A 72,089-nucleotide genomic window follows, 5' to 3' on the forward strand; every position below is an offset into this window, starting at 1 on the left:
ACCGCCATAAGCTTGCTCCTCGAGCAATAAGATGTGTGTTTCTTGGATATGCAACAAATAAAAAGGGGTACAGGTGTTATCATCCTCCAACTCGACGTATGTTCATATCCATAGATGTAGTCTTTCATGAAGATGTGATGTATTTTGAGTCTGAATTTCCGGAGGAGAGACATGAAGAAATTCAGACATTAGATTATCAATTTCAGGAGGAGTATGAAGTGGTTGATAATGGTGTTGGTGATCACTCAGAAAATCATGGGATACGTATTAAGCAAGAAGATCTAACTCCATCGATTGAAGAAGAGTCCTCAAGTGAAGAAGACCCTGAATCCCAAGCTGAAATACCACGCCAATCACCTGCTGAAGATATTCCTATTCTTGAACCCGATCCACCGAGAAAACGATTACCATAACGATCCACCAGAGGTATTCCTAAACTTAGTTATGAGCCTGAAATTTCTAGTAAAGTTAAATACCCGATGTGTCATTATGTGTCGAATCATAACCTGTCAGAATCAAATAAGTCACTGTCAAATCAATTATCTACTGTATCTATTCCTAACAGTGTATAGGAAGCTTTATCTGATCCAAAATGGAAAGTTGCAATGAACGATGAAATGAAAGCCTTGCAAAAGAATAAAACATGGGAGCTTGTTGATTTGTCCAGCAGGAAAGAAACCAGTAGGGTGTCGTTGGGTCTACACCATAAAGTATAAAGCAGATGGCACAATCGAGCGATTCAAAGCAAGATTGGTAGCAAAAGGATACACTCAAATCTATGGGATTGATTACACTGAAACCTTCTCTCCTGTAGCTAAAATCAGTACTGTGAGAGTGTTATTATCCTTGGCTACAAATTTGGGTTGGTCATTACAGTAGTTTGATGTTAAGAATGCTTTTTTACATGGTGAATTATTCGAAGAAATCTATATGGAGCTTCCACCTGGATGTATGTCAACAATGCAGAATAGGAAAGTTTGCAAGTTGAAGAAATCGTTGTATGGACTGAAACAATCTCCACGGGCATGGTTTGGGAGATTTTCAAAGTCTCTGAAAGCTTTTGGATATCATCAGAGTAATGGAGACCATACCTTATTCATAAAGAAGGCAAATGGGAAGATCACAGCTCTCATTATCTATGTGGATGACATGGTAGTTACAGGAAATGATCTAGAAGAGAGGAAGGCATTACAAGAATACTTGTCCAAAGAGTTTGAAATGAAAGACCTGGGTTGCTTGAAATATTTTCTTGGGATTGAAGTTTCAAGATCAAAGAAAGGAATTTTTCTGTCCTAAAGAAAGTATGCATTGGATTTATTGCATGAAACTGGAATGTCAGCATGTCAACCAGTTGACACACCAGTTGAGGAAGGCCTGAAGTTATGCATTGAGGTAGACCAAGTACCCGTTGATAAAGGAAAATATCAGAGACTTGTAGGAAGATTAATGTATTTAGCTCACACAAGACCTGATCTTGCGTATGCTTTGAGTATTGTTAGCCAATTCATGCATAATCCTGGAGAAAGACATATGAATGCTGTTATAAGAATCTTACGGTATTTGAAGTCTGCACCTGGAAAAGGAATTTTGTTCACTCAACATATGGATTGGCAAAACATAGAGGTTTACACTAATGCTGATTGGGCTGGATCAATCGATGCTAGACGATCAACTGCAGGATATTTTTCGTTTGTGGGTGGAAATCTTGTGACATGGAGAAGTAAGAAGCAAAATGTTGTTGCCCGGTCTAGTGCAGAGGCTGAGTTCAGAGGAATGGCTGTTGGTGTGTGTGAAGCCTTATGGTTAAAACAAATTTTGGAAGATTTAGGTTACGTGACCGAGGCGTACCAGTTAGATTGTATTGTGACAATAAAGCAGCACGTGATATAGCTTATAATCCAGTACAGCATGATCGGACAAAGCATGTAGAGGTTGACAGATTTTTTATCAAAGAGAAGTTGGATGAGAATATCATAGAATTGCCTAAAGTATGTTCTGAAGATCAGTTGACTGATATCCTTACCAAAGCAGTCTCGAGTCACATGTTCTTTAAGTGTCTAGGCAAGTTGAGCATGTATGATATTTATGCACCAACTTGAGGAGGAGTGTTGAGATTTTGAGTTGTTAGGGTTGTTAGGATATGATAAGTGTTTATCTTTTAAATTTAGGATATGATAAGTATTTATCTTTTAAATTTAGAGTCTAGCTATTAAGAGTTTGTTATTTAGTTTCTATCAAAGTCTTACATATAAGTATAAATATAAGGCTGATGTATCTCTTTTTTATATTAGAATACAATAATGAAAACCTAATTCTTAGGTTATTTCTTTCAAGTCTCTTTTTTGGTGGAAATGATTGCATATTGGAACTCCTGATATACAAGATGGTATCCTCAGATCGCATTTTTTTTGCCGTCAAAATGTTTCCAACGCGGAGCCGATGACCTCGAGACGTGTGCGACCGAGCATTAGTTCCTATTCGGTTTTCGACTTTCGGGTGATAGCAATGTATCTAATTCAGCTTGGTACGCCATCCCCAAACCAAACTCGATTTCAGTTATTTAATTGTTTTTATTTTATTAGCAATTAGATATTAACTAATAGAATTATGATTTAATTTTTAATCATGAATAATTAGATATTAATTGATATCCAGATTGGATATTAGTTAGAAAATTAAAATTTTATTGGTTATTTTATTTTGTTAAAGATTTATATACCACGGACCAGTGTCATTCTCTAGTGGTTGTGAATCTTGCATAATGACGTCTTACTGTTCTATGGTCTATCTTGCATAATGTCCACAAGATGATCTATATTGCATAATGACGTCTTGCCTTCTTTTCAGCTATTAAGAAATAAAAATTTCCTTATGGCTTTGTAAACTCTCCATCTCTTCTTCTCGATCATTTGGCTATGAGTCTTTAGCTTGCACGATCTGTTCTTCTATAATTCAAAAGGACTAACTCGACTACAAGAATCCAAAAGAGCACAAAGACCTTTCATGGCAAAGCTGCCTTCACTTGGTCTTAGCTTAAGGATTTATTTTGCCTTGAGTTTACAGTATGAGAATTATTAGAATGAACAACTCTCGGCTTTACATGGTATCAGAGCCATAGGTGACAGAGAAGAGAACTTAGCTATCAGGACTTCAGAAATCACTACTCAAGACTTCTCTTTATATAGAGGAGCCTTATTATAATAAGACAGACAAGATAAGATGGAAATCTTATCTTTTTTACACGTGTATACATAGGAAGAAAAGATAAGATTACTCACTTTACATAAAGATAGATAAGATAGGGAATCTTATTACATGCACAAAAGGACAGAAAAAATAATACACATAATAAGACGGAAAAGATAAGATAGGAATATTATCATTTTTCTCAATTATTTCATGAATTATGAAGGAGAGAGATTGGCTGTTGTGTTGTCTTCATTGCCAACAAAAAAGGTTGGATACCATGGACCACTATCATCGTCTAGGGGCTGAGAATCCTGTATAATGGCATCTTGTTGTTCTGTGGTCAGACTTGGATCATCTAGTAGTGATGGCAGCAAAGGTAAAGTGGATCGTTCAGTGATGAAGTGTTCAATCCATTGATTATCAGGTCCATTGTAAGTACAGACAAGTGGTGTAGAGACATTGGTCCTTCTTAAATCATTTCTCAATTGTAGAGTGAGCTTTAATTCCCTTGCTATTGGTGGAGGAGCAAGATGTAAGGGCATTTCAATTGTTCTTCAATATTGGCAGATGTTTTGGGTGGCATAGGTATCTTCTGAGAGCTTAAAGTAAGGCCTGTGAAGAATATAGATGGCATGATATCCTGAAGCCTTGAAGTCATTGTCTGTGAACAATTTATTTTCATGAATGATTTTGAGGAGATCATTTTTCCATTGATATGGGGTTTTGAACCAAGTGAGATATTTCCATGGATATGTCCCTGCATTTGTATCAATATTGAAGAAGTATAGGAGGTCCATGACTAGCACTTCTATAGCATGATAATAAACTGTGGAAAGACACTATAGAAACCATAGTTCACTTTCAATTTGTGGATGGGTAGGAGAAAGGTAATAGATTAAGTACCAAGGGTAATATGGATAAAAGAAATTGGGTTGGATAGGTAGTGAGAAAGTCTGTTGGATGATTGCCAAATAATGGAACATTATATTTTTGGCAAAATTGTTGACCTGTTTCGTTGTGAGACTTGTAGGAAGATCTGGTGGTGATGGAGGTTGCAGAGGCTTTTTTGAAGACGTAGAGGCCATGAAGATTATTGGAAGTTTAATTGTTGAGGTGATGAGAAAAATAGGCTGGGGTTTTGGTTGTGTCTTTGATAATCTGGATAAAAAATCTGGGATGAGGTTTTTTTGTTCCTTTTATATGCTGGACTTCAAAATCATACCTGCTAAACTATGACTTTAACCTCAATAATTGTGGTTCTGGTAAGGTTTTTTGATTGGATTCAAGGATCTTTGGAAATGAAAAGTTATCCATTCGTACCAAGAAGTGTTGACCGATCAGAAAGAATTCAAACTTTTTTATCCCATATTTGACTACCAGAATCTCTTTATATGTTGAATGGTAATGCTTCTACTGGAGAAAATTCTCTTGATGCATCCCCACACAGTTTTTCCTTGTCATTGAGATTTTCAAGAAGAATTGCCCCCCATGCGTGATCTGATGCATCTGTCTGTAGGATAAGATATCATGTAGACGGGATGGTAAGCGGTGGAGGATTGTGAGCCAATTCTTTCGCTCTTGTTGTTATGCATTCCCCAAGGGGGTTCTTCCGAGCATTTTGGAAAGATGACATGTGTAACTAGATAGATGTGGTATGGCTTCTTTGACATAGTTGAGTATCCTAAGAAATTGCTGGATTTGCTTTACAGAGAGATTCTCTTCTGGAAAACTATCAAGCTCCTTTGTCAAGTGTGGACCATACGTATATTGGCCGTCCTTAAAATGCACTCCAAGGAACTCTATCTCTTGCTGGCCAATAATACTCTTCTTTTCTGAAAGCATTATTCCGTACTTCTGAATGATAACAATGAATTGTTTCAGGAGCTGATGATGTTCTTCAGTCGTTTCTGAGAATAGGAGAATATCATCAATGTAGATTAGGGAGGAATAAAGGATAGGCTCAAAGATTTCTATTATTGTTTTTTAGAACTGAGAAGGGGCTGTTTTGAGCCTAAAAGGCATGACTGTCCATTAGTATTGGGCGTTTGGGATACAAAATGTTGTTTTGTATCTTTCTGAGGGATGGATACCCAATTGCCAAAATCTAGCTTTAAGATCAAATTTTGAATAGTATGGGCATTTTGAATGTGGACTTTTAGGTTCGAGATGCGAGGAAGAGGAAACTTGTTGTCTTGCAAAAAATGATTCAGAGGTTTGTAATCAATAACAAGTATCTTTTTTCCTCTTAGTTTTTTAGATCTTTTTTCTACGTAAAAGGCTTGACAGGCCCATTGTGAGGTTGTGGGCTCGATGAGGCCTTGTTGTAGAAGAGTCTGGCACTCGGATCTGGCAAGAGCTAGGTCTGTAGGAGACATTCCTAGATGGGTGACTTTAGTTGGATTGACATCTTCGTTAAGCTTGAAAGGGAGGTTGATATAGAACTGAGAATTTTTCCACAAAGGTAGTGGATGTTGAAAATGCAAATGGGATTCTGGACATTAAGGGAGGAATTTTTCCTTGTATTGCAGGAATGGTAGTTCTGTGTCTGCTATGGCGAACAGATTAGAAGTATCTGTATATGGACGGAATTGCCTCTTGAACTTTATTCCATTGGGAAGAATTTGAAGCCTTTGAGCTTGATGATAAACATTAAAACGTATTAAGAGGTCTTTATTTGGGAGGTCTAATCCAATGATGTGTGTCCATATCACACAATCAAGAAAGAACTGTATCCCGATTTTTTGTTTTGTGATCAGGGTAGTCTTGAAAGTATGGCCATTTGCTGCTCTGAAGAACTGAATATGAGATTTCCAATGCTTAGACGGGAGAACTTCAGGATTCATCATGCTTCTTTGAGCTCCAGTGTCAAAGAAAGCTATAACTGAGATAGGCTTTGAATACCTTGAAGGTAAGACTTGTATGGGAACATAAGGTACTAGAGGAACCTTAATAGCAAGTTGAGACAACTGGGGAACTGAAGATGGAGAGAAATAATACTGCATCACATTTGCTAGTATGTCCTTTTCTTCTTTTGAGAAAAGACTGATCATCAAGATTGGAATTTCATCAACATCATTCATAATCTGAGGAGGATTCTTCTGAGGAATCAGTAGAATCTGAATGTTCTTCCTCTATTCCAAAGAGACTTTCTGGGGTGAGATCGTCTTGTTCTGATAAGAGAAACTCTATATCTTCTTTAAATTAATCTAGTAGAGACATGGACATGCTAACTTGCTGGATCATTCTTACTGCCTTTTCCAAATTTTGAGGGCAATCTTTAGCATAATGTCCCTTCTTTCGGCAGATGTAGCATCTGTCTGATTTGTTGCCTTGATTTTTCTTTTTCCAGAAGTATCTGAACCTCTTTGTATATGGTCTTTTCCTTATGAACTCTTTGCTTCTATTATGAGGGTATTTTTAGAAATGGTGTTTGATTTTCTTCTTGTGACTGGAGGAGTAACCTTTGAGGGGGTGATCTCAGATCTTTTATTTTCTGTCTTCCCTAAAGGAGGGAAATCTTCAGGCTGGAACATGAAACAGTTTTGAATTATTTGGGGTGCCTGGACTGCTGGCAAATCAGAGTAAATCTCCTGTCTGCAAATAGTAGAAGGCTTCTGTCCAAAGACAATTCCTTTTTGAGCCAAAAGTATCTTCATCTCATCAAAGGTAATGTCTAGTCTTTTCTTCTTTTGCAAGAAGTTCCAAAGCTTCCATATACGTAGGAAGAGGAGATTTATCCTGCTTTTCCTTTTGCTGTTTTTTGTGGATGCCAATCCAAGGACCATCTAGATCTCGGTCATCTTGTCTGGGTTTCTTGACTGAACACGAAGTCTCTGGAGTCATGGCTCTTGAGGTTTTCTTGGGGTGTTGAAAGCATGGTTCAGCAAAATTAAGGTCATCTTTGCAGGTACAGCTTGGTTCACACATTTCTAGATCAATATCCTAAATGAAATGTTCTCTAATCCTTGCTGTGTGGATATGATGTCCAGAGGATAGGAAAGAATGAATGAGAATCATCGAAATCCATAGCTAGAATGGGACCTTGGTTCACTTTTGATGATCTGCTTCCATCAAAATGGAGAGATAAACTTTTCTGAATTTTTGGCATGGATTGATTTTCAAATGACCTTTGATGGTGCCACACTCAAAAAGGTTCTTGCTGAATTTGTAACAAGATTCACAAGCAGTTTAAGGGATTGATTCCAGTCACAGCCTGAATACACCAGGCTCCAATTCGTGACTTTGCCAACTTCATCAACTGCAGTCACAGTCCTCCATAATCAGTTCCTTGGAAGCTACGATCTCATTATACGACAATAGAAACAAGAATATTTTGATCGAAAATGTTGTTCGTTAAAAATCAAGGATCTGGAAAGACATTATTCTGCAATGTCCAAATTGTATTATGTCATTGGTGGGCACGACGGCGATGATACGTTAAAATATATTTTCATCACCTCATTACCAGATGAGATACAACTAGAAGTCAATAACATGATCGCCGCAACAAAGAAGCCAGTTACCTCAATTACTCTTGGAGAAATCTGGCAGTTTACTCTCCCCTCTATTAAGAGATTGTGTGACCAGCAAGAATTATTCAAAAGACTGTCTCAACGAGATTTGATTGTTCAAAAGGCCTGCAATAAAAGCCACCTCAAGATTAAATGTAAGTCCTCCAATTGTGTCTGCTCCAGTCACAAAAAGAAAATCAAACACCATTTCCAAAAATACCCCCATAATAGAAGCAAAGAGTTCAGAAGGAAAAGGCCATATACAAAGAGGTTCAGATACTTCCGAAAAAAGAAAAATCAAGGCAACAAATCAGACGAATGCTACATCTGCCGAAAGAAAGGATATTATGCTAAAGATTGCCCTCAAAATCCGAAAAAGGCAGAAGAATGATCCAGCAAGTTAGCATGTCCATGTCTCTACCAGATTCATTTGAAGAAGATATAGAGTCTCTCTTATCAGAACAAGACGATCTCACTCCAAAAAGTCTCTTTGGAATAGAGGAAGAACATTTGGATTCTACTGATTCCTCAGAAGAATCCTCCTCAGATTATGATGCTGATGAAATTCCAATCTTGATGATCAGTCTTTTCTCAAAAGAAGAAAAGGACATACTAGCAAATGTGATGCAGTATCCTTTCTCTCCATCTTCGGTTCCCCAGTTGTCTCAACTTGCTATTAAGGTTCCTCCAGTACCTTATGTTCCTATACAAGTCTTACCTTCAAGGTATTTAAAGCCTATCTCAGTCATAGCTTTCTTTGAGACTGGAGCTCAAAGAAGCATGAGCACTGGAAATCTCATATTCAGTTCTTCAGGGCAGCAAATGGCCATACTTTCAAGACTACCCTGATCATAAAATAAAAAATCGGGATACAGTTCTTTCCTGATTGTATGGTATGGACGCACATCATTGGCTCAGACCTCCCAGATAAAGACCTCTTAATAGGTTTTTATGTTTATCATCAAACTCAAATGCTTCAAATTCTTCCCAATGGAATAAAGTTAAAGAGGCAATTCCATCCATATACAGATACTTCTAATCTGTTCGCCATAGCAGACACAAAACCACCATTCCTGCAATACAAGGAAAAATCCCATTCGCATTTTCAACATCCACTACCCTTAAGGAAAAATCTCCAGTTCTATATTAACCTCCCTTTCAAGCTTAACGAAGATGTCAATCCAACTAAAGCCACCCATCTAGGAATGTCTCCTACAGACTTAGCTCTTGCCAGATCCGAGTGCCTGACTCTTCTACAACAAGGTCTCATTGAGCTCACAACCTCACAATGGGCCTATCAAGCCTTTTACGTAGAAAAAAGATCTGGAAAACTAAGAGGAAAAAAGAGACTTGTTATTGATTACAAACCTTTAAATCATTTTTTGCAAGACAACAAGTTTCCTCTTCCTCGAACCTAAAATCCACATTCAGAAGGCCCAATACTATTCAAAATTTAATCTTAAAGCTGGATTTTGGTAATTAGGTATCCATCCCTTAGAAAGATACAAAACAACCTTTTGTATCCCAAACGCCCAATACTAATGGACAGTCATGCCTTTTGGGCTTAAAACAGCCCATTCTCAGTTCCAAAAAACAATGATAGAAATCTTTGAGCCTATCCTTTATTCCTCCCTAATCTACGTTGATGATATTCTCCTATTCTCAGAAACGGCTGAAGAACATCATCAACTCCTGAAACAATTCATTGCTATCATTCAGAAGTACGGAATAATGCTTTCAGAAAAGAAGAGTATTATTGGCCAGCAAGAGATAGAGTTCCCTGGAATGCATTTTAAGGACGGCCTATATACGTATGGTCCACACTTGACAAAGAAGCTTGATAGTTTTCCAGATGAGAATCTCTCTGTAAAGCAAATCCAATAATTTCTTAGGATACTCAACTATGTCAGAGAAGCCATACCACATCTATCCAGTTACACATGTCATCTTTCCAAAATGCTCAGAAAGAACCCCCCTCTTGGGGAACAGAACAGACAACAGCAGTTAAGAGACTGAAAGAATTGGCTCACAATCCTCCACTGCTTACCATCCCGTCTACAGGACATCTTATCCTACAAAAAAATGCATCAGATCATGCATGGGGGGCAATTCTTCTTGAAAATCTCAATGATAAGGAAAAACTGTGTGGGCATGCATTAGGACAATTTTCTCTAGCAGAAAAGCATTACCATTCAATATATAAAGAGATTATGGCAGTCAAATATGGGATAAAAAAGTTTGAATTCTTTCTGATCGGTCAACATTTCTTAGTACGAATGGATAACTCTTCATTTCCAAAGATCCTTGAATCCAATCAGAAAACCTTACCAGAATCACAATTATTGAGGTTAAAGTCATGGTTTAGCAGGTATGATTTTGAAGTCCAGCATATAAAAGGAACAAAAAACCTCATCCCAGATTTCTTATCCAGATTATCAAAGCCACAACCAAAACCCTAACCTATTGTCTTCCTCACCTCAACAATTAAACTTCCGATAATCTTCATGGCCTCTACGTCTTCAAAAAAGTCTCTGCAACCTCCCTCACCACCAGACCTTCCTACAAGTCTCACAACGAAACAGGTCAACAATTTTGCCAAAAATATAATGTTCCATTATTTGGCAATCATCCAACACACTTTCTCACTACCTATCCAACCCAATTTTTTTTATCCAGATTACCGTTGGTGCTTAATCTATCACCTTTCTCCTACCCATCCACAAATTGAAGATGAACTATGGTTTCTATGGTGTCTTTTCACAGTTTATTGTCATGCTATAGAAGTGCCATTCATGGACCTCCTATACTTCTTCAATATTGATACAAATGCAGGGACATATCCATAGAAATATCTCACTTAGTTCAAAACCCCATATCAATGAAAAAATGATCTTCTCAAAATAATTTATAAAAATAAATTATTCACAGACAATGACTTCAAGGCTTCAGGATATCATGCCATCTATATTCTTCACAGGCCTTACTTTAAGCTCTCAGAAGATACCTATGCCACCCAAAACATCTGCCAATACTGGAGCACAATTGAAATGCCCTTACATCTTGCTCCTCCACTAATAACAAGGGAATTAAAACTCACTCTACAATTGAGAGATGATTTAGGATGGACCAATGTCTCTACACCACTTGTGTACACTTACAATGGACCTGATAATCAATGGATTGAACACTCCATTACTGAACAATCCACTTTACCTTTGCTGCCATCACCACTAGATGATCCAAGTCTGACCACAGAACAAGAAGATGCCATTATGCAGGATTCTCAGCCCCTGGGCGATGATAGTGGTCCATGGTATCCAACCTTTTTTGCTGGCAATGAAGACAACACAACACCTAATCTCTCTCCTCCATAATTCATGAAATAATTGAGAAAAAGGATAAGATTCCTATCTTATCTTTTCCGTCCTAATATGTGTATTATTTTTTCTGTCCTTTTGTGCATGTGATAAGATTCACTATCTTATCTATCTTTATGTAAAGTGAGTAATCTTATCTTTTCTTCCTATGTGTACACGTGTAAAAAAGATAAGATTCCCATCTTATCTTGTCTGTCTTATTGTAATAAGGCTCCTCTATATAAAGAGAAGTCTTGAGTAGTGTAGGCAAGTTGCCTTCTTTTCAGCTATCAAGAAATAAAAATTTTCTTTTGGCTTTCTAAACTCTTCATCTCTTCCTCTCGATCCTTTGGCTATGAGTCTTTAGCTTGCACAATCTGTTCTTCTATAATTCAAAAGGACTAACTCGGCTACAAGAATCCAAAAGAGCACAAAGACCTTTCATGGAAAAGCTGCCTTCACTTGGTCTTAGCTTGAGGATTTATCTTACCTTGAGTTTACAGTATGAGAATTATTAGAATTAACAGCTCTCGACTTCACATGCAAGAATCCAAAAGAGCACAAAGACCTTTCATGGCAAAGCTGCCTTCACTTGGTCTTAGCTTGAGGATTTATCTTGCCTTGAGTTTACAGTATGAGAATTATTAGAATGAACAGCTCTCGGCTTCACATTTGGATCATCAAGAGGTGATGGTAGCAAAGGTAAAATGGACTATTCAGTAGTGGAGTGTTGAGTCCATTGGTTATCAGGTCCATTATAAGTGCAGACAAGGGGTGTAAAGACGTTGATCTTTCTTAATTGCAGAGTAAGCTTTAATTCCCTTATTATTGGCAGAGGAGCAAGATGTAAAGGCATTTCAATTGTCTTCCAGTATTGACAGATGTTTTGGGTGGCATATGTATCCACTGAGAGCTTAAAATAAGGTCTGTGAAGAATATAGATGGCATGGTATCCTGAAGCTTTGGAGTTATTGTTTGTGAACAGTTTATTTTCATGAATGATTTTGAGGAGATCCTTTTACCATTGATATGGGGTTTTGAACCAAGTGAGGTATTTCCATGGATAAGTCCCCGTATTTGTATCAATATTGAATAAGTATAGAAGGTCTATGACTGGAACTTCTATAGCATGATAACATACTGTGGAAAGACACCATAGAAATCATAGTTCACTTTCGATTTGTGGATAGGTAGAAGAAAGATGGTAGATTAAGCACCAAGGGTAATCTAGATAAAAGAAATTGGGTTGGATAGAGAGTGAAAAAGTCTGTTGGATGATTGTCAGATAATGGAACATCATATTTTTGGCAAAATTGTTAACTTGTTTTATTGTGAGGTTCGTAGGAAGGTCTGGAGGAGAGGGAGGTTGTGGAGGCTTTTTTGGAGAGAACGTAGAGGCCATAAAGATTATCGGAAGTTTGGTTGTTGAGGTAAGGAGGACAATAGGTTGGGATTTTGGTTGTGGCTTTGAGAGTCTGGAATGAGGTTTTTTGTTCCTTTTATATGCTGGACTTCAAAATCATATTTGCTGAACCATGACTTTAACCTTAATAATTGTGGTTCTGGTAAAGTTTTCTAGTTGGATTCAAGAATTTTTGTTCCTACTAGAACCCCACACCTAAGGTCAAAATCTACTACTGGAACAGAACCTTGAATCATTTTTTATGATCTTCCTCCATTAAGATGGAAAGATAAACTTTCTAAATTCCTAGCATGGATTGATCTCCAGATGACCTTTGAAGACGCTACACTCAAAAGGGTTCTTGCTGAATTTGTGACAAGATTCACAGGCAGTTTAAGGAATTGGTTCCAGTCGCAGCATGAATACACTAGGCTCCAATTCGTAACTTTACCAACTCCATCAGCAGCGGTCACAGTCCTCCATAATCAGTTCCTTGGAAGCTTTGATCTCATTGTACGACAACAGAAACAAGAATATTTTGATCGAAATGTTGTTCGTTAAAAATCAAGGATCTTGAAAGACATTACTCTGCAATGTCCAAATTGTATTATGTCATTGGTGGACACGATGGTGATGATACCCTGAAATATACTTTCATCACCTCATTATCAGACGAAATTCAACCAAAAGTTAATAATATGATCACCGCAACAAAAAAGCCAGTCACCTTAATTACTCTCAGAGAAATCTGGCAATTTACACTCCCCTCTATTAAGAGACTGTGTGACCAGCAAGAATTATTTAGAAGACTGTTTCAACGGGACTTGATTGTTCAAAAAGCCTGCAACAAAAGTCACCTAAAGAATGCAAGTCCTCCAACTATGTTTGCTCGAGCCACAAGAAGAAATCGAGACATCATTTCTAAAAATATTCTCATGATAAAAGCAAGAAATTCAAAAGGAAAAGGTCATATACTAAGAAGTTTAGATATTTTTGCAAAAAGAAAAATCGGGAAAAGAAATCAGATGGATGCTACATCTGCTGGAAAAAGTGGCATTATGCAAAATATTGTCCTCAAAACCATAGAAAAGGTAGCAAGAATGATCCAGCAAGTTAGTATGTTCATGTCTCTACCAGATTCATTTGAGGAAGACATAGAATCCCTATTATCAGAACAATATGATCTCATTCCAGAAAGTCTCTTTGGAATAGAAGAGGAGCATTCAGACTCTACCGATTCCTTAGAAGAATCCTCTTCAGACTATGATGCTGATACGATTCCGATCTTAATGATCAACCTCCCTACAAAAGGTGAAAAGGACATACTAGCAAATATGGTGCAATATCCTTTCTCTCCATCACCAATTCCCCAATTGTCCCAACTTGCTGCTAAGGTACCTCCAGTACCTTATGTTCCTATATAAGTGTTGCCTCCAAAGTATTCGAAACCTATCTCAGTCATAGCCTTCTTTGACACTAGAGCTCACAGAAGCATTGATGAATCCTGATGTCCTTCCATCTGAGCACTGGAAATCTCACATCCAATTTTTTAGAGCAGCAAATGGCCAAACTTTCAAGACTACCATAGTTATGAAATAAAAGATCGGGATACAGTTATTCCCTAACTGTGTGGTATGGACACACATTATTGGTTCAGACCTCCCAAATAAAGAGCTCTTGGTAGGTTTTGATATTTATCACTAAGCTCAAAGGCTTCAAATTCTTCATATAGGAATAAAGTTCAAGAGACAATTTCGTCCATAGACAGATACTTCTAATATGTTCGCCATTTCAAACACAGAACCATCATTTATGTAATACAAGGAGAAATTCCTCTCCTTCTGTACCGAGTCTCATTTACATTTCCAACATCCACTACCTTTGTGGAGAAATCCTCAGTTTTACATCAAGCTTCCTTTCAAGCTTAACGAGAATGTCAATCCTACTAAGGCCACTCATCTAGGAATGTCTCCTACAAACCTGGCTCTTGCCAGATCCGAGTGCTTGACCCTTCTACAACAAGGTCTAATTGAGCCCACGACCTCACAATGGGCCTGCCAAGCCTTTTATATAAAGAAAAGATCTGAAAAACTAGGAGGAAAAAAAAGACTTGTTATTGATTACAAGCCTTTGAATCACTTCCTGCAAGATAACAAGTTCCTTCTTTCTCGCATCTCGAACCTAAAAGTCCACATCCAGAAGGCCCAATATTATTCAAAATTTGATCTTAAAGCTGGATTTTGGCAATTGAGTATCCATCCTTCAAAAAGGTACAAAACAACCTTTTGTATTCCAAACGCCCAATACCAATGGACGATCATGCCTTTTGGACTTAAAAAGGCCCCTTCCTTATTCCAAAAAATGATGATAGAAATCTTTGAACCCATCCTCTATTCTTTCCTAATCTACATTGATGATATTCTCTTATTCTCATAAACGGCTGAAGATCATCATCAACTTCTGAAATAATTCCTTGTTATCATCCAGAAGTACAGAATAATGCTTTTAGAAAAGAAGAGTATTATTAACCAGCAAGAAATAGAATTTCTTGGAATGCATTTTAAGAACGGCCAATATACATATGGTCCACACTTGACAAAAGAGCTTGATAATTTTTCAGATGAGAATCTCTCTATAAAATAAATCCAGGAATTTCTTAGAATACTCAACTATGTTAGGGATGCCATACCACATCTATCCAATCACACATGTCATCTTTTAATTGAAAGAATGTAAGAGGATAAGATTCCTTATCTTATCCTTACTGTCTTTATGTAAAAGTGTGTAACCCTTATCTTGTTTTATTTATGCGTGTATAAGAGGATAAGATTCATTATCTTATCCTTACTGTCTTTAAGTAAAATTGTGTAACCCTTATCTTATTTTCTTTATGCGTGTATAAAAGGATAAGATTCATTATCTTATCCTCACTGTCTTTATGTAAGGCTCCTCTATAAAAAGGGGAGTCCCATGTAGTGTAAGGGCAAGTTGCCTTCTCTCCTTAATCATAAATAAAAGATTTTTTTTATGGCTTTCTAAGTCTCGATCTCTCTTCTCTTGATCCTTTGATTATGAGTCCTTAGTTTGCACGATCTGTTCTTCTATAATTCAGAAGGACTAGCTCGGCCACTTAACTTGATTGAATTATTAAGGCTAATCAATTGATTTATTAAATTTGGAACTTTGTTATGTGGAATAAGTGGTACTAAAGTTATCAAGGATTAATTAATAAATTAATTTGTCATCAGTGATATAACCAGTGATTAATTGACTTTGGACTAATATTGGTCAGTGATTGAGATGAATGGCTCTAAGACATTTGTTGGTAAATATAAGTTTTGCTAACTTGTTTTAAGTTATAATTTCAGGTAAATTTTTTATGACGTTGGTCAACCTGTCTGGTAAAACTTCGGTAGGAAATAACCCTAATTTCTTAGTGAGTTACGGTTTAAATGGAGTTTCTTATATAAAATAAATATTAATTCATATTTGTAGATTCTTAGATCCTTCGTCCTATCTGACAGCTGCATCAGACGCGTGAGCAGTGCGCATGAGGACATTATATTTGTGAGTTAAAGTCGTATAGTCAATTAGTCAATTAGTTTCTCATCATATGTCATTTACTTATGTTACTATCTTTATAGTTATTAATTTTATTATTACCCCTGTGGTTTTTATTATTATCACTATTATTATAACTAGTATTATTATTGTTATTTTATTACCAATATTGTGATTATAATTACTTTATTAATATTTTGCTATTATACCATTATAAGTTAAGATGTTAAATTAAAAAATGTTATTTACTAAGTATTATTACAATTATTGTTCTTATTATTGCTCATAAACATTCTAGGATGAGGACGACAGTAGAACGTACCACCTGATGGGTAACACTAGGACCGCGTGCGTACCGGTGTACATAAAAAATAGGTAATAAGGTATATATATAAGTGATATTCCCTGGTCGAGCACAACTCTCTAGAATTACGAGAATTAGAAATTGCTGGAGGAAAGGTCCCTGGTCGAACTTAACTCTCTAGGTGTCGGCTAAGTTAAAAATAAGTGTCGAGACTAGATTTAAGAACTATGGTCGAGCTTTGCTCTGGACGGCAGTCTTATTGGAAATACGAGAGCCTACAGGCTAGTAGATTTGCAGACTAGAATTCTGCTATTATTCTCGTCCTAATTCTTAATAAATTGAATATTTATACTAATGACAATGACGAGTGTATGAAGTGCATATTCCTTTATATGTATGTACAAATAAGTATCTATATTATCATGTATGAGTGTTTGTTAGTATAGTTTGGTTATATGATTTTAACTCATTTTCTAGACTGACAGTCTCAAATTATATTTCCCCAATAACATGTAATTTTCAGCTACTCTCTTTTTGTCAACCCTTCTTCCTTCACCGCATGGCAAAATCTGTTCTAAATTGATTTGGTATTTGAAATCTAGACACTCCACAGCTAATGTCAGATGTCTAGCAGTTAATACTAAATATGTATGTAGTAAGATAATATGAGATGTTAACATTTTTAGCATAACTGAATAGTATGCATTTAATATTTATTTATATATCAGTGATGGAATAATTATTATGGATGCAATTGTTGATAGCATGCAAGTTTGAGGTTTCAGTTGAGAGTAGGCTTGCTGCGGGCATCAATGCTTTATACCTACCCATTCCTTAGCGCCGGTCACGAGCCCATAGGTCGGGGCATATGACATTTATCTTTTGATTTAGAATTTGAGTTCTTCATGACTTGTGAATATTAGGATCAAATATTTACATGTATAAGATATTAAGTGAAGGAACAAGAGTTGAAGCTCAATATTAGTTCATTTAGTTTCTAACCCTAGGAAAGTAAGAGTCAGAGATAATTTTTGTTTTTTTAGACCTTGATAAAATTAACCATAAAACTTAATGGGTTTTAGTTATTATTTATTATCACGAGAGTAGGTATGAAATTAATCTAAGCACACCTAGTATATTAGATATTCAAGGATAATCAGTCTTCAATTAGTTAAGCATTTCAATTATCAATTTCACTACTCAACTGTAGGATTTCTAATAGATCGCATCTAAACCCGGAGCTTTCTAAATATTATTTATTTATGTTTATTTAGTTTAATAATTTTAGTTAATATTTTAATAAATTTTAATTTTTTAAATAATAGTGAGCACAACCACTTTTGGTATTTAACATCCTTCTTTGTGAGATCAATACTTTACTCACTCTATATTACTTGTTAATGATTCATACACTTGCAAAATATTACCCAACAAAGTGATTATTGCTTTAACGGAAACTGTTATTGGATTGGGTGTTATAGCTTGGGTTAGAGGTGTAGTCTTGGTTCGAGTTTAGGGTGGGCAACAAGGGTGGTTGGTTGTTTTTTTGGTAATAATATTAGAAATGGGATTATCTTGAGAGCTTTTTAGAAGAATTTCATAAGCAACCAATTGGTCTTATAACTCATGTAAAAGAACAAGTTCATATCTTAGGTTTAAAGCAATGATAGGATGAAATTCACTACGAATATTTGTATATATAATAGCATTAAATTTGGTAGTAGACATGGAACTTCCAACAACGGATGATTCATCAGCCAAAGCTTTGGCTTTTTGCAAATACTTTAAGACAGAGAGATCAAGACGCTTGAATTCTTTGAGATTAATATGAAGGTGAAGTTGTCAATTATAAGAAATTAAGCCAATAACATTGCTCAATGCATTTCAAACTTAAAGAGAATGAAGTTAATCCAACAACATAAGACAAAATTTCTTTGGAGAGAGAGAAGATAATAACTAAAAACTAATTTTATATTGTTGAATCTAGAAATTTTTGAAAATTCAAAATTTATCTTTTTTCTAATATTTATTTGCTGACAATAATTTTTTCTTTTATGTTGAATCACTTCTGAAATCAATTTATTGGTCGGTTTTTTTTTGTGTTAATTGGTATCTACAAATTTTTTTTTTTAATATTTAGTCTTATAATCTTCTATTTTTTTACTTAATTTTTGGAAATTTTTGTGCATTGTTTTTCTTTTTCTTTGAAGAAAGTAAAATAGAATATTTTTGTAAATAAAATTTCATATTAGGATATTTTTATTTTCAGAATTTTTTACAGATATTTTTTAAGATATTTAATATGTTGGTGGCATTTATGACAAAATCCCTATTAAATAAATATGTACTTAATAAAGTAGGAAAGAGACTCTTAGCTGCATGACATCCAATCTATAAAAAAATTGGATAAAGGAGAGAGTCTTAGCTGCTTGACATTCAATCTATAAAAAAATTGGATAAAGAGTCATATATCTCCTGAATTTATAGCTCAATGCCAAATAAATCTAAATTTAATAATTTTAATAAATAGGTTTATAAATTCTATTTAAAGGTTAAATATATCTAGATGTTGAAAAAATTACGAACATGTTTATCATACTCAATATTTAAATAAAATAAAATTTAAATAAATATAATAATTTTTAATATTCAATATAAAATTTAAATTTAAATTTTTAAATTTTATATATTTTACCAAAAAAAATTAAAATTAACAATCATTGTCTCTATTTCACAGTCACATTCGACTCTGCTAAATCATCATCATTAATACTGTTGCCATCAATTTCATTAGTTTTAGTCAAAATTTAGATTTATTTAACCTTTAAATAAAAATTATAGTTATTTATTAAAAAAATTGAAATTAGACTTGTTGGGTCCTAAGGGTATTTGATTCTTTTTCCAAAAAAGGTAGCATTTTAAGTTTATAAATTCAATATTCTATAAATAAATATCCAAATATCAATTTCTCTCGTTGATACCATTAGACTACCAAGAGTATAAAGGCAGGCCAGTACAGGAGATCACATGCATTTTTGTCCATCCTTACAGAAGACAGTTGATACCATCTGATTCAAGTATTAATTGAAGACAACAATAATATTGAAAGACTTGAGACTGCATAAATTGAAAAGTTTGATCAAAAAGCAAAGTTAATAAACACATCCTCACATTATTTATTTCTTTTTTTATGACAACCACATATATAGCACATTAACTTTCTAACTGAAGGCATTCAATTATATGATCTAAAATTATTCAAAGATGAACTTGCCAAGTGCTACATTTACATTATGCGAAAATTTGCATCTATCAGCTCTGTGATTTTGTATGATAATATATAACATAAAATCGACAAGTGGATAATTTATGACCCTCCTATCTCTACCATGTTTCACCATTTTCTACTTGTACAAGAGAGGACCAGATCTTGATACTGCAAACCTTGGCAATGGACTGGGGCCTGTGCTCCCTGAAGTTGACCCTTCAACAAATTTTACTTTGCGGCTTGAGCTGTAATCCAAGGGTCCAGACCGGCGAATGTTCCGGTGTTTGCTTTCGTTGCCGCGTAGGCTTCCACTATCAGTATCATAAGGGTGTTCCTGGCTATGAGATGTTCCTTTAAAGTACCCTAAATCATCAGCACCATACTGAGGTGTTGAATATCCACGAGGCTGCTTCACCACAGGGGATGCGTGCGACAGCGAAACAGCAGGTGAATGGCGAGGTGATGCATTGAGTAGTGCCAGGGCCATGGAAGGAGAATTTGAGTAATACTGGCTGTAAATTGACCGGAGAATGGTATAAGGAATATGGGCTTCAAGGGAACTTCTAGGAAGGTATGGGGAGATCTCACAAAGTTGGTCCAGAAAAATAAGCTTTGCTACAAGATGAGATCTGTAGAAGACAGTAGAAGATTGTTAACAGTTTTGGTTAGCTGATAACAAGAACTACCGACAACATTGCATCAGCAACAATGGGGGTAATTAAAAAGAAAAAGCGAGAGCAAGGAACCACTAACAAGCTAGTCACTAAAGGGTCAGAAAGCATTCTGTAAAGAAACTTCTCTAATGGCTTGTTAAGGCGGATCAATGGCATTCTCCATTCAAGAAATGAATTTTGCTCAGATATCCAAAGCAAAAAAGAAAAAATAAAATCTTCTATGAAGCCATAGTAAATATACCTGTACAGCTCATAACAATATTGGTACTTGAGAATTGGTATTGAATTCTGTCTTAGAATTCCTGATTTTACTACCATCATGATAAACTCCAAGTACATATTAATAAGATTATTATTTAAAAATGATTTATGAATAGCTCATATGTGTAGGGAATATAAAATATGTAATGCTCTTACGTAATACATCTGATAAAAGAATGCACTACAATACAAGCCACAACGTAATGTGGTCCAGATGAGGCAGGTGATCCTGATGAAGGGATCAAGAGGGAATATAACAACTAGACCGGCTCAAGAGCCTGGTACCCCCCTGAAAAACCTAAGCTTGGGTAAAGATATAAAAGCCCAAGCCCGGGCCCGGCCGATTCTAAATTTTTAATATATACACATATTCTATGCCATAACTCTATAAAGGTACCACATTTTTATTTATTAAATATTTTTGAAAAAATTACAAATTTGGTGTTTCAAATTTTCTGTTTTTTCTATTTTAGTGTCTATATTTTCTTTTGTTCAATCAAGTGTTTAAACCTACCAAAAATATTTAATATAATGTTTCTAGCCGATTTAACAGGTTAAATGTTTATATAACTTATTTTAAATAGTAAATTGACTCAAATACCCTTCTTTAAGTAATCTCATATTTCTTTTCTTTTTCTTCTTTTCTTTTCTCTATCCATTTTCAGTACTAATTTTAAAAAAATTTTGTTTGTTTATCAAGAAATTAAAACTAATAATAATATTCTTTTTCCAATAATAATTTCTTGTTCTTTTATTTCTTGCATTCAACTCAGAAATATAAAAATAAAATATTTTTACCTCAAAACAATAAGAGGAGAGAGAGCTATTAATTTTTTTTTTTAAAAGAAATAACATTTACTGAATTTTTTTAAGAAAATAAATAAATAATAAAAAAGATAAAAACTAATCAAACATCTTTGTTTTTTTTACTGTTAAAAAAAGACTTAATAAGATAAAAAAAAACAAGAAGAGAAAAAGGAAAGAAGAAATTAAAGAGAAGTAAGGATATCTAGGTCATTTCATGTGTCAATTGAGTTAAATTATTACTTTAACCTATAAAACCTACAAGAGTCATCATAATATACATAAATTAGTAGGTTCAAACACTTGATTAAACATTCGGACACTGAAATAGAAAAAATCGAAGAGTTACATTACTAAATTTGTAACTGTTCCAAGATTTTTCATATATAAAAGATTGGAAACTTTTCAGAAATACTCCAAAATCAACAAAAATTATCGTTTGTACTGTGTAACCTTTTTATTTTCAAAAATAGTATTTTTAACTTTTATTTTTCTAAAATATGGTGGTGTTATATTTCAGTTATTTTTTTGTTGTTCTTTAGTTTTTTTTTATTGTTTTACAAAAAAAAAAAAAAAACCAAAAACCAAAAAACAACCAAAACTGTATTTTTGAAAAAAAAAGTTAAAAAACTGTACTTTTGATATTCTAAACCAGTAAAAATGAAAAAGAATTAACATCTTAATTTTAATAAAAAATTAAAAAAAATGGATATTTTTGTTATTTTTAAAACTAAATTCTTCAATTTAGGCAGGCCGGACTGGCATGAGTAGAGGGCTTTTAGAACCAAGCCCAATAGGCCCAGCCCAAACCCAGCTCGGTGCAAATCCAAATTGCCCAAACGCCATGGCATATTTTTCCCCTAATATATTTCTCTGGCACCAAGTTTTAACATGTTAGAAGGTTGAACGAGACTCTAAAAGTAGCATAAAGTCACAGTTGTGCACAAATAAGAGAAGTGAGCATATAAGACATGCATAAACATGCAAGTCTCTGTGTATGCACAGGAATTTACCTATTAACTTCATTCCAGGAATCTAGCACGATTCCAGCAGCAAATTTGACAAAAAGCTGCATTGCAGATTTTATACTTGCTTCAGCTGACAAACGGCTATGCATTTCAGGATCCAGAGCCTCACCAACTTGGCCGTTAGAGAAAGCCTGCCTCTGCTGATGTTCACGTTCCATTCTAACAAATTCACTTCCTGCAATAACAGCACTCATGCACCTGCCAGCAAGATTTGATGTGCAAAGCACATGCATTAGTAATGGTTCTTTGAAACCCTTTTCTAAATCCAAAAAAACCAAATATATCGGTCAACATATCATATGAATCAGTTTATACAAGAAGCCAACAGGAATGACACCTTTATTGATGAAAAAACCAACAAAAACCAAGTTAATGTTTACAGACAAGATAAAGATCCTATAACACAGATCATAAGAACATTTGCGCACACAGAATTGAATCCAGTTTTTCAGTTCAAAATTATACAGAAAGAATCCATGAAGTGGAGCATTAGTATACGTATACTTTCTACAACCTTCAAAAATTAAACATTTCTTATTCAGAAGTTTATCCTGTCAACCCAATTCAATATATGATGGAAAAAAAAAAAAAAAAACCAACCTTGCCAAGCAGTGTATATTATTGTTGAAGCCTCCTGTGTTAACATTGAAGCCAGTGGTGTTCCAGATATTTGACGTCATGAAGCTGGCAAATAAATAAGGCAACAAGGTCCAAGAACCATCATTTGCACCCCCAACCTCTTCCATAATTGATCTCACCCACTCAGAATCATGATCCACAACAGCACCAACACTATTTGCCACGCCCCTAATCCTCCTAATTTCTCTCTTTTCAGGCATTTCTTCAGGTATATGCTTTACTACCCCAGCAAGTAGTGAATATATCAAGGGTGCACCTTCTTCAAGCACAACTCCAGCAGCTTCAGCAAGAAGCTGATCAAAAGCAAGTGCCTGTCCTGCCTCAGTACAAAATCCAATTACTGTATCTAAGTCCAAAATCTGCTTTGAAGCTGCTTCTCTTTCAATTCGATCTCCAGTATGCATACTACCAGCAACTGACTCTAACACTTCCCTGTTTGACCGTAATGATGTATCAATGCAATTTAAGAGCGCAGCAGTGTGTTCTTTCATCATTCTGTCTAGCCTGTCAACTCCATAGCCACCAAAAATACGGATAAAGGCCTGCAGTTCTCTGAGATCAGTAACTGACTCTGCAAAATATCCGCCGACAGGCCTTGTGCTTTTGAAGCATTTGTGCATTGGTGTAAACAAGATTCCAGCACCTGATATATCTTTGATAATGTTTTCTATGTACCAGTTGCAAACAACTTCAGTGGCTGATCCAGTGAGCTGCTCTGATGGTTTTTCAAACAGGTGAAGAGAAGAAACTGGTCCTGAAAAGGCCTCTGCGAGTAGCACCTCTCGAATACCATGGGTAAGGTCCATGCTTATGTGCTGCTCTGCAAGATGGACTATGCTCATGTGCCTATGAATGAGTGCCTCTAGGACAGAAGGCCGTTGAAGATCATTGTCAGTTTTTAGCACTGTAAGCAACCTTCTCCTGAAATTCCCAAGGATGCACTCTCTCATGTACTGCACATAAGCGTAAATGTTATAAATTGCAATAAATAGATCGAACACACTTGAAATTTAAATGATGTAATGTCAAAGAAGTCAACATTCTAACAAAAAGAAAAAGAAGCACGTGATCACACAAAGCAGCAGCATTAGTTTAGTCATATTAAGGCATCTAGCAGACTTTTGCAATAAACTTAACCAGAAATATGGATTAGGTCATAACAATGTGTCTTTTAATTTTGGTCTCATCAATTTTATGTAAGTTCTTGAGTTAGGAGGTAATGGCAAATGGTAAAATGAAATCTAGACCAAATGTAATTTGCCCCTTTTAATTTTCTTTTATTGCTTAAATTAGCTGAATGGGAGATGACTGAAGAAACAAGATCAATCTTCAAATACGTAATTGGAAACTAAAGCAGATAAAAGCATGGCCACATGAAACAATTAATGCAACATGAGCTACAAAATACAGGTAGCTCTCTCCTTCCCATAAACCCACCTCATCTACCCAGCAGAACTCAAATATGAGATCTCTTGGTAGAAATCCCATGCCTCTATGCTGGGTATCCTCTCAAGAATTATTTAAAAGAATAAAAAACATCAAAGCATGCCACTCCCACAAAGGTTACTGAAGGCCTATTAAGTTTGAGATATGGACACGAAATCAAAATTGCATAGAACACAAAATGATCATTTGCCTTTATCTTTACATAGTTCATATGTTTATAGCACAAAAGAATTCACTGTGACAAGCTGAATTACAGCTACTCCTTCAACTTCACACTTTTTCCTTTGTTTGAATTGTCTTTAATTAAATGATATGAAGCAATTTGTCAATTTATTCATCTATCATATGTCATATTCGTTCCTAATTTTGGTTAATGCTTACTCTATCCTGATTTTATAAATTCTAATATATTTTGTACACGATAGATGGGCTTGGGTAGAACTCATTTCCAAAAGCTAGTTCGAAGGAAGAGGGTGTCCATAGCAACCTAGTAACTTAGAGATGTAGGACAAATACAAATAAAACTACGACTTCTAATACCCTCCCTCATGCTTAGAGTGACCTGCAAATGAGCTGGGGTCTAAACCCATCATCGCAGACAAAAGTCTAGAGTTGATGACAGACGAGCTTGGTAGAACTCATTCCTAAAAGGTAGCTCAAAGGAATAGGGTGGCCAATCTACATATATACTATAGTGGCCCAATAACTTAGCGATGTGGGATAAATACAAACAAATACAACTTCTAACAGTATTTTACTTGCTATAAGGTGCAGGCATTATCAACAAATACTTGCAATTATTTCATTATATAATCTTTCATTTGTTGACTCATTGTATTATTCTTTACTTATTTTCTGAATTTTCATCAATAAGCTAATATTGGTTGAGAAACATTTTCATAGTTTTTCTTTCCAGTTTCTAAGTGCTTTCAATTCATTACTTATTAATCTTCTACATTTATACTCACCCCTTTTGTTTTCTTAAATTACTGATTCTAGTTACAATTTGTTTCTATTTATACCATTTAAATTTTTCAAATTTTAACTGCCATATAGTAGGCTGCCATTAGACATATTTAATAACCTATGGAAAGTGGATATGACCTGTTAAAATCCATTATTTCTCTTAATTGAAGAACCAGAATAGGCTTCCCCTTCACCAGATCCTAAGGATGGAAATGAGGAATCCACATTTCTATACCCATTCTGCTTTTTTAGCTGAACCAAAACTATGGTCAACTGAATTAGAAGAAATTTCAAATATACCTTTCAAGTGATTAAAATATTTTGCTGATTAAGATTTGAAGCAAGTAATGTTTGAATTGAGTGATCAACGAAGTTTCAGAAGGAATAGCTATCCTCAAAGACAAAAAAAAAAAAAAGGATGACAAGAAAAAAAAATAATAGACACTAAGTTGTTTAAACAATTATTATGGAGTCATATCAGATTCTGTTATCATATAAATATAATCAAATGGAAGAAATGTTATCATATAACCAAATGGGGGAAAAAGACAGGTATAGAGAAAGAAATAGCATGCCTCACCTCCCTCAGAACGAAAACATGGTTTAGTACACAAATTGGCTCCATGTCATTCAAAACTGAGCACAAGTTGGTCAACCTTTGCATTGCAGCTTCTAACCTGAAATTAAGAAAAAAAAGTCAAGTTCTAAGCAGTCTTGCAGTTTCTCTGAGGATAATTGGATGGATTAGAAAGGCGTTTACATTTTTATAGAACTATTATTTTCAGGATAGCTCTCATGCCCAGGAAGAGGAAAACCGAATGCTCCTTTGGGAGATTTTGTTGAAGGAATTGAAACTCTAGATGCATTATTCAAATAAAAAGCAGCTTGCTCTGGAAGAAGCTGAAATTCTCAAAATAGATAAATTAACAAAGTTTCAAAAATAGAATCAGTATATACTGTAGCATCAATCACAGATAAGAACCTGGGTCTCTAAGGCGCCAAATCCTCCTTCAGAATCAAGAATATTGATTAAGCCCTCCAATCCTCCCATTATAGATTCAATAAGAGATTCAACATATAGGACTGCATCCCGCCCAATTTTGGTAACCTGCTTGCAGTAACATAAACTTATTAAGTTCCTACCACTAAAGAAGAATTATAATTGCCAATGAGGATATGGACTACTGGTAAAATGACTTAAAGTTGAGACACTTGGAACCAAGAGGTCCCAGGTTCAATTCCAACTTATAAACTTATGTTAGATTGTTATTTGGTTGTTTGTTTAATTTGGTTGGTTATTTGTTTGCTTGATAATTGCAATTATAAATGATACATGTACCTTGTACTACTGTATTTTGACAAAAAAAAATAAAATTGTATGATAATAATAATTATCAAAAGGTACTTACTTCTAATTTAAACTGAGATTAGGACTTGGACTTAGGCTATGCTTGTGGTTGGGACATAAATTACATCATATACATCTTAAGCCCTAAATACTAACAGGAAAGAAAGAACTCCCAAACAATCAACATTTCTAAGTCTTAAAAGAAAAACACTTAGTTTAATAACTGCATAACTTTGATTGTTGATTTCTTTATTCGTGGACAGACGACATAACTTGGCATATCAAGTTCATTGATAAGAAGAGGGTACTAGCTTAAATACTGTACCAATGTTTTAGGCTTGGAAGATCTGGAAAAAATAAGACAGATCTGCTTTTGATAGCAAATGTAGTATCTTCACATGAAATCACAGCAAATTCTCTTAGAAAAATTTACATTTGTTTCTGCGGAGTATTTTTACATTCTTCAGTTCTAGTTTACCATTTTGGGTCCCACATAAAATTTTTGTTAGGTCAAGTTCCCAGTTCACATGAACAATTATCATTCATTTAGTACAGCCCCCCACCAGAATGCAATAAATAAGTTAATAATGGATCACCTCTTCAGGAACAATTGGAGAAGCACATTCTGGAAAACTACTGGCAACACCAAGCCATGCACAGCAATGCTGGGGACGTCCCTCAGGTCCAAACATAGTGTTCCTGAAGACCTATATAACAATTATATGAGTTTACAGTTGCATATGGACTGTTTCTTCAGACACAAAAGAAAGGCATCATAAGTAACCTATGTGTGAAATAAAAGGAAGCAAGGGAAGTGGCAAAGGAATAAAAGGAACCGAAAATGCTCTATGCACATGAATTTCAAATTCTATCGTCATCACGACTATAGGGCATATTGATATGGGAAGTTAGCCACATGCCATGAGGATATTGACGAACCCAGCCTTCAAATAAAATGAGTTGCAAAGGAAAGGAACTCACTGCTGTAAGGTGCTGGTGATAGAAATACAGTTTTCTCAGACTTCCATGCCTTGACAGCTGAAACTCTAGTTCATCAACACATCTGTATTTGAAAGAAATTCATACACATTATTACTGTATGTCAACAAACTTTCATATTGACCAATAATGCATTTACCCCGTAAACAGATTAGTGACATCCAATCAAATACATTGCAGAAACAGATTTTGAATTTAAATGCTATTTTGGAAATATAAGAACCTATATAGAGTAGTTTCCAATAAAACCTTCGATGTCCAGTTTCCCAGACAGAATTTATAATAAAAACTATGATTTCACCCTAATACCATGCTGTTTCCCAATGTCATAATTGTTAGTCCAACACAATGTTTCACATGCAAGCCAACAAAACCTAGTAGAAAGGAAACCAACAAGAGCATGGTGAACTACATAACAGTGCATGGTATAACATACAAGCTCATACCTTAAAATAGCATTTGACTCAAAAGAATCTCAACTATAGGATGTTAGGATCCTGCCTTTGGAATCGGGTTATGGTCCTACGATTCACCACCGGATCGAAGCGAGCGAGTGTCTACCTTTACGACCTATATTGAATTACAGTTAAGGGCTCAATAGAGAGAACCCTACAATCTTTGAACTTTAGGAGTTCACAACCTTGAGGAAATTTGTGCTTCCTTTATTCCATAAGAAAATAACTTTTAAATAGTAACAAGAGAGGGTAGCCTAGCCTCTAACCCTTAACCCTACTTGCCATAATTAAGAATAGATAATTAAGGAAAACTTATTTAAGGAAGATCCTAAGATTTATTTATTTTACCTAGCAAAATATTAAGAAAGATAATTAAGGAAAACTTGATGATCCTAAGAATCACCTATAATAGCTAAATAGGAAATTAATTAGTAAAACATTGGAACAATGTAACATCACTCCCTCCCTTGGAAATGCACTTGTCCTCAAGTGCAAAGAGAATTGTTGCTTTCCCCTCCATGCAACCTTTAACTTGTAGTCTATGGAGCACCTATGCCCTTATTAGCATAGACAGAACTTTTAGACTCCAATTTTACCTCATCGTACGCCATCCATCCTCAGGTTGTTTATTATTTTCCCAAATTTGCATGGAGAACAACCTTGTGCATTGATGACCATTTACGTACTGCCCGTCGTAGTTGAAACAAAGCCCTCCACTTCGCCTTTCTTCCATCTCTGCCCTGGTGAGACGTTTCATCATTTGTGGTCCAGTTGGATTGGTGGTGTTCGTTGCATAGGTGGAAGGCTATTATTTCGTCACCCACCCCGCCTCTCATACAAGCAGGCCAAACTCATAGCACTAGTGAGGTCTTTTGGGTGTTGAGTCTCTACCACTACTTTAATATAATCTTGCAAACCACTAATGAACGATTGCACCTCTTGTTCTGCGGTTAGAGGGTTTGCACGTGTTGCAAGTTGCTCAAACAAACGTTGTTACTACGTGACTGTCTCATCTTGTTTTAGTTTTGCTAAATCTCCAAATTTATTATTGCGAATAGGCGGGCCAGATCTTAGATTGCGATATTGCTTAAAATCATCCCAACTCAAGTAAGGTCGGTCTCTATCTAACTTTAAAAAACATAATTGCACGTCACCCTCTAGATGAGGAGATGCTAAGCCCACTTTATCTTCCTCCGAGATGCGGTGGTGACAAAAAATATGTTCGCACTTGTTTAACCAGCCTAAGGGTCACCTTGACCACCATAACAAGGAAAGTCCAATTTGGAATACCTTAGAACATAAGAGCTCACCTCAGCTCGGCCCGAACTACTATTTTTTGTTGTTGGCTTGTCAATTCTGCCTCCACTTACACTACTGTCCTCCTCTCCACTCTGGCATGCTGACTTAGCTACTGCAATTTCTTGGGACAGACCCTCCAATTTCTCAGTAGTCTTTGTCACTACGAGCCATCTCTTCAGCTGCACGTAATTTGTCATCTTGATACATCTTTATAAACGCCTCCAACTGCTGTTGTAAACTTCGTAAATCACCCATAACAGTAGGCTTTGATACCAAGTTGTTACGGTCCTGCATTTGGGATCGGGTTATAGGTCTATGATTCACCATGGGATCGAAAGCGAGTGAATAGTTTTTGCTTGAGTGTCTACCTTTACGACCTATATTGAATTACAATTAAGGGCTCAATAGAGAGAACTCTACGATCTTTGAACTCTAGGAATTCACAACCTTGAAGAAATTTTTGTTTCCTTTATTCCATAAGAAAATAATGTTTAAATAGTTACAAGAGAGGGTAAGCTAGCCTCTAACCCTTAACCATACTTCATAATTAAGAACAGACAATTAAGGAAAACTTATTTAAGGAAGATCCTAAGATTTATCTATAATAACTAAATAGGAAATTAACTAGCAAAATATTAAGACAATTAAGGAAAACTTAATGATCCTAAGAATCACCTATAATAGCTAAATAGGAAATTAATTAGTAAAACATTAGAATTTTGTAACATAGGAGGCGAGGCTGCTATGAAAAGCTATATGCACAATCAAAGTGCGTTTCCAATTCCCTAATGGGAAAACAGACTTCAAATTTCACAGACAAGTGAATCTATGATTCCTTGATCATTATATTACAAAATGCTGTTGAGTGACTCCATCATGAGATTAGTTCTTCTCCATTTTCAGTTTTTGACACATTTTCTCAAGGATGCATTATTTACTGTTCAAACTAGGATAAATTCAATGAAAGGCTAACATCTTTTCAGTGATTTCAAATTTCAATCAAAGAGAATTAAAGGGCACAAGCTTGATTTTTATTCCCATTGGGATCTGACTTCCTGTAATTTAACACTTAAACCTGCTAATCAAATCTACAATATACACCACCATGCTTTTTGATTAAAAAGCTGAAAGAAATCATAAATACAAAATAAAAGACATGAAACATGAAAGAAAGTAGCTTCTAAAATTCTTTTCCTTTTCAATGTTTTTATCTTTTGGCTAGGGATATAAAAGAGAGAGACAACCAGCGGCTGGTACAGTCAACACAGAAAAGATCATAGCATAGACATAGACCTGAATGAAAAGGGCATTTATTTTTCAATAGAACATCTAATAGTTTGCAGGAATAACCACCCAATTGACATCTTACTGCGAAAGGTTTAGTTTAGGTCCCAACATTTTTTATGGCTCAACTTATAGCATATAACTTTGCACTTTGCTTTCTCTTGTGATTGTTTTGTTATTTGTGATTCTACATAACTAAGATAAAACCCAGAACTCAGCTCTCTAAAGATGTCATTTAACCTACAAAACCACAATTATATTAGTTGAGATTTCAGAGAAAGCTGTTTATAGCCATTCCTTAAAAGAACCAATTTCAACAGGGTGCGCGTTTGTATGTATATTGCAGAATTAAACAATGCTTCATATATCAATTTTCACCAAGTATCAAAATTGAAACAGAACAATCTATTTATTTTCCACTAACTACTTAATATAAAATATTATGTTATCTAAAGTAAGAGCATTTGCACTTTTCTGCACCTAGAGCACCAAGCCTAGACATGCACTTTATGACCTTTCACATGTGCAGTCTCCTTAGTTAACATAACAGCCATGGTCCTTTGGGGCTTGACATGCACACATTTCTGACAGCCACCAAACAATCTAACTGAGCTTTTAACCAGAGTATTTCATTGTTTCACAAAATTATTTTGGTAATTAATAGTTTGGTACAATGTTAAATAAAAGTTCAAGAATACCTGGACCAGTTATAAGCAGCATTTCCTTCTGACAGTAAGCCTTCTTTTCCAGTGGAGACAGTAGCTTTCTCCAAATGTCTTATGTTTATAGATGACCGAGCAGATGTAACAATCATCAATATTGACAACCAGTCTTTACGAAATTCCTGCTTAAAAATGAAAAATGTGATGCAACTAGAAACATGCCCATTAAGAAGCACATGCTGTAATGAGAAAAAAAATAATGGAGAAGAAAATAAATGTGGCAGTAAAGATAGAACAAAGCACAGTTCAATAAGAAAATCCAGATCATTATCCATGGTAAGAGAAAAATCAAATTTGGAAAGCTCAAGCCTTAAACTCCAGTATAACTATCATAAAGTTGGATCAGAAATAGAGGACCTATCTTGTAAAGACACATCACAGAAGAAATCTCAACAAAATCTAAAAAACTATTGGCAGTCTCTTCCCAATCTGTCGAGCTTTGCATGATGCGAATATAAGTCTACAAAGCAAAAGCAGTATATAAATATGTTGGGAATGTGGTACTGGCTTTATAAATGTAGCGCAATTTGAAGGCATTTGGGGGCTGAATTCAAGAGGGCAGGGGCTGCGTATTTAAGAAATTAGCTGAATTAGGGTGTAATATGGAAACAAGCAAAAAGATATGAAAACCTATAAAGCTGAGGATTCTAGGAATGATTCATTAGTAATGCATAAACCTTAAGGAAAATATGCATCACAATCACAATCCTCATATAGTACAGAACACCAAAGCAGAAATTTTTTTTCATTTCATCCTAAATAATTTGTTCTAGACAACCTCTTAAAGAGGCTACCTGCAAGGATATCCACATAATGAAGTTTCCACCAAGTTGTGACTAAGAGTTAAGATCCTTAAGGAAGAAATCCTCTCATTTGACAAAGTATTTACTGATACTGCTAATTCAACAGCTTCCTAAGGAGCTCTGCACATATTTTATTTTTGGTATGGAATTTCTTCAAGATGGAAAACTTGCAATTTGCAAATAAGTTCCACTAGGCATCCACAAGCTAGTTCCATGAAATCATAGATATATCTATCCAGTCAGATTACGACGACAAACTATTAAACAATAAATTACTATATGCTGATTAGTGTGAGCAGTCCATTCAATCACACCATTCAAATATGAAACCAGTTCCTCCAGAGCATTCAATTAATTAATTGGAATGGATCAGCTGGAATTCTAGCAACATAAGAATGTAATTTGGAAAAACTATCAATTGCTGTTTAATAGAATCTCTACTCTGAGAAATGAGCAATCTTAACCGAGACTCTGGATGCAGTATAGTGAAACTTAAAATTCTAGTAAAGAGAAGGGAAATATTCTATGTCAAGACCACCATAAGACTACTTCTGTTACTACCAACCATCAAAAGTAAAAGAGATCTAACAAAAGGATTCATAGAAATACAATAAAACAAACAAATGTGGTTGGTCGCAAGCACGTACACAGAATAACATGTGTATGCGTGCTTATTTGAATAAGCTTTCCTAATGGTGCTAATTCCTACCCCGACATAGTTGCTAGACTTAACAGAGAATATGCACCCAATCAGCTGTAAACATTTATGGATACAGACATGCATACAAATGCACATGTAGGTACAAAAAGAAATGGATAGAAACCCCAAGGCATGTAACAGTATATTGAGTGTCCTTTCATCGATTACAGGGTTGAGAGAATAAAGTACAACTACTGTACTTTTTTCCTTCTTTCAAACAACATCAAACCGATTACATCTCTTCGAGTTTCAACCATCTCAATATAGGATATCTTTCATATATGAGAGACAAATGCTCCAGCATTTTCTTTTTGTGATGCTATCTAATTCTGAATCGTAGTCGGAGTACTTCAAAAGCAAAAAGGCATCAGCTCAAATAAGAAAATGTCGCCACAAAATATAAAAAGCACTTAGAAAGATTTCTTACGGATAGATCACATGTGATGGCGGAAACATTTTCACTCTGTGGTTTTGGTATGTTTTCAAGATGTTGAACTATCTGCTGTAGCAGCCCTTTCAAGCTAGCATCCAGATCAAGAGCCAGCATTCCTGGAGTTCCCAGCAAAAACCGGATTCTCCCAGCACAAGAAGAAAGGTATGATAATGCATATCCTCGAATAGCTGCATCATAGTTCAAGATTTTCATCCATAGAGTATAAGAAGTCTGTGAACGAAGAAAACAGAATCACAAAATATAAAGCAGTTGCACAGTCACATGTTTGGCTGATATTTAAGAAAACATAAAAGTTATAGCAATTAACATTAAAGCCATATCCATTTTTATTAAAAAACAGAACTTTTCTAACTCTTCTAAACCTGTCTGCATTCTCTGTTAATAAAAATCAGAAGAAGAATTGCAGCAGTTACTCTACACTTTTATTCAAAAAGTTGAACCATCAGTTTAGCAGCTGTTCGAGACAGGTAAAAGTGTTCTGCATGATAGTGTAACATACAGCTTCAGAACATAAACAATAATAAGAGAGAGATGCCATGATAAAATATGGACCGAGTATTTACACCATTACATTGGTAATTGCTTTGCCTGCAGTTTGCAGTTGAATGCTGATGAATTATAAATATTGGACTTCCTGTGTCAAGGATGGGAGAGTGGTTCTTTACTGTTTCAGTTGTTCGCACTTAATGTCCATTGCTTAGACTTCCAGATTTCTAGAACATATCAGTTTGCGGACAATATGGAAATTCCTTCGTTTCTGAGCTTTGGGTTTACCAACTATCATTTTAGAGTTAATATCATTTTTTTTCAAAAGAAAATAACAACTATCATTTCATAGACTATTCCATAGCATTCCAAGGTTTAGGAACATAAACACCAATTATAACTTTTACTTTTAACTCGACATAAATACCATAAATCAATTTCAAACAAACTTAAAGCGCCATAGAACCTAGAATCAAGAGAGCTAATTAATAATGATGAAGGCCATTCATTAAAGATATGTCAGGGAAAAGCATTGCAATGTCTATGAAATGATAGTTGTCAGAACTGCACCAGCCAAAAGAAAGTAAATAAACTTGTCAGAACTGCACTGCATTTTTGTGCATTTGATTTCACAGATTTATATATGTGGACTTTATTTATATAGACCACACATTTCAAATCAGCACAAAGTATGATAGTCCGGGAAGCAGAAACCAAAAATTTGCTTCATCAAGATCATTCTAACCTGCAATATACTTGCGCACTAAACAACATAGGCGATCCATTCCATCTAGTAAGAAACCTATAGTTGGGTCATTTGGATCCTGCAACAAAAATAGCACAACTTTAAACTAACATTTACAAGTTTGTAAACAACTCAATCAAGTTTATGTCCCATACTGATACTAGTTAGGGTTGGCCATTCAGACCCCCTTTGCAGGTCAGTTAGGAGTGTTGGCAAGTAGAAACCATATTACTAACAGAAATGTCATGGCAATAGATTTAAGTGATGCATGGAAGAAGCTGACGTACTATGTCTACTGGTACCATTCGAGCAGCTTTAGATTTTGATGAGGCAATTCCTACATGTTGGAAGTACCAGATGACCTCGGATTGAGCCAAAGCCAGAGCAGAAAATACCATCTGTAGGGAACATTATAAAGTTGGTGAAAACTGTTGCAACCAGCATTATTTCATGCATGCTATGAGTAATAAAGTCAAATTAATATCTATGAAGTGAAAAAGGAATGAGAGTGAAAAGTTGGACCATTTTCTTATCCCCTTTATTTCATTCTGTTATCCTTCTCTATTCCTAGATCAGGCTAAAATACTTTGTTACAGGATTTTTACTAATAGACCTTTATAACATGAAGAGTTTACAAATAACTGGAAAGTAAATGTATCACAATAACAAAAGATGGTAATCACAGGGATGGGTCTTACTGATTTTTAATATTAGAATAAGAAAATGAATTTAACAAAGTAAAACTCACTGATATCCAAACAGACTGAATGTGGAACAAGGATACCCTTTGAAATAGCAAAAGCTAAATGCCGAAAGAATAAGTTTCCAAGTAGTTCTTTAAGTTCATAACATTCTCTTCTAACAACATTCTAGCAAAAAACAATTAGAAGCTTCCTAAAATTCTTCAACCTATTTTGTAATTGCCTGAGATGGAAACAAGGATTTTCAGCCCACGTCTAAAAGAGGTCCAAAATACCCAAACTGGTTAGCTCCATAAACAATCAGCGACTTACAAAAAATATAGTGTGATATATGCACATGAAAGCTTCCTAATTAAGAAATTACAATAAAAGTGCAGTCACCTCAACCATCCTGTTAGAAATTGTCCGCAATAACTCTATTACCTGGATATTTGGAGCCAGCAAACTTGGCTGATCAGTAAAAAAGAGCACCATTCTTCCAATTTCTTGCTTCAACAATATTCTCCTCTCGTGGTGAATGGAATCACAAGATAAGAGCGCCTGCTCATGCACTTCACTGCAAAAATTTGCCAGTTTCCAAATTACATTGATGCTGGAACACCAGTCATGCTGGGTCATCCTCGTCCCCACAGGAATTCCACTTAGGTAATCAATTTCTTCTACTCTTTTTATTATTTAAGATGGAACTTTGAAGGTCATCTAATGAATGCTAATAGCTGCTTTCAGAAATTTTAACATGAAAGAAGGCAAACAAGAGAAATTTATGGCATTATCTACAAAGACGAAATGAAATTCCTAAGGTCTTGTATTACAAATTGCAATAATAAAATAATTATTGGAATGTTAATTCGGGGGAAAGAATGTCAATTCGGGGGAAAGAATAGCTTCACATTTTAGCTTTTTAGAATATATATAGATGGTCAAGGATTCATCCAGTTTGCTAGTCTAATATCTTAATCATTTTTCATCACCACCAGCCCAAAATTTCCAGCCAGTGAGCATTCTCTATAAGCAAAAAGAAAATAATTTATAGTGCTATTAAAATATCTATATCTATATCTTCCAATTTCTTAACATACTAGCCTCCTCAAATACATGGGGAAAATATCTATTTGTTCTCATATTCAAAGGATTTCATTATAAAACTAAGGAAACTTGTCTCTTTAGGAAATAATAGGTCTTGTTTTATGAATTTTTCACATTGGTCAAGTAAAAATGTAATAACACATTTAGTTCTTTGCATCAAAACTATTTAAAGTATCAGCTATACCTTATCATTTTCTCAACCTGCTTTGCCACACTGTACTCCAAGTCTGCTTCTTTTTGTTTACTGCGTCCAGATTTAGCCATCTTCTTCGACTCTAATATCCGTGGCAAAACATATAATTGATAATCCTCGTGTAGTAGCACATACTGCACATTCAAGATTTCAGTAAAATCTAATATTGCAATTGGAGCATGCAGTTTTGTTGATAAACAGTACCACTCACCTCATCTCTGAATACTGTCAGAATCAGATTTTCCTTCAGTACAACCTGAAGACCATTTGAAAAAAATAAAGGAAATTTAAGATAACAAGAAAATACTGCAAGATGTATTCAAGGCACTATCATCTCCATAAATGATCAGAAGAATAAGAGTGCTATATTACTTGGAAGAAAATGTATAACTGAAAAAAGAATCAGACTTTGAGAAGCAGAAAAACCAAATGAGAAGTTAGTGGCACATCCATATTCATGCCCACTAAAATTTTAAAGCAATGATGTTTTCAATGCAAAATGTATAAAATTTTAAGGAAACAGATGGAGAAAATAAAAACATGTGAACTAATAACCAAATTTTGCACATACTAACATTAGTGACTAGTCAAACCATCACATTGTCATAGCTTCACTTATTTCCCATGGATGAGAGGTTGTCTCTCTGCCAGAACCGAACCAAGGCCAATTTTCAAGGTGGACTAGCCTTGGTATTTGGATTCATTTAGGGGTCAAACCAGCCCTTAGAATATAAGTAAATTTTATTGTTTGGCTGAGCCTAGTCAATGGACCTCCCAAACTTCCACGCCAGGACAAGGCCCACAAAATGAACAACTCTACTAGGAAGATAGCTTTTTGGTATAGAGCTTCTTAACTATACTTTTAATAAGAAGTATTAGGAATCCTCTTAAACCAAGAAACACACGACAGGGGTGAGGAGAGAAGATGGATTTGCTGCTTTTGCCATCCCTTTAGGAAATCAAAGGGGAGAGCGGGCAGAGAATAACAAAAGTGTGGGGCAAGGGCAGTTATCTACATTTACTTTCGTAATTTTAATTGAATATGAGGTATGAAAGTTGAGAGTTAATTTCTTAACATTATGCAGGGGCAAGTGCTAAACCATGGGAAATTGATGGAAGCCACCTCTAGGATCTGCATTACCTCATGGCCAGGGTCATGGGCTATACTCCACGTCTAACTAGCATGTCAGCAATTTGAGTGGATAAGAATGCGATAACCATGTTCCAGCCGGGAGACAAATTATTAATTTGATCTATATACATGATCTTGGGCAGTTTTAATTTTATAAGACAAAACCCAAATACTTATGAATGGCATCCAATAACACAACTATAACTTCAGTGAAAGCATAGCAACCCTTATTGCCACAAAGCTAATAATACTGCATTTCCAGACATCTGAGGTTTCCACGTCAGACAATGCATGCTAAGATTGTGCCCAGTGCTTCAATTAGTGACTACGAAGAAATTGTCATAAAAATGCAATACAAGTATATCTAACTTGTGTGTTTTATATGATGAAACTTTTGAATGTAAATAAGCAATACCACGTAGCAGACATATTTCATCTCATCGAATATATCACCCAGAGAGTGCGTAGTAAATGATATGAAGAGAGAAAATTAATACGTATAAATAATTAAGGCTATTAATCATGTGGGTCATACCAGAGCAATATCGATGCTAGTGACACGAAGTAGCTCATCAGGACAAACAAGATATCCAAGTAGCACCCATTCCCTATAAGATGTGACATCTGCTAGATCTTGGGCCCTCTAAAGTGCAAAAGTTAATAGAAGAGCAATTAGGAAAAACCATTGCAATTACAGAAGTGCTTAAAGTTAGTAATGCGAAAAGTAGCAGTAGTCTTTTTAGCAACTTGATGACAACCCATACTCAAGAAATCTTAACATATTCCGAAAGAATCCCATTTACCATTGGGTGAGCAGAATTTGTAAGTATATCTGGATATCGAGGATGATATGGACTTAGAAATCCCTCATTTCTGAGCTTCCTTGTATCTGTAGATAAGAAAATAATAGGACCCACTGCCTCTAATACCTGGACATTCAAAGCAAAACTTCTGAGAGTAAATATTGGAATTTTTACAGGAAAAAGGAAAAAGAAAAGCCAAAAAGAAAGAAATGGATCGCATATCACAGGACAATGGCAATAGTTTCCAAATAAATATGCAGAGGAAGTATGCAGTTTGTTATGGTCACTTACGCAAGCAAAACCGTCAAATATTGAAGTGATTTCCAGATTTGTTTGCATAATTCTAGAATTTATTTTAACTTTTCATACCTTTGCAATATGGATCTCAAACAAGTAACCAAATAGCAATAAAAAACTGTTATAAGTTATACCTTCTAGTCACCTAAATTCATATATGGCATTAAGTCAAAATTGAGGTCTTCGTGTATGTTCTGAAATTTTGAAAATATTAGGATCCAATACTATGTGGTCATTGGGCCTCCATACCTTACTAGTATTAGTTTTCAAGGACCCAATACACAATTAGTCTATCACTTTAGTAAAACTTAATTTAAAACTGTTTTCCGGGATCCTTCAATGGCAAGACAAGACTGGCATTTTACATCAACGTGTATTTTGACACTTCAAAGTACACATGACTAAATTGGTTCATGTGAACTCATCTCAGCTTTTTATAGTGAAAATGCAGGTATGAAATTTCACATTCTTTGCAATTCAAGAACTGGACTGCATAAAATCGTTGATCAAGAACCAAATTGTACAAGTGTAGGAAAACCTAAAGGAAAATTCTGAAGTTATGCCAAATTGCTTAAGATAGAAAATATATGAAAATGACCTCTCCAATGCGTGGACTGACAAAATTCAGGTCTTCTTGTAACCCTTTCAATGGCGGATCGTAGGAATCTATAAACTGAACCAACCTAATACACAAACACGGAGAGAGAGAGAGAGAGAGAGAGAGAGACATTAATTCTATATTACATTAAATACCAATACATGATAACATTCCTTTAAGAAAAACATTGAAACAGCCATGCGAGAAAAAGATAATATAAACTGCTAAAGATCTTATGCGGATATAAGATTATGTATTTTGCATCACTCTCCATTACATGCAGACTAAAATGGTAAAAATGTGATTTACACTATGTACACTACGAAGGAAAAGTGTAGAAAAGGGTATCAATTTACTCCTCATAAAGTTAAATACATCGCCTTCTTTTAGAATATCTGCCCAATGTTTATTTCTAGATATACTTTGCTACCTCCTTTCCTAGCAGAATCTTAAATTCAAACCAGGACTTGAGAATCAAGATATAAGCATATTTGTATAAAGAATATCACATTTATTCATGAATTTCAACAAGAACGTTGTTTTGAAAGTCCTGAGATTCATTTTGTCAAAGTGCAGTGTGATTGTGTTATTAACCTTCTATATATAATCTTTAGCGAATGCAGAGACAACTATATCAATCAAACACCTGATGTGTAAATGGACCCAAAGGATGTGTGCTCAAACCTAAAATATAATCATAGATTTGAAAATACCACTAGCTGCATACCACTAGAAAAGCTTCTTTGACCAGTTAGCTTCCATATCTGCATCCCATTAAAATTGAAAAATTTCCAACTTTTTCCAAATAACCTTAGTTTGGTTCTTTATGCACAAAATTATTGAAAGTTAACTGCTATAAGAAATTCATCCACAAATAAAAAATTGCAAAGAAAGAGATTCAGGTGATTGTATAAAAACTTAAATGGGGCAGCAGCTAGCTTGTTGCACCAATTTCACTACTCAAGAATTGCATATTATTTTCTTTCATCATAGTAGCATAAACCAAAACCAATCTGGATGTACTCACGAAATTTAACATCTTAACCAAACTACAGCTGGTTTGGTAGATATTACATCTCGTGCTTTACTAACATCATTATTTTCAAATAGTAAGGGTAAAGGACTTCTCACATCATGCAAATCCTACAAACTTAATATTTATTTATTTATAATAATCGAGTACATAATAAATTCTGATCCAAACTTAACAAGAAACAAAATGGAGCATGGCTAGTTCCACTAGAACTCTCCCATCTAGAAGGACCCCATTAATCAATAGTATTCCATACCGATGATAGAAATCACAGTCTCTGTCATTTCTTGACATGGCATGCAGAAGGTTATACATTTGTAGCATCATTTTTCTCGGGATCTACAAGAGAGTACCAAATTCTAATGTCAAATCTATACAGAAGTTCTCAAATAAAAGATATAAAATTAAGAATATAAAATTATAAAAAAAAAAAAAGAGAAGGAAATACAGGAGAAAGAAACAGAAAGATGACTTGCCTTCTCGGAGAAAAGGTTAACACGTATGAAGGAACAAAAGAGATCCATAAATGCGTGAAGTATAAGTGAGTTCTGATGGGGCTGCAAAATACTGTGCCAAATTATCAGAGATACCATGGGAAAAAAAACAATCATTATGTTTTTGTCCTTCTCTAGTGGAAAAGGCCAAATAGTACAAAAAAGGTTTGAGATATGAGGGAGAAGATGCTACTTGCATCTTCGTGGGTTCCATGCACATCAACAACAGTATGAAGACTAATCAGAAAGTCAAAGCTCTAAAGATCATTTGTCGTTTGAGGCTAATTGTTGACAGCTCAGACCAAGTTGAATCAGAATGATAATATTTTGCAAAACAAAGGACTAGCAATTTTTGATACTCACCAGCAAGGTAATGACTGTACTACTTAGATCCAGTATAAGTCGTAGAGCTTGTTCTCGAAACGCCATCAAGTCAATAAGCAGCTGGTCCACATAATGAAATCTATTACCAGCGAGAAATAAACATTGATTTCCGAAGTAAGCAAACTATATCTTTTTCATCATCAGAAATAGAGAATAGTCCAGATGGAACTGAATCCAAATAAAGGCTTATGAACATAATAGCTTCCAATAAGACTGACTTGAAACATAATAGCTAGCAACCAGAAAGGAAAGGCAATACAGATGATGCAATCTAGAGTTATATATTGTTGATAAGTTAGAATAACTAATTAGTTTTTGTTTGTTAGAGATATGGATAAACATTCTAAGGTTTAGGGATAAGATAAATTAGTTCCTATCTAAGTTTTTTTCTATCCTTTAGCTAGTCGATATAAGTTGTGTTTCTCCTATGTTTGATATATAGAAAAAATATAAGAGAACATTTCTCTTTTTTCCTTTCTCTATAAAATTCTACATGGTATCAGAGCTTAGGGCTTGATCATGAATTTTAAGGCTACCATGGTTGGCTCTAGTTCAGCCACTTCAGAAGCTAGGAGTGGCATGACACCATCAGGGGGAGTTTCTCAGCTACTTCCACCTGTTCCTCTTGAAAATTCTCTTCAAATCACCATTCACAAACTGAATGGCAAGAATTATCTTGAATGGTCTCAGTCCATGAGGTTGGTGATTGATGGAAAAGGGAGACTTGGATACTTGAATGGTGAGATAAAACCACCAACAACCGATGATTCGAAATACAGGCAGTGGCGCTCAGAAAATTCAATAGTTACTGCCTGGTTGATTAACTCAATGGATCCGGTTATTGGAAAACCATTCATGTTTTTGCAGACTGCTCGGGATGTTTGGGAAGCAGTTCGAGAAACCTATTCAGATTTGGACAACCATTCGCAGTTATTCGAATTAAACACCCATATGTGGAAAATGCAACAAGGTAATCGAGAGGTAACAGCTTACTATAATGATATGATGGCTGTTTGGCAGGAATTAGACATGTTTGAAGATGAACAATGGGAGAATCCTAATGACAGTGCTCGGTACAAAAAGAAAATTGAAAGAGGACGAGTATTTGTTTTCTTGGCTAGTTTAAACAAAGATCTTGATGAGGTTCGTGGACGTATATTAGGAAAAAATCCTTTACCAACTATTAGAGAAGTTTTTTCAGAAGTGTGTAAAGAAGAAGCACGACGAAAAGTGATGCTGAATAATGATGAACCAAAAATAGATGCTGACGGATCTGCTCTTGTAACTCGAGGTACAAACTCAGGGGGAAAGCAGAAACCCTGGTGTGATCATTGTCGAAAACCATGGCATACTCGAGATACTTGCTGGAAATTGCATGGGAAACCGAAGAAGAAAACAGGCAGCGATAACACCAAGTTAGGAGGAGATGTACGAGCTTTTCAAGCTAGCAATACTAATCTGGGCCAGCAGTCTTCTTTTGAATCTCTTCCTTTTACCAAGGAACAGATAGAGCACCTGTATAAAATGTTGAAGTCCCAAAATTTAGAAAAATCTGACTTGTCTTGTTTTTTTGCACAATCAGGTAGTTGAAAAAAATGTTTATTTCTATGGATGTCACTTTTTTTGAAGGACAATCATACTTTGACAAATTTCATCTTCAGGGGGAGAACACTAGTGAAGATGTCTCAACTGATTCTGGTTCTGATTTAAATTCTGATTTAACTTTTGAGTTTTTTCAAATAATGGTATTTCTTGGGGGTCTGATCATGTTTCAAAAGAAAATGGGTCGAAAAATAAAGAAAGTGTGGAAACAAATGATTTAAATATTGAAAATACTAAACAGCCTTTGATAAAATCATCTCAAAATCAAAATATTGAAACAACTGATATCTATGCGGAAAAGTTTAAAGGTCTTGTATATTCAAAGGAACATCAAGCACAAAAAAGAGCCACCATCCCACAGCACCATCAAGAATCTAATCAGAGGTTGGATCATGAAATTTATGGTAAGTCTCCAAAACTTCCTACAAATAATCCATCTAGTCAACTTGGTCTTCACATTGCTCTTAGGAAAGGTGTCAGGTCATGTACTAAACATCCTTTGTCAAATTTTGTATCTTACAAAAATATTTCATCACCATATTGTGCTTTTATCTCACAAATGTCTAGTATGGTTATTCCAAATAGTGTTCAGGAGGCTCTAAATGTTCATGAGTGGAAAGAAGCTATTTTGGAGGAGATGAGAGCCTTGGAGAAGAATGCTACTTGGGAAGAAGTGGATCTGCCAGATGGGAAGACAGTTGTCGGATGTAAATGGGTGTTTACTGTGAAGTACAATTCAGATGGATCCTTGGAAAGATATAAAGCTCGTCTAGTAGCTAAAGGATTTACTCAAATATATGGAGTGGACTACTATGAAACTTTTTCTTCTGTGGCGAAACTTAATACTATTCGAAAGTGCTCTTTGTCTCATTGCGGCCTAATCTAGATTGGTCCTTGAATCATCTAGATGTGAAGAATGCCTTTTTGAATGGTGACTTAGAAGAGGAAGTATACATGGAACCTCTACCTGGTTTTGCTCAGAAATTTGGAACCAAGGTATGTAAGCTAAAGCGATCTTTATATGGCCTTAAACAATCTCCTAGAGCATGGTTCGAGAGGTTCACAAAGTTTGTTAAAGGTCAAGGTTATAATCAAAGTCAATCTGATCATACTCTTTTCATAAAGAGTTCTATTGAAGACAAAACTTCTGTTTTAATTGTCTATGTAGATGAAATAATTTTGACTGGAGATGACATAATTGAAATAAGCAGATTGAAACAAAACCTAGCCAAGGAGTTTGAAATGAAAGATTTAGGCCAGCTAAGATACTTTCTTGGAATGGAAGTGGCAAGGTCAAAGAAAGGCATTGTTGTCTCACAACGGAAGTATATTCTAGATCTCTTGAAAGAAACTGGAATGAGTGGTTGTAAACCTTCTGAAACTCCAATTGAAGCTAACTCTAGACTTGGGGAGGTAAAGAATGGTGTTCCAGTAGACACAGGAAGATATCAGAGGTTGGTTGGAAAACTGATTTACTTATCACATACTCGTCCGGACATTGCTTTCGCTGTAAGCTTGGTAAGTCAGTTTATGCATTCTCCATATGAAGAACATCTTGAAGTTGTATATCGAATTCTTCGTTATTTGAAAATTACACCAGGAAAAGGACTTTTTTTCAAGAAAAATGAAAAAAGAGGAGTTGAGGTGTACACGGATGCTGATTGGGCAGGTTCAATCACTGATAGAAGGTCAACTTCTGGATACTGCACATTTGTTTGGGGTAATTTAGTCACATGGAGAAGTAAAAAGCAGAATGTAGTTGCTAGAAGTAGTGCTGAGGCAGAATTCAGATCAATGGCACAGGGAGTGTGTGAGATTCTTTGGCTGAAAAGTGTTCTACAAGAGCTTAAAAGATCTGTGAGTTTACCTATGAAGTTGTATTGTGACAACAAGGCAGCTATCAGTATTGCTCATAATCCTGTTTTACATGACAGGACAAAACATGTTGAAATTGACAGGCACTTCAGAAAAGAAAAACTTGAAGAAGGAATTATGTGTACTCCATTTGTACCAACTATACAGCAAGTGGCAGATATTTTAACTAAAGGGTTATTTAGACAGCAATTTGAATTTCAAGTTAGCAAGTTGGGCATGACAGATATATTTGCTCCAACTTGAGAGGGAGTGTTGATAAGTTAGAATAACTAATTAGTTTTTGTTTGTTAGAGATATGGATAAACATTCTAAGGTTTAGGGATAAGATAAATTAGTTCCTATCTAAGTTTTTTTTCTATCCTTTAGCTACTCTATATAAATTGTGTTTCTCCTATGTTTGATATATAGAAAAAATATAAGAGAACATTTCTCTTTTTTCCTTTCTCTATAAAATTCTACATATATGTTATGCTATGATTGCTATAAGGAATAGCATCCTGGATCATTTAGAATCATTCATGACGACTATGACGCATAGAGAGTCCATGTTCATCAGGAAGTGAATATAGCATTTGCCACACAGCTGGAGGAAAGAATTTTTTTTCTTTTCCTTCTTCATTTGATGATTGTGAATGGTACCTATCCTACCCATCCATCCAATTGCCTGTACTTGGAGGACTTAGTTTCCTCTTGCCTTTCAGTCAAAATATTCCCTTATCATGCTTCATCTGGCCATTATTTAATTTAATTATCAGCAAGATAATATATCAGTCAAAACTTTACAGAGATGATTTCTTGCATGAATATAGAATAGGAATTCATTCTCTTAATGTATGTTATTAAAAGAAAAAAAAAGGAAAAAGCTGATGTCTTCTGTGTTTACCCCTAAGGACTGATAGAAATTAATAGAGTTTAAAATGCAGGGAGGCCTGACATTATGTCCAGATAGACCATTTTCATTAGCTATTATCTACTTATCATGTATGCATCTCATAAAAATATACTTTCTTGAAACTTCTTCTCAAAAGAGGGTCATTAGACCCTAGAAGCGTACACTCTTAGTCAAGATGTGAATCATTTCAGATGCAGGATCATGCAATGATCGGACATACCTACTTCCACATTATTTTAACAAAACTTAAATTCACAATCCTTTGGCAATTGATACTCTTTTTTTTTTCTTAGCAAGAAATGAAGATATAGGCAAAAAATGCTCTAGAAATGCAATCCTCGCAAATTGAAATGAATCGTCTATCGTGTAAAAAGTATGAGATTTTCCACCCCTAACTAGCTATAATATTTTAACAAAATCTCAATGAGTTTAGACTAATCTGGCAAAAAGATTTCTCACCTAATAGTTTTAGCTTCTAGTGGAATGGTTCTTCCATCTTTCAGATAAACTAAGTTAAAAAGAATGATTAACCTTTATGTCTAGCTCATGCTAAATAACATGGCATAGCCCTGACTGACCTATAATATTTTCAAGATTCTAAAATTCATGTGCACTTTATATTAAAGCTTACAAGATATTAAGCCAAACCATTCCTAAAGCTTTAAGCTTGACCTTAACATACCCTCAGTCAACTAACAGATTTTGGAAAATAAGACCATTAAATATCAATTAATTTAATTTAGCTATCACCAAACCGTTCGGCATTTAGACTTAGCTGAATTGAGTTTTTGTGTTGGAGAAATTAACAATTCAATCTGCATTATCATTGCTTATTAAGGAGTTAGATTCTCTTTCCATACAAAAATAAAGTTATCGTTATCATTGATAATGTTTGTCCTTCCTTGGTTGCATCATCCTAGCAATAGCCTTCGGCTCTTCCTTGATTCTACAGTCCCCTGAGACTAATTGAGATAAATGCAATTGTGTGAAGCACAAATTCTATAACTAATATTCACTGAAAAAGGCTTGAAGTTTTACATCCAGAATATGGCATAATAGGAATAGAATTCATTTTTTACCATGAGTGCCATTTTTCTTGAAGAGAAGATGAAAGAAAATATTTTCCCTAAAAGCGAGAGTCATTGAGTTCCCACCACAGTAGGACATTCCCAAGGGTTAAAACAGAATAAGATTTAACTAAATAAACCCACAAGTTTTTAATGTACCTGAAACTCAAAAAAAAAAAAAAAAAAGAGTTCTTTCAAATTAGATGGGAACAATAAATGCTAAGCATAATGTTCTTAGTTTAGATGAAAAATTAAAATAAAGAAACAACTAATCCTTTTTCTGACCATTGAAACTTGATGAAATGCAAGACCAAGATACTTAGGCTAGATTGTGGAGCTATATTAGTTTCTTGATTACTTTAATGAGTCTTAAATCTGTAATTGCAAGGAAACGAAGATACATGAAGATGACAAAAACAAGGGAAATTACTTTTGAAGTTAAAAAAAAAAATTAAAATGCTATAAGCATCTACATTCATTGACACAATTATGGAATCTTGAGAACTGAAAGCACTTAAATTTACTAAAACTTAACTAGCATGCATCTTTAGAATGCAAAATGTGCTTAAACAGTCAAAGGTAATATTTCCAGAACACTAGATTAAATGCATAAACCCATGAAGGCATGCTGATAAACTAATCCTATGTGGGAAAAATGCTTTTGTGCATTGATAAACATGTTCAAGTCATGATGTAATTGAGCTGAGTCGAGTTCATACAGTGGCAAGCACAAGCTCAAGGCTCGAAACTTGGTGTAATCAAGCTTAATTTTTTTATGCTTGAGCTCAAACTCGTTTAAATGTTAGAGATATTTGAGCTCAACTCGGTTATCATTATATATTCGAATAAAAAATTTATTATCTCAAATTAAAGCTTGAATAAGTTCATGTAAGCTCAGATTCCAGCTTGAGCTGACACTTTTATCATATTTATCTAGGATATTAGAGCAAATGTAATTTAATATTCAATTAAGCTTATAAGCTACTCAAGTTGGGTAATTTAATAATCAAGCCCAGCTCAACTCATTACTTGAGCTCCACTGAATAAAGAAAACTTGATTTCGGCTACTTTGAAAGTTGAGTTCTAGCAGCTCATTGGTACCTTGATTCACTTATATAGTACAGTTATTATCCTAGTTCAGCCTAAGAAAATAAAAGAAAACAGAAAATTTTAAATAAACTAATTCAGCATAGTCCTAAATTGATTACAAGGATAATTTATACTAGTATTCATTCACAGCTTTAAATATTAAACATGCTTGAAAGAGAAGCCTGAAAGCACATCCATACCTGGACCCATGGCTCCAAACTCTGCAAATGAACTTCTGCACTATCATTCAGAGCATCCAAAACGACCTTATCAACCTGCATCAACACCTCGCAAGTTATAGAACTCATCTATTTGTCTACAAAATAGACAGGGGGGAAAAGAAACACCTGTATAAATTTATAGTTAAGAGGAAATCTTACTCGTTCCAGTTGTAATTTGCTAAAATGCTCTGGAAACCTTTTTGAGAGCAATAAGCAAATCCTTGGATAATTTGGAAATACACCTGCTTTCCAAAATGCTTCCGAAAACACATGACCAACTGGATCCGGATAGTCCAAAATTTGATTTAATCTATACATTTTGGCCATGAGGCCTTCAGCCACTTCAGTAAGTTGTACTACCCACTGCAAGTTCAAACCCTTATGAGAACCACCCGAACTCTGGACCTGTCCATCAGGACCCCTGTTCCTAGAAGTCCTAAATGCCATCGGAGAGGTCATATCTGGACTCAAATACTCAGTCCATCTTGACGGGCCCTCCCACTCCCTCGATCTTGCACCAGTGGGTGAGAGGGATGCATCACGGACATAAACATCTTGCCGTGACTTTGCCATGAATGAATTAATTAGCCCACTTGGAAACTCTGCAATTTATGTTTAGATAAGAGTCAGCTTTCCATGAAGCTAAGAATTTGGAATTGAAAATGTATCTCCTTGCATACTTCATACTCCTCTTTGTTATGATGGAATGAGGGCTTTATTCTTGTATATCTTTGGAGATAAGGATCCTAGGAATTACATTGTATTTTCATATTCCATACTTTCTCTCAGTCAGGAAAACCAGTTTGAAAAAGAAAAAGCCTTCTCTTTGTCTGGGTTACTTAATTTTGACTGTTAAACATTTATGATGAATATCATTTGAGCATTAAAAAAAAATGCAACACAGAAAAAAAAAAACATAAAGGACCAGAATATCATTAAAAAGGTTAAATATTTTTAAAACTCTTCTTTCTTTCATTTTCACAAAAAGAAATCCAATAGAGTAAAATTAACACAAATTACTAGCATCACAAACAAATAATAAATACATTAATCACTACCATCACAAAAACTAAAAAATAAAAATAAAAATTGCCCAACTCAGTTATCCAAAAAAAATGAAGAAAATATTTCAGAAAGAAAAGAAAATTGAATAGTAGAAAGTAATGTACTTGCTCAGACTTTGAGGAATTATAATCTATTCTACTTTCCCATATTTCCTCAGTAACCAAACAGAAATTATCAAAAACTAGAAGTAAGTTTACCTCAAAAGGGAGAGAGAGAAAGAGGGAGAGAGAAGTACCCAGTTAGAGAGATTGTATGATGGCATAAACGTTGAAGTTCAGATCTGAGACTTTCTAAGTATGAAACAAACATGAGAGAGAGAGAGATTAGTTGGTTGGTTTAAGTAATAAGTAGCAGTAGGAGAGAAAGAAAATAAGAACAGAGATGGATTTCACTATTCTGCCATATATGAAATCTTTTATGACACTTTTGATACTTAAATTATCGACAGAATGAAAATGGTCGCCTTTTTTATGTGTCTCTTTTTTTCTTTTTTCTTTTCTTATTGTTATTGAAAATTTTGTTTTTGCAGTTAATTAGTCACTCTAGCTAAATATTATCTTTGACAAAAAAAAGTTAAAAATCAGAATTATTCAGTTCAATTTAGTTAAGATTATTTATTAATAAATATTTTTTAGACCTGTTTGATTCGGCCGATTAATACAGCTAGTAGTTGATGGCCGATAAATTAAATCATTTGATAAAATTTTATTAGCAATTGTTGTTAGTATGTTAAATTACCATTAAAAATATATATTATTATTAAATATATTTTATTTTATTATATTATATTCAACCAGTGATACAAATATTATAATTATTTAACTATTATTATATTTATTATTAAAAATATTTATAAGAATAATTTGAATAGTCTAAATTTAAATTTAAATTCTACTAATAAAATTTTTTAACTTAAAATACCATTATTATATATATTATAATTATTTAATATTAAGGATAATTTTAAATAATTATTATTTATTATAAAATAGAGAAATTTAGTTTTATATGATCAACTTAAAATAAATATATTAATAAATTTCAATAAAAATAACAGTGTCCAAATAAATAATCAAATCTGCTATTAGCTGATAAAAAAAACTGTAATATAGAATCGATCAGCAACTTATGGGGAATAAATCAGCCATTGACTGTTACTTCTTAAGTGTTTACTAAACGTTTTAATTACATTAAACCTCTAAATCAAACACTCTTTTAGTTTCACTAAATATATAAACATTAATTTTTTAATTTAAATCAGTTTAGCATATAAATTTTTTATTAACTTATCCAAATTTGGATGTGATATAGATGTAATAAGATATGAAATGTATACAGTGATACAGAATTTTAAAAAAATTTGATATGATGGTGGTAAAAGGGTGTTTGGGTTTTTTATTTGGAAAAAATATTTTCAGAAAGTTGGTGTATTTTTTTTAAATATACTCAACAAAAGTAATTATAAAAAGTTAAATATATTGAATCAAAAAATTATAAATTTATTATTTTAATACTCAATAGCAATTCTAAACTAATCCATTATATCGAATAGAAAATTAAATGAAAATATAATCAATTAAAGTTTATATAATATTGTATTTAGTTGAAATCTATTGAATTTATGGAATTTATTTGCAAATCTAAATTTTATATATTTTGATTAAAAAATTTATGTGTTTTGATTGAAATTAAAGTTAATTTAGAATTTTATATGATCAAACTTGTGGAATTTATTATAGTTAAACTAATTTTAATAAAATAGATAAAAATTTTAAATAAATTTTATATTAATAAGTCAATATATTTTATAAAACTAAAATATTTCTTTTAATTTTATTATTTTTGTTTTACTTTTTTATCTCATATCTTTTCTTTTAAATAAAATAAATTTTTTAAGAGGTTTCAATTAAATATATTATACAAGTAGCTTGAGTTAATAAAAACTAAGCCACTTCTATCAAAAAAGAAAAAAGAATAAGAATAATGGGAAGTAGGATTACAGTCTATCGAAAGACAAAAGTATTGATAGTTGCATAAATTCTTTTTATCCTCACTTTCTCTTTTAAGCTTTAAATATAACTAGAGATGGATATATTAATTTTTTTTTATTTAAAAATAAAAAATAAACAAGAACTTGATAAGTTATCATATAATTTTAAAAATCTCATACTCTTCTCTATAAAATAATGATAATCTTTTAAAAAATGAACTCAAAATTAAACTAAAATATATTCAGCTAGACATCCTTAAAAGATATACACAAAATCACTTCTTCCCAAGTGATAAATTAGAAGTTTCTCAAATTTTTCTATTTTTCTAACAATAGTATATTAAAAGGAAAAAGATTTTTTTTATAAAATAAAGAATAAAACACTACATCTAAAAAAGAAAGTTTCAAACTTGAAATATGATTACAAAATTATTATTTACCATTGGAACAAGGAGAGGGTCCGACAATCATACCACCGCGGTCGAAAAAGCATGTTCCCTTCAGATAATACGTACTATAGACCATCCTCGACCTTCTTCGTTTTCTATGAAAAGCAAATAAAATATCCATTTTTGCTCAAAACAAAATCATTTACCAAAAGGGTAAATTTTGAAATTTGAGATAAGATGGTAACTTTTAGGAGCTAGGTCAACTAAATATTTTTTTAATTAGGTGCACAAGTATTAATATAGCATTGTCTCTAACATTTGGCAAGCTTCTTTGAATTAGTGGAAAACATGATGCCAAATATGGTCCAATATAAATATAAATAAATATATATATATATATATATACGCTAAAACTTATATCTAAATGATGAAATGTTATAAATGGAAAGGTATTTATTTAATTTTATTTAGGTACAATATATAAAGATAGTTGAGTAGTTGTGGAGTTAGTTGGGGTGGCTTATGTTGTGCCTACAATATAAGAATTCAAATAGAAGTGATGGGATTATTTTATTTATGAGGACATACTTGACTTGGACATTAAGCCTCATCATTATCATTCTTTTCTAATGTTTAATGTGATGTGGAGTACAAGTGGATTAATGCTCTCAAATTATATGTGTATCTATCTATAATCTATAAGTTATCAAATAATATATAAATATAGAGATTAGTGATAAGTGGTGAATTTATTAAAATAACTATTATTAAACTCTTAATAACTGTTGTTATAAAAAGAATGACTGTTTTTTATTTTATTCATTAAAATATTGATTAATTCATGCAAATGTTTTTTATTTTTATGAATTTAATAGCCACATGGATGAATTATATATATATATATATGTACTTATTTTAAATAATTATTTAATATAGTTAATATTATGTTTAATATTATAAAATAATCAAAGTATTTTTAATTATTTATATATCTTATAATTCCTTAATTATTTATTTATCATAATATAGCTATTAATTATATATTATTCTGTATGTTTTATTTGAAACATCATTTTCCATCCGACTTGCATGTGTTAAGCATACCGTCAGTGTTCATCTTGAGCCAGGATTAAACTCTATAAGATTCTTAATTACAATACTTATAGCCTTATTTGTGGACAAAGCTGATTCGAATTTGTCTTTCATTTTAGGCATATGACTTATATCTATGTCCTTGATATTCATTTTATTATAACATAATATCCAAATTTATAATTATAAATGATATTATCTTTTTATTTATTTGAATATCTTATAATTAATGAGAAGTTCAATAAATATATAATTCCCATTAAATAAGAATCTCAGTTTAATTTTGAAGTACTTTTTTTATTAACCAAACATCAAGAATTGTAATTACTTATTCCGATTACATTTCTTTCATCAATCAAGCACTCCATAAATTAGTGGCAAATGTAATATAATTTTGAAAAATAGCGAATTCAAATACTTATTTTTTAATTTAAATTATTTATATATATATTACTTTTTTATCTATGTATTTTGCATGTACTCGACTTATTATTATTAATTTATTATATTAACTCTTTTTTAAAAAATCTATTTAAACTCACTATTATAAAATATTTTAGAGCGGTTTTAATTAATAATAAATATTAAACAAACAAATTTAATAATTAATGAAGAAAATGCCTGCTTGATGTGTTGGCTTCAGTTGATATGATCATTGATTGAGTTAATAATTCTTAGAATAGAATAAAGAATATGATAAAACACAAAGAGAAAGTAATCGCTTTCTTCATAAACATATTATTCTTGACTAAATGATAAAAATAATAGTTTGCTCTATATTTAAATTACACACTCAAGTTATTTTTAATAGTTTTTTTTTCAACAGTCTCCTTTATATTATTAGTTTTAAATTTTAAGCTAATTTAGATACTTATTTTCTAATTTAAATTATTTATCTATTATTAGGTACGATATATTATTCTGTTTGAATTTTTTATTAGTTAACTTAGTAAAATCTTAATAGGGTTACAATTTTTGCTAAAAGTTTTTATATAGAATTATATTTCTTATATATAATGTTATTTCTTCAAGTATGCCATCATATATTTGTCTAGTAAATATGACTCTATTAATTTAAATATTTATATAATTACTTAAGCCAATACTCATTTCGGAATCATGTTTTATATTTTCTATTTAATTTCATTAATATGTACTTTAGAACGATTCTATCATATCTTTTATAATTATATCTATAATGTGATTTTTTATTTTTTTTATTTGTAATGAATTTGTGAATTTTAAATAATTAGACTTGCATTCCTCATAATTAAACTAAAATTAATAAATTATTATCAATAAATTTATTCATTATTAATCTCAATAACCACTGTTTAATTTTTATTTTTTCAATATGTTATTAAATTTGAATATTCTTATAGTCTACCAAAAATCATCTCACAAATATATTGTTTATTTTAATTATATGAGTCAATATGTATTATGAGATGACTCTATCAATATCTTTTGTAATTACATTTATATAAATATTTGGGATAAATATAAAAAATATTTTATAATTTTTACTGTTACAATTTTTAATATATGTATTATATTTTTAAACAAAGAAAAGTATAAGGTTACAAATTTTGTCAAGAAAAAATACTTCATTATTAAAAAATATCAATTTATAAGAATTTAACTATCTTCACTATAACAAACAATTATTATTAAATTGTCCATGTTTGAGGTATAGAGTTTAATAACTCCAAATATTTTTGTTTGACCGTCAAATCAATCGAGCTAGGTCTTCTTTACCGTGATTTGATGGTTAAACAACGAATTTAGAAGTTGTTAAAACATATGTTACTCCAAAGTAGTAACATGATAATAATGATCGATCGAAGTAAAAAATAACTAATTTCTAATGAATCGAGATTTTTAATATATATATTCTTATCACAATTTATAACCACATTAATTTTTTATTTTTATCATTTAATAAAAATTGAATTTTATAGTTTATAACCAATGCTAAAAGTTCTAGGCGAGTTGAATTTCTAAAGTTATATTTATAATTTTTGTATGTTTTTAATATATTTTTAAAATATTTTTGTTTATAAATTTTTTTTAAAATTTTTTTTTGATAAAAAAGCCTATTCCATAAGTAAAAGAAGAAGAAGAAGAAGAAGAAGAAGAAAGCCAACCTTAGGAATACCATTTTTAATTGCTATTACACTTTGTTTCTTATTTATTCCTTTTATCATATTTAATACTTAATTATGTATAGAGTTAACCTTGTATTTTATTAAATTTGTAATATTATTTACTAATGTTTTTTTTATAGACTTTCTCAAGACTTTTTTTTTCCCATTAGACTGTATTCTACTGAAAAAGCCAAAATCAGATATGCCATCTTAATTGGTATTATACTTTATGGTTTTATTTTTTTAATAACATTTGATAGTTAAAATACATAAAAAATATTTATTTTTCTTTCGTCATTCAATAAAAACTCTATCTTATTCATCAAATTTAATAGCTTATTATGTATTATTTCTTTCTTTAATTTAATAAAAATTCTATCTTGCAATTAATGTTAAAAATTCTAATAAAATTGAACTTTAAAATTAAAATCTGTACTTGATGAATTACTAATATTATCTATTAATAAATAACCAAATTAATCATATCTTTTACACAATAAAACATTTTCAGTAAATTTTATATGTACCTCCTTAAGGGCTGCAAAACACATATTAAAATGCCGCTCCCTCATGCCAGTTATGGCCAAACTCCAATTCTCAAGCACCAAAACAAATACAGCCATGTAAATCAATCTATTGTAAACAAAGGGAACATACATTCTGCAAATCATAGCAGACTTTTATTACCATTTCATTACCCTTGGTTGAAATCAACAAGCACTTTCTAGTAATCCTATCAATTTCTAGTGGCCATCCAAAGACAAAAACAACCTGTGCAAATTTCCAGGAACTTCTGGTTGATGGTTGACATTAATCTGCCATCCACTACAGGAAAGTTGATTCATTTGGAAAAGTCACAATCTTGCCAACAATTTTGTTGTGCAGGCATTACAGGATTAGGACCTAACTTCAGTGCCAAAAGAATACAAAACTTTGCCAAAGGAAGCAAGTCAATATGCCAGCAACAAGAAGATAATATACAATAACGCCACAAGGGTAAAGTATACAGGACTCTTTTTGAAGTAATGCAGAAGGCTCCGAGGTCCTTTCAACAGTTGATGCAAAAGGAAGTGCATTCCATTCCATGTTGGCCCGCAAGCGGCAAAACTTTATATATTTTGCTCTTCAAGCCAAATGGCCCATACTGTACCCAACAGCAAAACAACAAAGGTTTACAGAGTTTGACAAAGTGAAGTTGGCAAGGGCAAGGCATGTTTCACCAGTGAGTTAAGAGAGAGAGAATACCTATAGTGATTGTCCTGAAGTTAAGAGGGAGTAATTGCCTTGTAACCTTCCTTTTCAAGAACCTTTGCTATAGAGATATCCCCTGTCTTTACAATTCTACCATCCTCCTAAAAGACCAAGGACAGAAAACAATGAGAATTTTAATATGTCCGCTTTCATACACAATGAAAAAGCTTGGCAAAACCCACAAACTGGCTGCTCCAAATCTATAGCTCATACTTTTTATCCACCAGAACATTTACAACAAAAAATAATAAAACAAAATCCTTAACATTCAAAGGTTATGCAAAACTTTATGAAATGAACTAAGGCGATCTTTGGATTGAGGGATTTCGAATGAGGAATTTACAAAATCCATGGGTTTTTTGACAATGCATCACCTAGGAGGAGGGGAAGTTCATAATCCACCATTTTTAATGAATGATAGATTGTTATATTTTTTTTTAAGATTACCCCTATCAATCCATGGAATTCTATGTTCGATCCGAACAGTAGAATCTTTAAAATCCATGATTTTCCAGGGATTCTAAAATCCCTCAGACCAAACGATTTCTAATTTCCCCATGATTTTTTTGGCTACTATGATGATAATTAAGATTTGTAAAATGGCTTACCATAATATGGATATATGTAGGGTGAATAAATTCCAAAAGCCGTAGATAATGAGTAATCATCAAAACAGAGTTCTTTGGTGTCAAGATCCCATTTACTGCTTTTGCAACATCTTTGAGTGCATCAATATCCAACCCGGAATCAATTTCATCCAATATGGCCAAGTCTGCACCTAGAACCTTCATGTGAAGCCAAAAGAACCCATTTATTATTGAACAGTTCACAGGAATTGTCAACACACAACCATGCATTAAATAAAGGAAAAAAAAGTAAAGAAAAAGAAAAAGCATTACTGCAAGTTGTAAAATTTCATTGCGCTTTTTTTCACCACCACTAAATCCTTCATTTACATTTCTGTTAAGAAAGTCACTCTTCATGTTCACAAGCTCGAGTTTCGGAAACAGGTAAGCATAGAACTGCAGAGGCAAAACTGATATCAGTAATTAATTTAACCACTTGGCACTGCATTGTTTTGGCCATATGGGATTGCCAATTGGAAAGGATGCTGTATGCCAAATAATGATTCAGTTGTAAGTTTGTAACCAACCAGCAGAAAATTCATTTTATCAAAAACTCTTTCAGCACATGCTTTCCATAAACAATACTTCTTCGGCGAAACTAAGCATTAGAGTACCAAGCTAAACATGCATGCTAATATCTCAGCTGAAGTTTTTATCAGTCAAATTGTAATAATGTTTTCTAAATTCATTTTGAGATAAAAATGGATTAAAGAAAAATAATTTTGAAAAACAAAATGAGGGTTTGTGCAACTATGCTAAGCTATACATCATGACACCATTATGTCACACTTGATTATACCTCAATTGGTCCAAGCTCTGGAAGACCAAGTTTTTTCCTTCGAGCATTATATGCCATATTAAGAAAGTCAATATTGTTCACACCTGGGATCTCAACTGGGGATTGGAAGCTCATAAAAAGCCCAGCAAGAGACCTTTCCTCTGGCTCCATGTCAAGCAAGTTCTCCCCTTTAAACACAACACTGCCTCCGGTCACTTCATAATCTGGATGGCCAACAAGAACCTACAACATATGATGCTCCATAGTGACTTTTAATCAAGATAAAGGATGCAATTTGCTCAGAATAATAAACAAAGAATATTAACTTTTCACTGTGATAAATTGGCCTATTAAATGCCTAGGTCCCTTATTCTTAAAACCGTATTGAACAGTCCATGGCATTCAAAAGCATCTTCGCTTTTGAGCTTACTTTAGCCAACTGTTAATAGAGTAGTCAAGTACAGTACCTTTTTCCCTTAACTTTCAAATTTTAGCAACTAGTTTGTCTTGATATTTCACATATAATACCCCTTACCCTTAGATTATAAAGGCTGACAACGAAAAACAGTTGTTTTGAGTGGAAATCCTTGTTGTCTACCTCATTGTAAATAATCCCATCCCAGGAAGAGTATTCTCCTATTCTGACTTCCCAGAAATGTTCAGTAGCACAGCTGAAGCAGTAATGGGGGTTCTTTGCCCTTGCAGGATGGAGCAATGGGATTTTCGAATATGTTATTGTTTATGACTCTTATACTCTTTTAGAACTGAAAACTTGGATAAAAGTTATGCAGAGAAGACAAGTATCTATATGTTTTAAACCCAAGGTGTCAATCCAAATGCTCTCAAGATAATATTAACAAACATTAGACACTGAAAGGTTGTTGCATATAACAGCTAAGGTTATCTAGCAAAGAAAGTGTAGGTGCTTTTAAATCTCAGAGTAAAGAAGTAAAATTCTAAATAACGAAGGAGATTTATTTTTCTTCTCTTTTACATTTTCCCAGAAAAAAATTATTTAAAGTTGCTCATCAATGTATAGTGCAAGTATAATCCAGCCCAAAATTATTCAAAATTGAAAATGAACACATACAAATCTCATAGTCTCATCAATGTATAATAACACTCCAATTTGAACATAAACTAGTTAATTACAGTGCAGAGAACTTGATATGCAAACCTTGGAAAATGTGCTCTTCCCGGAACCATTCTTTCCCATAACAGCATGAACCTAAGCAGAAGAATACAAATAACTAAAACACAAAACAATCAATTGAATAGTAATAATGATTAGTTAGGGATTTGAAGTTCAACCTCTCCTTCATGGACAACAAGATTCACGCCCTTGAGAATCTCCTGCTTCGATTCAGCAATAACTGCAGTTAAATCTTTCACCTCAAGTAGCGGTGTCTTCTCACGGCTGGCGGTACCATCGATAGTCTCTACAGCAGCAGAGAGAGTGGCGTTGACCAGATGAAGAGACCTCCAGCAGCAGCGGCGGCGGCGGTTGTGGATGGAAGGGAAACGGAGAGTCGGAGCGGCGGGATAAGTAGAGAGCTGAAGATCTAGGGAGGAAGATTTGAATTGAAGAGAAGGAGGAGACTGTGAGAGGAAGCTTAAGTGGAGGGCAGCCATTTTTGGCTGAGTTTGTTGATTGAAAGCTGCAGATTTTCAATTTAGAGATTAATGAATTTGGGTTAAAAAAATAAAAGGATATAAGTTGCCTGCAGCCTACCTTATTTTGTTTTAAATCAAGGGGTGTATCCAAATTAGATTTTAAAAAAGTCAATTGCAAAAATAATCATCACTCTATTTAAGTAATTTAAATACAAATTTTATAATTAAAAACATCAATTAAAAAACTAGACATAATTTTACTGACGTGATGTTAGAGAAAGTTGAGCGTATGGACACCACATTTAATTACAAATAAAATTAGAAAAAAATACTATTACCCTTTTAAGAATTACTATAATTTATAAGTCCATCCATGTATTTGTAAAAATAAATTGATAATTTTTTAACATTTATTTTTGTCAATTATTACATCATTTGTTTCTTTTATCATTGATAATTTTTTAACATTTATTTTTGTCAATTATTACATCATTTGTTTCTTTTATCAGTCAATTCAGTCAAAAAACTTGATTGATAATTAAATTTTTTATTTTAGTCATTAAATTTGTTATTAAGTATAAATCTCATTTAAATTTTGATTTTATTAATTAATTTTATTTTTAAAATAATATAATTTTAGTTTCTAAAGAAAAAAATTAAAATTTATATTTCTAAGTTTTTTAACTTAATTACAATAAAAAAAATTTACCTGAACTTAATGCTACTAGTAACAAAAACTGAGCGGAGTCGCTGCTGATGATCAAACGATGTTTTTTTGGTTTGTCATTTTATAGAATGATATAGTTTTTTTAATAATTAGTGTTTTTTGTTTAATTGGTGAAGTGGAAAAAAAAATTATTTTCTTAAACACCAAATTAAAGTTTAGAAAGCTTTGCTTAGTAGTTAGAGTTAAAAAATATTAATTTAATTATTTTTTATTAAATATTAAAATAAAAATACTCTAAAATTAAATTTATTCTTACTTAAATTTAACAAAATTTTGATGGATTTAATATTCAACGTCAATCGTCAGTAACAACTTCACTCGGTTTTCGTCATTAGTAATATTAGTTTTGCGTAAATCTGTTTTTTTATTGTAATTAAATTAGATAACTTAAAAATATAAATTTTAATTAATTCTTCTAGAAACTAAAATTAATTCTAAAAATAAAACTATTTGATAAAAATCAAAATTTTAGTAAATTTAATATTTAATAATAAGTTTAAAGATTAAAGTAAAAATTTTAGTTATCAATTGAGTCCTTTAACTGAATTGACTAACATATGAAAAGACAAGGAGGATAATAGCTGACCGAAACAAATATTAAGAAGTTATTAATTCACCTTTAAAAATATAAGATTGGACTTATAAATTATGGCAATCCTCAAAAGAGTAATAATAGGTTTCTCATAAAATTACAAACTTTGTGTAATACTCAGAATTTTTCTTTAATAAAGATAATATTAATAATGATTAATTAATGAGTTTTTATTTAAGTTAACTTTAGCTTTATTTTTATTTGGTTTAATTTGAAATGATTTAATGAAAATTTTAATATTAGTCAATTAAATGAATTATTTTTCTATACCCAATTAGTTTGAAATTTTAAGAATTAATTAAGTAAATTATTTGAAGGGTAGATTATATTTTGGTTATTCTAATTTTTCCCCAATATATATGTATATGTATAAATAAAATTATATATATTGAAAAATTTTAGAAGAAATTGTAAAGGATGTTTTTATAAAAGAATTCTGGAGAAATTGGTATTTTAATTAACTAGTGGTATTAAAATTTAAGTTGGAAAATAATTAGTAATTTGATTATTTAATTTAATTGTGTGTAGGACTTAATTGAAAAATTATTTTTGGATGAGGATTAAAAGTATAATTTTATTTTTATGGGGTTTTAATGGAAATTTGTGAGTTTGGTATTTTTTGTAAATAAATATGTCGGTCAGGGGTATTTAGGTAATTATGTATTTTCAATAATTCTAATTTGGCCTAAATTGAATAGTTAGGGGCTAAATTGAAAGGCTTAAAAGAAGTTTAAGGGTTAAATTGGAATTCTGCAGGATGAAATTGTAAGTAATTAAGAAAGTTGAGGAACCAAATTGTAATAAGGAAACGTTCAGGGGTCAAATGTCGATACTGAAAGAAAGGAAAGAAGGATAGGGGAGAGAGAAAGGAAAAATCGGTGAAAGAGAGGGAGACGTCGGGAAGAGGAAGGAAGAAGTCGGAGGCGAAGGCTGGCGTGGGCGGCTGACTCCAGCGTCTGGGCGGAAGCATGCAAGGAAGGCAACGGCCTTAGAGTGTCGCTCCCATTGCTTCCGTACGATCTCGGTGGCGATCGGCTCCCCTTGGAGAGCTTCCTTTTGGCGGTGGCGGCGTCAGTTTAGTGGTAGGAGGAGGAGTTCCGTAGTGGTGGCGGCCGTGTTTTGGGCATTTCCGTGTGTGGATGATCGGGAGGACATATCCCGACTCTCCTCACCAAGCTCGAAATGGCACCCGATTTCGTGGGCGATCGGACTTGTTTAGAATCGCCGATATCGTCCGTAAATCTCTTCGGATGATCGGGTGTCAGATCAGAAAATCGGAAGCAGGGATCTTCGTCAGCGCGTCGTTGTGAGTTCGATGGTGTGTTTGGATCGTCGATCAGACTCCGGCGGCTGGAGGCAAGTCGACCGAGCGATCGAGCGTCTCGGTAATTTTCTCTGGCCCGTAATTTTGGAATTCTTTGATTTAATTTGTGTGTCTATTGATTGTATTGAGTTTTTGATGATATTTGTGATCTTAAAATAATTGTCTGTCAGTTTGCCTGCCTCGTGTTTTGTACTGTGTAGCGGAGTCGGGAAAATAGTAAAGTTTGGGGACCCGACTCCTGTTGTTTAAATTGTTGGATATTTGAAGTATTTTTCTGGCAGGTCCTGGACCCATTTTACGAGGGGTAAATATCCGTGTTGTAGGGGAGGTTCTGCCGAATTTTTGGTAGAATTTACCCGAGTCGAGATTCTTAGACAGTCAGTCCTAGAAGTCTAGACCTAGGATTAATGATCGATTGTTTCAGCATAATTGATAAATTATTTTCCATGACTAGATAGTCCGTTTGTTCGGCTCGCTCCAACCGAGGCACCGGAGCAGAGTTAGGAGGTTGTCAATTCTGTGAGTTAAAGTCATTTTTTCTTTATAAGAAATGAATGAATATCTTTTGTAATTTTATTCTAATTTACTTCAAGATATAGTTAATATATGTTAATTATTAGTGTTAGTAGGGTAGATATGTTTTTGGATGAGTTATTATGGGTCTCACATTTTATCTAGTTACTCAATGAAAGATAATTCCTCTTAAAATTGAGAACTCTAACTCCAAAAGGAAAAGCTCTTATTTTATTAAATTAAATACATGGCTTTCTTATTACAACTAAGTTTTATATTAATTACTAAAAAATTTAATTTTTCATGTTCTATAATTAAATTTATGAATGATTTGTTTTAATTGAACTATATTTTAAATATTTAAATTATATAATAATTTGCCAAGATTAAAAAAATCGAGATAAAATTTAAAAAAATTTCAAAGTTCACAATTTTATTTACAATTAAGCAAATGTATAATTCTTGACATGGCATCTAATGGAGTAGCTCAGCCAACTCCGACGCCACATCAATAAGATCATTGTCAAATTTTCCAACAATACTTTAAATTTTAAAAATTATAAAGTTCGTACCTAAAATTTCTAAAATTAAAAAGTCATGTTAAATTCACACAGAGCGCTAAATATCATGATTATCTTTTTACAATTAGCCTTCTTAAAAATATTATCACTCTCTTTAATACAAATTTTTCAATTGGTACTTTAATATTCAAAAATTGTAAAGTTCGTGCCTAAAATTGCTAAAATTAAACAGTCATGTTAAATTCCCACAAAGTGCTAAAGGTCATGATTATTTTTACAATTAGCCCTTTTAAAACACTATTTCTCTTTAATAGCTTCTATTTTTATGTTTTGATTGGCGATTAGCAATTAGTGCTTGTGGGGAAATTCCTTGATTCTAGCCGGTGATGAACCTTTCCTTCTTCTTTTTCTTTTGTTTATCTTTTGTTTCTAGTTTAGGATTTATAGTTTTTGGAAAGTTATATTCCATGTTGTGTTTATTTATTTTACTATATTTATTTTGCAGAAGCCCTTTGTGGGTTGCTTTGTATTGCATTCTGTTAGCTGGTCAAGTTTGATATGGTTTGATTTCTTCATCAGTCAAGCTCTCATAGGACCCTACCTTTAGATGGTGGTTGGTGGAGACAAGAAAACGAAGCTAGCAATCTAAAAGACTTTGAGGTTTTTGGTTTCATTAGACAACAATTTAATTAGAGCCTGTTTTCGCTTCCATAAAAAGCAAGGGTTTTCAGATTCAAGGATTTAAAAAAAGTGGAAGTGGAGAATGGAGTTTGGTGGTATAATGAAGTTTCTCTTAGTGTTGCCTTCTTTCTTCCGCTAGGAGCGGTGGTGCTCATGTTGTTGCATCCAGGATCTTCCAAAATTAGAGTTAGGCCTCGGGAGGGATGTCTTTGTAATTTCTCAAGTTATATAGATTTGTAGGCAGTCTTCAAGAGCTTTAAGTCCGTTATTAGGGGTTATAAGGTTCTAAGCCTTTTCTTTATAGAGGAGATTTCATGGTACATGTTTTTTTTACAATTTTTATTTTATGACTTTTCTAAATTTTATTTTTAGTTTTTTTAAATTTTTATTTATATGGATTTTTTTAAAAACTTCGTGAGGAAAAAAATACTAAAAATATAGGCCAAATACATATTTATGCTCTATACTTTGATCATTCAGTCAGTTTAACACTTTGATTTTCGATTTAACCTAACAAACACCTGAACTTATTTTTTTATGATATTTTAACACTTTTTGATATATATATATATATATATATTCGTTCAATACGTCCACATATATTGCACAAAAGGTAATTAAATATTACCAAAAAAATAAAATTCAGGTGTACATTGCTAAAGATAGTAAAGTTATATTTAGCAAATATATATATATATATAGATATTTTAAGTATATAAATGAATGGTAGAGATAGTTTTAGTAAGGCTATAATTTGAGGAATTGTAATCCTTGTTATTCATTCGAAAGAAAAATTTCTTTTCTTCTTTATCATTTGTTTTTCTCATACCTTGAGAGAATTGTAATTTTTTTTATTTAATAAAGTTACATATTTTAGTTGCGGTATATTGCTTCACCCTTTTTTTCTAACAATGGTATTATAGCTAATATATTGTGAGTCAATAGAAGTTATTTGTGAGGAAAACAAGTTGTAGTAAACAATAAGGCAATAAAGTTCGAAATTCCAAAATTCAGAGTAATTTCTCGTTGTGGAAGATGAAGATTAAAGAAATTTTAAGGAAAGATAATTGCTTAATAGCAATTGGTGATAGACGAGCTGAAATTATAAATGACAATAAATGGAAAGAAATAGAAAGTAATCCAATTGCAAATTTACATTTGGCACTTGTAGATGGAGTTCTTTCGAGTATTTCTAAAAAGAAAACAACACAAAAGATATAGGATCATCTCATAAAATCAAATGAGGCCAAATCACTTCACAATAAATTTTAAGAAGAATCTATACACTTTACAGACAAGTGGAGTCTACTTCAATAATAGAGCATATCAACGCCTTGAATACTCTATTTTCTCAACTCACGTCGTTGGATTATAGAATAGATACAAATGAATGTATTGAACTTCTACTTCAAAGTCTACCCGATTCATATGATCAACTCATCATCAATCTTATAAATAATTCCATTATGGAATTACTAAACTTCGATGATGTTACAATTGCTATTCTAGAAGAAGAAAATTGATGCAAGAGTAAAGAAGACAGGTTAGCTAGTTTGTAATAAGCAGATGCATAAGTGGTGATGACAGAGAGATCAACCAAACGTGACCAAAATGAGAGTCAAAATCATGGTAGATCAAAATTAAAAAGTAAAAAGAACCTAAAGTGCTACAACTATGACAAAAAAAAAAACTTGAAGAAGGATTGTTGGAATCTAAATAAGAAAGATTCTAATCCTCAAGAAAATATAGCAAGTACCTCAAATAATGGTGATGCTTTGAGTTGTGAAGCAGCAACAACTAATGAAGGTAGAAAGATATTAGCTGATGATTGGTTTATTGACTCAAGAGTCACATTTCAAATGGAACTCTCGAAGAGAATGGTTTCATTATATGAACATGTCTTTGAAGGATCTGTTTATAGTTATAATGCCTTGAAGATTATTGGTATTAGAACCATTAAGATAAAGTTTTATGATGGTACAATTCACATTATTCAACAAGTGCGATATGTAAAAAGCCTAAGAAAGAACTTGTTGTCATTAGATCAACTAGATGACCTTGGCTGTAAAGTTGAAGTTGATTCGAGGTACACTTAAACTGAAAAAGGAGAAAATGTAACTGCCAACTTATATAGGTTAAAAGAAGAGACTTTGCAAGAAGGAGAAGCATCAGTCACTTCTATTCTAAGTGAAAGATCTATAATAGTATGACATAAAAAACTTAGGCATATGTCCGAGTAAGGAACGAAAATTCTTACGAAGCAAAATCTACTTTTGAGTCTTATTAAGGTATCCTTACCCTTAGGTGAGCATTGCATTACAAGTAAGCAACACAGGTTAAGGTTTAACACATCCAATTCTAGGAGTAAAGGGATTTTAGAGTTACTTCACTCTAATGTATGGAAAGCACCAGTTACATCTCTAAGAGGATTGAAGTACTTTGTGTCCTTCATTAGATGATTATTCTAAAAGATTTCAAAGTATTCAAAGCGTGTATAGAACTTGAATCTAGCAAAAGGATAAAGTGTTTGAGGACAAATAATGAAGGAGAATATACTAGTAATGAGTTTATTGCATATTGTAATAAGGAAGGCATCAAAAGACAGTTCATGATGATATACACTTCTTAACATAATAGAGTGGAAGAGCAGATGAACATAACCCTGTTAAAAAGAATAAGAGAAATGTTGGGAGCTGCAGGCTTAGATAAATCTTTTTGGGCAGAAGCAGTCAATATTGCCTATTATATGATAAATCAGGCAACATCAATAGTAATTGAGTTCAAGGCACCGATGGAGATGTGGACTGGCAAGAAACCTTATTATTTGAACCTCCATATATTTAGAAGTCTAGTATATGTGATGTATAATGCCTAAAAGACTACAAACCTGGATCTAAAATCCAAGAAATACCTTTTCTTGGGGTATGCTAATGGCGTAAAGGGGTATCGCCTATGGGATTATACTACCCGCAAGGTTATAGTTTGCAGGCATATTATCTTTATAGAAGATATAGTACAAAAGGAAGAAAGTGATGATAGCACAATAAAAGAAAGTTCAAAGACTATAATAGTAAACGTGGGAAGAGAACATGAATAAAAGAATTCTTTTGAAGCAACATTAGAGCACGAGTTACAAAAACCAATTGTGTTAGAGGAAATGTCGAAGCTTGAAGTACAAGAACTAATTGTATTCACAACCTCCAAAACTTCGATGGTCGAATCGCATGATAAAGAAACCAGTCTGGCAGTCTGATTATGTTATAAGGAGCAATATTGCATATTGTCTTCTAGTAGAGGATGGGGAACCATCAATCCACCATAAGGCAACAACTAGTTTAGATGCAGCTCAGTGGATGACAATGATGTAAGAAGAAATGGAAGCTCTTCATAAGAACAAGACTTGGGAACTTGTATGGTTACCACAAGGAAGAAAGCTCACTGGTAACAAATAAGTATATAGATGTAACAACGATGATCAAAGGGAACAATATTGACTTCAATAAGATCTTTTCCTCGGTGGTCCGACTTAAAACAGTCAGAATAGTCCTGGCAATGTATGTTATATTCGACTTACATCTAGAGTAGTTAAATATCAAAACTGCTAGCCTCCATAGAGATTTTGAAAAAGAAATTTATATGCTCTAACTAAAGGGTTTTGAAGAAAAAGGAAAAGAGAACTTGGTTTGCAAGTTAAATAAATCTCTATATGGTCTTAAATAGGCATTGGTGTTAGTATAAGAAATTTGATTCTTTCATTGTGAGCCTTGAATACAACAGACTCAGTGTAGACCCTGGTGCATGTTTTAAGTGGTTTGGTGAAAATTATTTTATTATTTTACTGTTGTATATAGATGACATGTTGGTAGCAGGTTTCAACAAAGATCGCATTAAAGAATTGAAGGCACAATTAGTAATGGAGTTGGAAGTGAAGAAGTTAGGACTAACAAACAAGATTCTAGGGATACAAATTTACTTAAACAAATAATAGCAAGATTTGGCTATCTCAGAAAAATTATTTGAATAAAGTCTTGCGCCGCTTTAACATGCGAGACTACAAGCCAATTTCTGCCACTCTTCCTGTTAATTTTAAATTATCCTCCAATATGTGTCAAAGTAGTGAAGCAAAGAGGATGCAAATGTCTCGAGTATTATATGCATCAATAGTGGAAATTTTTTTAGTATAGGTCTTTAATGGGTCTAGCAAAAATATAGGTAATATGAGAAGAAGTTTAAAGATAACTTTCAAGTGGGAGAATGTTAAAGATAGTAAAGTTATCTTTGACAAATATATATATTTGGTTAAAAGAAAGAATACTTTAAATCAATAGATATTTTAAGTATAAAAATGAATGGTAGAAATAATTTTAGAAAGGCTATAAATTAAAAAATTGTAATCCTTGTTATTCATTCGAAAGAAAAGTTTCTTTTCTTCTTTATCATTTATTTTCTCCTACCTTGAGAGAATTGTAATTTCTTTTATTTAATAAAGTTATATACTTTAGTTGCAGTATATTACTTCACTCATTTATTTTCTAGCATGTTAGATTAAATTGAAAGTTGAAGATATTAAAATTCATGTGTATGTTAGGTTAAATTGAAAGTTAAAGTGTTAAATTCACTAATTGATATAAATTCAGGGCGTAAAGATGTATTTAGCCAAAATAATATATAAAAGATACCGAACGGATATCATTTAACTTACATCATTGTCAAACCAGCCCAGTTAGATAGATTTATCATTTTTATTTCGTGCCTTTATATTTGATATCAATGAATTAAAGGATATTGCACATATTTTTTTATTAGCAGCTACTATGTTTTAATAATAATAAAGAGATGTGTTTCAAAAAATGCCACAATATATCAAAATGTAATTAAAAATATGAAGATAAAATAAAAATAAAACTAAAAGAGTCATTTAAGGGTGCCAAGAATACTATTAATTTTGTATTTATAGCAACTATTTGATTTTAATGATAATAAAAAAGTGGATAGGGATGAAGATTAAAATGATGAATCATAACTTTATTAAAAAAAATAATACTAAAAAGATATCATAATGCAGTTCCAAAAAAACTATATAGATAAAAAAATTTCAGATTTTAGAGCATGAAAATTAAAAATTTTGGTCATAAAAGTAAATGTTTACAATTCATTTTCGTATATATATGTAAAAAAAGAACCCTGCTTTATAGTCCTTTTTTATTGGGTGGATTTTATGCCCAAAATCTACATTTAGCATACTAGGGATGAGCTCTTTAGTGTTTGCATATTGTATAACTCTTGTACTACTTGAGCCTTTTGGCTGTCTTTAATGCCAATTTATTTTTTCTCTTTATAAAAAAAGATTTTAAAAGATATTTATAGACTTTTTTTAATTAAATGATTTTTGCAGATTCATGAACTTTTAATAATTTTTACAATGTTTGTGATTTTTATAAATAAATTTATTTAAAATTTGTTTTTATAGATATTGATAGATTTTTATGGGTTTTTAATACTCTATTGACGTAATAAATTTCTATTTCCCATATACGAAAAGTAAATTCTTAAAATAACAAATAAAAAATATGAGCTCTCAATTAAGTAATGTTGTTTAATCAAACCGTGACTAGAAAGGTTGCAAGCATTTTTTCAATTCAATAAACTTGGTACTTAGTAAGAGTGTTTTTTATTCTAATAATATTGCACAACTCGAGAAGTATTTTAGGATACATTTTGTATATTTTATCAAAAGTGTGTTAGATCCTCACTTATAATTTTATATATATAATTATATCCATATAGAACTTATTGGTCGTCTAGTTAATGGACGTCGGATAGGATGAGCTACTTATAAGCTCATTTAACGCACATAAAATTGCTTGAACCATTGTTGACAAATACTTAATAGTTTCATACCATTTTCTTCAATCTCTTTATTCTTTATTCTTTAGTACCTTATTTTCATTCATGGTTAAGATATATAAATGATACAATCTGAGGGGAAAAAACTCGTGTGCAAATGTATTAACTCATGCAAAGTTAGAAGACACTAATCATAAATGTACATTTTAGAAGACATTAGTTATAAATATACATTCTCATTCTTAATAGCTAATGTAAAAAACTAATTAATATTTTATTTAAAACTAGTCTAACACCTACGTTTTGTGCGGTACTCAATGAAATATTTTACTAGTAAAGTATATATTCTTTTAATTAAGTTTATATTCATATCTGGTGAATAAATTTACTATATCTTATAATCAAAGATAAGATATATTAGTAAATTTTTATTTAAATTATTATAATTTATAACTAAATTATAATAACTAAACTAAATAATTAATAGAAAATATATATTAAATATTTGCTATTGATATTAGTTTATTTCTTAAATATGAATATCATAACCATCTTAGTGTATATAAAAGTAAACATTATGATAATAGAATCAACCAGTTCCAGTTTTGTAATTCTGGTTTCAATCGGTTCCAACCAACTTAAAAATGAAAAATATTAATAAAAATGAATTAAATCTTTTGTATGAGTTGAAATTGGAACTGATGGTTCTGTTTTTTGTTGAGGGAGAATCGGTCCCCTCTAGTTTTAGACAGATTCGAGCTCGGTTTCAATTTCGATCGATTCGGTTCTGGCTCCAAACTAGCTCTTGGCGAGACTAACATTATACTATGTCCATAAAAAACAAATCTTTGTAGTTTAAATTATAAAAATATCATAAAATATATAAATGTTGAAATGAATTATTTTTAGGCTAAATACATAAATGACCCCCTGAATTTGTTGTGTTTTTGGAATTGGCCCCTTAAACTCGATTTTTGTTCAATTGGATCTCCTAATTTTTTGTTTAGTTAGTTGTAAATCCTTGTGTAACGACAGTTTGGCGCGTCCTCTGCACCACCAACTAAAAACGCGTTTTGACAGGTTTATACCAATTTGCTTATTGTCAAAATAATTTTACAAAACCATAAAAATAATTATCATTATGTTTATCTTTCTCTCTCAACTTTACAAATCGAGCAGAAGAAAAAATTGAAAGAAAAAAGTAACCAGATAGAGGCAATCTCAAATATCCTTGAACAAAAAAAAAAAAAGCAATTACAGCAATAAAGGGCACCGCCATCTACAATTTTTTTTTGGTTTCGTGTCACTTGCCACTGTCATTGCTCTCATTGTTGCTTCCGCGTGGACTTATCGGCGATGCTGCCTCCTTTGCCTGCCGTCACTCTCGTGCTACCTCTTCCGCTTATTGTTGCTCTCATGCTGCCTCCTCTGCATGCCGTCGCTCTTGTGCTACTTCCTCTGCTTGTCGTCACTCTTATGCTGCTTTGTCCGCTTATTGTTGCCTCATGGTTTCTCCTTCACGTGTCGTCTCTCGTGATGCTTGAAATGATGCTTCATCGACATTACTAGGGACGAAGATGATTGGATTTTAGTGAAAGGAATTTGTTTCATTCCATCTATTTTCAAGTTTGACTAAAAACCCATCAATATTCTTATTACCCAAAACAGAAAGCAAACCTTCCAAAAGTTTGAATTTTTTCATGGGTATGAGTTATAGGTTATGAGTCATTTTTTCTATTTTTTTTCCTAAACCAATTTTAATCGAATTTGCATCCAAATCTCATCAAATGGTGCCTTTTTTTTTTTATAGCTTGTCACCAACTTCTTCTTTTTTGGTGTTCTTTCATTGTTGTTTGTGGGGGTAGCGATAAGAAGAGAAGTCTTATGGGTTTCAAATAATTTAAGCAAATTAAATGCCCATCTTGCTGCAACAAAACAACACAACCTTCATGGTAGAGGGATTTAGATTTTACCGTAATCTACACTTGAAAGAGTCATTTGAATATCAATTAAAGAAGTTGAAGATTAGTTTAATAATTTTTTTATTATTTTAATTAGTAAAAAATTATTTTTAATTATAATTGACACTGTTAGTCAGTATATAATTATTTTATTGTGACCGTTAATAGAGAGGTTTAAAATAATAATCTATAAATATCAGTAGTCTAATTGAACCAACATAGAGTTTAAAAGGCTAATCCTAAAAACATGAAAAATTTAGAAGTCCAAATATGTATTTAGCCTTATTGGAGGTAAAGAAAAACTAATCCATCATTGATCCATGTGTCATAAATATAAGAAGTCCATGACACAACTTATAAATTCTTAACCTAAATGTCGAAAACTAATATAAATAATATGAGAATTTATGAAACGTAAAAGAAATAAATTTTTTTAACTAAAATCTAATTTCATTAACAATATAAAATGTTCATGAACAAAAAAAATTAATTATTTATTAGTAATTAAATTTTAATAATATAAAATTAAATAAAACAAAAATAAAAATGAAGTATAAAAGCATATAAAAGAAAAAAAAGTTGATGGAGTTTGAAACAACTTAAAAGGATTTAATACCTTCTTATTAAAATAGAGTTTTTTCTTTTCCTTGTTAGCCAGCTTGTCAAAAGACTAAATTAGTTTGTTTATAATATCAAATTGACTATTGTTAGACTAAAAAAGGACAAGTTTTCCTTCAAACTCGTTTCTATTGTGTCCTTTGGATGTTAGAAGGATCTCTAGATTCATGGATTCAGCAGGG

At 32.8% G+C, this 72,089-nt stretch overlaps 2 protein-coding genes across 5 annotated transcripts; both read right to left on the minus strand.

Annotated features, from left to right (window-relative positions):
* Positions 1-19,541: 19,541 nt before the first annotated feature.
* On the minus strand, positions 19,542-49,657 carry LOC8289486 (protein NAP1). 4 transcript variants are annotated; one of them, XM_048372687.1, is made up of 24 exons: positions 49,472-49,657; positions 48,331-48,773; positions 48,151-48,225; positions 41,405-41,485; positions 41,024-41,104; positions 40,804-40,886; positions 39,515-39,599; positions 38,620-38,745; positions 38,352-38,459; positions 36,896-36,940; positions 36,676-36,818; positions 35,829-35,961; positions 34,992-35,102; positions 34,705-34,783; positions 33,447-33,640; positions 31,493-31,638; positions 27,739-27,820; positions 27,354-27,464; positions 26,392-26,517; positions 26,170-26,309; positions 25,990-26,086; positions 22,959-23,950; positions 22,344-22,556; positions 19,542-20,220 (listed from the first exon to the last, which is right to left on the minus strand). In XM_048372687.1, exons 2-24 carry the CDS (start codon positions 48,742-48,744, stop codon positions 19,728-19,730), a joined length of 4,158 nt encoding a protein of 1,385 aa, XP_048228644.1. In that variant the 5' UTR covers positions 48,745-48,773; positions 49,472-49,657; the 3' UTR covers positions 19,542-19,727. The 4 variants fall into 4 exon arrangements, with proteins under 4 accessions (XP_048228644.1, XP_048228645.1, XP_048228646.1 ...); XM_048372688.1 differs by lacking the exon at positions 49,472-49,657 and having other exon boundaries at positions 41,405-41,504; positions 48,331-48,472; XM_048372689.1 differs by lacking the exons at positions 48,331-48,773; positions 49,472-49,657 and having other exon boundaries at positions 41,024-41,114; positions 48,151-48,189.
* A 5,956-nt stretch (positions 49,658-55,613) lies between these two features.
* Positions 55,614-59,241, minus strand: LOC8289484 (ABC transporter I family member 6, chloroplastic). The gene is made up of 7 exons (XM_002523591.4): positions 58,821-59,241; positions 58,687-58,737; positions 57,531-57,752; positions 57,005-57,127; positions 56,714-56,890; positions 56,100-56,206; positions 55,614-55,998 (listed from the first exon to the last, which is right to left on the minus strand). Exons 1-6 carry the CDS (start codon positions 59,139-59,141, stop codon positions 56,120-56,122), a joined length of 981 nt encoding a protein of 326 aa, XP_002523637.1. The 5' UTR covers positions 59,142-59,241; the 3' UTR covers positions 55,614-55,998; positions 56,100-56,119.
* Positions 59,242-72,089: the final 12,848 nt, after the last annotated feature.

The sequence above is a fragment of the Ricinus communis genome, chromosome 4, assembly GCF_019578655.1.
Source record: "Ricinus communis isolate WT05 ecotype wild-type chromosome 4, ASM1957865v1, whole genome shotgun sequence".
Classification (NCBI taxonomy): Eukaryota; Viridiplantae; Streptophyta; class Magnoliopsida; order Malpighiales; family Euphorbiaceae; genus Ricinus; species Ricinus communis.

Bases quoted from the DNA above. Each gene is read 5' to 3' on its own strand.
- LOC8289486 (XM_048372687.1), bottom strand. From the start codon at position 48,744: ATGGCAAAGTCACGGCAAGATGTTTATGTCCGTGATGCATCCCTCTCA. The intron at 31,639-33,446 runs GTAAGAAATCTT...ATTTTTAAGCAG, and splicing joins CCATCACATGTGATCTATCC to GAATTTCGTAAAGACTGGTT. The intron at 26,518-27,353 runs GTGATCCATTAT...TACTGCAAGCAG, and splicing joins CTCCAATTGTTCCTGAAGAG to GTTACCAAAATTGGGCGGGA.
- LOC8289484 (XM_002523591.4), bottom strand. From the start codon at position 59,141: ATGGCTGCCCTCCACTTAAGCTTCCTCTCACAGTCTCCTCCTTCTCTT. The intron at 58,738-58,820 runs GTTGAACTTCAA...TCTTCTGCTTAG, and splicing joins TTGTTGTCCATGAAGGAGAG to GTTCATGCTGTTATGGGAAA. The intron at 57,128-57,530 runs GTATAATCAAGT...TTGCCTCTGCAG, and splicing joins CAGAGCTTGGACCAATTGAG to TTCTATGCTTACCTGTTTCC.